At 38.0% G+C, this 72,089-nt stretch overlaps 1 long non-coding RNA gene and 2 other non-coding genes across 3 annotated transcripts; all 3 read left to right on the top strand.

Moving 5' to 3' along the window:
• Positions 1-27,519: 27,519 nt before the first annotated feature.
• On the top strand, positions 27,520-27,627 carry LOC112804989 (small nucleolar RNA R71). The gene has a single exon (XR_003203605.1). It is a non-coding gene; the product is annotated as a small nucleolar RNA R71 (small nucleolar RNA).
• A 10,684-nt stretch (positions 27,628-38,311) lies between these two features.
• On the top strand, positions 38,312-38,419 carry LOC112804912 (small nucleolar RNA R71). Its single transcript, XR_003203528.1, has one exon. It is a non-coding gene; the product is annotated as a small nucleolar RNA R71 (small nucleolar RNA).
• A 5,751-nt stretch (positions 38,420-44,170) lies between these two features.
• On the top strand, positions 44,171-48,253 carry LOC112801664 (uncharacterized). The gene is made up of 4 exons (XR_011882158.1): positions 44,171-44,702; positions 44,813-44,930; positions 45,049-45,261; positions 48,046-48,253. It is a non-coding gene; the product is annotated as an uncharacterized lncRNA (long non-coding RNA).
• The last annotated feature ends 23,836 nt before the right edge of the window (positions 48,254-72,089 follow it).

The following is a 72,089-nucleotide window of genomic DNA, read 5'->3' as shown; positions in this document are numbered from 1 at the left end:
CTTGATATGATTCGATGCACTTGCCGAGTTTTGGAAAATATCCATTAGTGTTCCTGTGGATCCTTGGTGGCATAGTACTTCATGTCAGTTGGTTTGTTGCAGCCTTCCGACAGCTTGGCCTTCAAGATTCTCTTGATGAATGGGGTCGCTCCCATTATCACATGTTCGCACCTTCTTCGCTTGGGATCTCTCCGGTATCTCCTTTCGTCGTTGTCGTGATGACGTTCAGCTTCCTAGAACCTACTATGGTTCTGGCACCTGCCATGTTGTTGATTCAGTAATCTTGCATGCCTTGCATCTCTATGCGACATGGTCCAAGAGATCGCCTCAATGGTACGTTCCGGTTGGTACTGTGCTTTAGAGGCGGCCTAGCCTTCTAGACTATGTACTCGTTGGAGTAGCTCTTAGATAATCTGGTACGCTTGCTCTCCCATGCCATAGATTGCCCTGGGTTTACCAGATCAGCATTCGTCCACTCATGGTTGATGATTATTGGTTGGCTGCACGTGGATGACGCTGGTTATATCCTCTAGTGGGTGGGAGCACTACAACCAATAAGAATTTTTGCAACGGTCGAAAACCGTTCCCATGGATCGGAAAACTGTTTCTAAAACTTTAGGCAACGCTTTGGCAATGGTTTTTGACCTGTGATATATGCAGTCGTTGCCAATGCTCAATGGCAACAATTTTTTACCTAAGGCAATGGCAACCCAAAAAACTGTTGCCATAGTTACTGGCATAGATAATGGTTTTGACAACAATTTTTAAAGAACAGTTTAAAACTGTTATTGGATAAGCAACAGTTTAGAACCGTTCTCTTTCATGACGTAACAGTTTAAAACCATAACTAGATAAGCAACGATTTTAAGCTGTTGTAGTTTTGTTATTCACAAAGACAACGGTTTAAAAGCATTGTCTTTTGTGTTTTTTGTTTTGCAACGGTTTTAATACCATTGCCATTTTGTAGCTGCCTTTTGGAGCGGTATTAACACTATTGCCATTTGTAACTTTTGACAAAAGTTTTTTGTAATTATATAATTGTTCATTTACAATAGTTTTCTCATGTTGCATTGAAATTAGTTCCAACTATTTTTTTAATTTAGTATTAATAAATAACCTTAACTATTTGAATCAAATTGCTTGTTGGTTTTTGCTAGTTTTAGAACTTTGTTTCATTGCTTCTTGCTGCTTTTGTTTCTTATTATCTCTTTTCATCATGAATTCCCACTTTGGCTATGAGTTTGGTTCTAATCATGTTGAAGGAAATGGAAGCTTCAATGAGGATGTGTATCACGGATGGGACAATCAAAGGTGGGTGGAGCCATACACATATGATCAATCCTCTTGGCAACAACCTCCACCAATGCACTATGAGCAAGAGTCATTCTATGATACATACCAATCCAATGGCTATGGTGAATCTCCTTGTGACTTTCAAGAACTACCACTATATACCTATGAGCCATATCCTCAACATAACCCTCAACCATACTCACAAGCCCCCTACCACCAAACACCTCCACTTGACCCTAATCCATATCCACTCCACCAACCACTTTTTGAGCCTATGAGCCATACATAGAACTGCCACCATTCCAAACTCAATACTTCCAAGAACCACCTCCTCCATACCATGACCAAGATGAACTACCTCCAATGCATGAGAAATTTCAACCACAAGATGAATTCTACCTTTCACCACAACCTTCCACGGAGGAATATTCATGTCCATCAATTCAAGAGCCATGTGATCCCAATCATGTTGTCTAAGTGGAACAAGAGTCAAGGGATCGTCTCAAGGAAGTATTGGATCAATTTCAAGTAACCATGGGGTGTGTTGTGCAACAAGTAGCAAGAGTAGAGAGTGTTGAACCGCCACAACCCTACCAAGAAGAACCACCTTCCTATTATGAACCATTTCTCCAAAATAATGAATCTTCTTATCCACCCCAATCCTCAATGGATGAAACCCTTGGTCATATTCTTCAAGGACAAGGAGAAATGCAAAGGGAGGTAATAGAATTCACGGCCACCTTGGCCAAGGTAGTAAACCGATTAGCCTCCCAATTCTTGGACACTCAAGAAACTCCCATGGCAACATGTGGAGAATCAAATGAAAAGCAAAGCATGAAGGAGAGATTGGACACTCTGGTGGAAAATGAGGAATATTACTTTGTGTTAGAATAATTGGAGGAACCTATGACTATTGAAGAAGAGGAAGAAGTGGTTGAAGACTTAGGAGATGCGGAACCTCCATGGGAACCTAGAGTTGAAGAAAACTCCTCTAAGAAGATTGCATTTGATGTCAAGGAGGAATGTGCACAACCTCCAAGGAATATCCCATATGAAGACTTGGAAGGAATGGAACAAGAATTGAGTTCCCTTGGTGAGGAAGATCAAGCATCAAATCCTCTTGGTGGTGAATCCTTTGGACTTAAAACCTTCTCCTGGCAAGATAGAAAGCGATGTGGAGGTAGATTTCTCTCTTTCTCCCATTTATGATTTGAGTGATGGAGAAGAGTTAGATGACGTTGATGAACAAAGGATTGAATTTGAAGAATCTTGTAAAAAGGTGGAAGTCCTTAGAAAAAGGAGGATGGGAATTGAATGCGCTTTGTCAAGCTCATTGGAAGCTTCTTTACCTAGGTTGTCATCTACTCCTTCACTTGAGTGGATAAGACTCATCACTATTAGCTTTATTATCCCACTCGAGTATGGCTTGCTTGAAATGGATGGTCAACTTAGGATGCTTTGTGGGATGAAGCGTAAGAGAAGAATGTTTAGTGGTTGGCGTTGCAAATCAAGACTCATTTTGATTGATACTTCAAGGATTAGATGTAAGGGTTGGGCTAGTGCTCAATTGAATGGGTCTAGAAGGAGAGTTTGGTATTACCTTGAGAATTCCTCTTGTTTACCACCCGGATAGATTAATGATGATCAACCACAAGACGGGTGTGAAAATAAAGCGTGGAATCCCAGATTACGCGATGAGGATCCAATTTGGGAGCCCCTAACTTGTGTGGAATTCAATCAAGGCTTTGAGTCATTATTTTTGAAGAATGGGGCATAATTGAGAACCAAGCATTGGTGGGAATTCCAAGAAGAGTTTAAGCACAAGCCACCTTGAGAGGAGCTCTCCATAAGTCCAACGTAAGGACAATAAATAAAACTGCTAGATGGGAGACACCCCACCATGGTAAACTCTTTCCATTCTCTTGTATATATACTTAATAAATTATTTGAATTGCCATTATGGGTAGTTTTCTTCTTTAGATAGTTATGTTTGTTTTCATTTGAAAATTGTTGTTAACTTTGCATTTGAAATTGGTTTTGAGTTGTAGGAAGTGTTAGGCGGAGTTTAAGATGTTTTTAGTATTTAAAAAAAAGTGGTATCCACGCGTGAGCGTACTAGACACGTACGCATCGATGGTCTTCGTAGCTCCTGGTACAAAAATCCAGAGAGTTATGTGAGAATTGAGCCAGCATTGAACCCCACGCCTACCCCCACTTACGCGTACGTGTGCATGATGCGTTCGCGTCGATGGTCCTGATCGCGCAACCCACGCGTAAGCGTGGGCAACGCGTGCGCGTCGACTGTGTCATCTGCAACTCTAGGTACATTTTCCAGAAAGTTAGGCGAGATTTATGCTGATGTTATGCCTCACGCCTAACCTAGCCCATGCGTGCACGCACATGATGCGTACGCATCCCTCTACTGATCTGCGCATCCATGCATAAGCGTGGATGACGCGTCCGCGTCGCCTCGCGTACTATTCTTTTTGTCTTTTCTTCTTCTTTCTTCTTCTCCCTTTCTTCTTTCCTTCTTCTTTCTTTCTACCTTTCTTTTCTTCTCTCCTCTCCCTTTCTTACTTTAGTCTTTACCCTCTCTAAAAAAAAGAGCTTTTTTCTTTAATTTTGTTTTTATAGCTTGTTTTTACCTTCTTTTCTAAGTTCTTATTTTAATAATGGTGTTGATTTTTCATACTCAATTTTTTAGAATTTCTTGAATTATTTTTGTGCTTCTTGACTTGTTTGATATTGATGGGTGATGAAACTTTTAAATCAATGCTTAATCTTGTATGACTCGTGTCTTTGTGCATTGATATGACCTCATATTGTTTGTCATGATCTATTTTTTTTCCTTATTTGAACTTGATGCTCAACATGTTCCTCATGCTTTGATTTTACTCTTCCATCAAGTATTAGTTGATATGCCCTTTGCCTATATTACTTTATCACTTACATGCGTAGCTAACATGTAGTGAGAACCCTACTTTTATTTGGCATTAGCCCTCACCTATGTTCTATTTGCTTTGATATCTTTGTTATAGGCTTAATTTTGTTTCTTTTTCTCTCCTTTTAGGTTGGCCACCAAGAAGGAAAAAAAGGAAAAGTTTCTAAATGGGGTGACGAACAAGTCATCCGCACAATCTTTTGAAGAAACTCCTCAGTTGTAACAACCCATCCAACTTGCTCTTCTTTGCATGCACCGAGGACGGTGCAATCTTTAAGTGTGGGGAGGTCATCTGACCGACTTCCATGGGTAACAATTTTCTTTTTCAACACCAATGTTAGCTAGTTATTGCATTGCATGATACGTTGCATGTTAGTTAGAATTTGTACATATTTTTACCACTTCTTTCTTATTAGGACTACTTGGTTAGGGTGATAATTTCTTTTCCAAGAAACTATTTTAGGGCACCCTACCAATTTGAAAAAAAATGTTGAACTTGCTTGAAAGAATTTATTTTGGAACATGGTTTTTGAGCTAAGAACACAAGCTTGTGAGATTTGAGCCTAATTGCGTGGTTACATCTTATAACCACTTATTTCCATTCTTGTATGCATTGTTCTCTTTCTATGATTGTAATCTTTGATTCTTTATGTCCATTATTCCGTGTATTCATGCATTTTATGATTGAGGCCATTGTTTCATTTAGCTCACTTACCCAATAGCCTTACCTTTTATCAACCTTTATTAGCCAACTTTGAGTCTACGATTAACCCACTTGTTCTTAATTTTAGCACATTACAAGCCTTAAAGCGAAAAACAAAAAATGTCCTTTATTTGAATCTTTGATTAGCTTAGGCTAGTGAGTGTGAGTATCATTCAAGTGTGGAGAAACTTAGGACATTGGTTGGGATAAAAGAGTGTTTTGTATTTCTATCAGGAATTTAGGGAATTGGGCACATGCTCATGTATTAATTATATGTAAAACCATATGCATTGATGCTTTCATATATGCTTTGTTGTGAAAAATAAAAGAAAAAAAATGATAAAGAAAAAGGAAAAAATATATATATGAATAAAAAGAAAAAAATATAGAAAAAGAAAAAAATAAGAAAAAAAAGCAACAAAAGGAGACAAAATGCCCCAAAGTAAAGATTAATAAAGGTCCATGCATATGTGTGGTAATCAAAAGAAAATGCATGAGTATGTGAAAAATTAAAGAATGGGTAGTTAGGTTAGCACTTAAATTGTATAGGTTGCCATAGGTTAGGGGAAAAGTTTAAGTTGATCAAAGATTCAAATTCTAGTCCACTTAACCATATACAATCCTACCTTGACCCTAGCCCCATTACAACCTACGAAAAGACCACATGATAAATGTATGTATGCATTGAACAATTGTTGATTGTTAGATGAAAAACAAATCTTAGAAAGCATGATTAGGGGAGAATTGAAAGAATCGACCCTATACACTTGAGCGACTAGAGTGCAAACACTTCCAGTGAGGGTTCGATGCTCAATTCCTTGATTTCCGACTTTCATGAGCGTTCTTCTTGCATGTCTATTTGAACTTCATTTTGATATTTGAATTGGTAGGATTCATGAATTGTTATATGATCATGGCCCTACTTGTGCATGTATCTCTTGGAGATTGATTTGCTTTTAACCAAGTAGGTAGAATCATTTTGCATTTAGTTGCATTCATTTAGATAGGATCCATATAGATAGATTGTATTGAATAAATGTTCATACCCCTTTTCTTGTCCTCCTTGGTTTAGCATGAGGACATGCTATTGTTTAAGTGTGGGGAGGTTGATAAACCCCATTTTTAGGGTTTATCTTATATTGAATTTAGAGGGTTTTGTCAAGTTGTCTCCCATTTATTCACTAAAATAGCATGATTTTGTAAATTCTCCTTTAATTGTGCTTAAGAGTGAAAACATGCTTTTTGGATCTTAAAATAGCTAAATTTAATTCACCTTGATTCCATTAGATGCCTTAATATGTTTGTTAAGTGATTTCAGATTTAGGAGGCAAAGATTGGAATTGAGGGAATGAAGAAAACGCATGTAGAAATGGAGAACTCATGAAAAAAATGAAGGAATTGCAAAGCTGTCAATTCTGACCTCTTCGCACTTAATCAAACATAACTTGAGCTACAGAGATCCAAATAAGGCGGTTTTAGTTGCGTTGGAAAGCTAACATATGAGGCTTCAAAATGATATAAATTTCGCCATATTTGCCTAGCCTTTATGGACGTGTACGCGTGATGTACGCATATGTGTGGAAGTCTGCACGTGACTCACTAAAGGCAACTCGTGGCCAGCGATTTCTGAAGCATTTTGGGCCCAATCCAACTCATTTATGATGCTATTTAACTCATGGATTGAATGGAAATGAGGGGGGTTAGTTACCATTTAGTTTAGTTTTAGTTAAGAGAAGCTCTCTCTTCTCTCTGGAATTAGGATTAGAATTAGGTTTAATTCTTCTCTAGATCTAGGTTTAATTCATACTTTGATTTACTTTTCCTTTATCAATTCTCGCTCCTCTATCCTCTCTCTAGTTTTGTACTTTAATTCTTGTAATTCTTCACTTTTACATTGATGCACTCATGTTCTTCTATTTTCCTTTTAACGCAATTCATGTTCTATGTTCCTTTATTGTTGATTTGCTTTATTGTTGTTAATTCCTTGCAATTAGTAATTATAGATCTATAATTCTTGCATCTTGATTTTGCTTTCCTATTATGCCTTCCAAGTGTTTGATAAAATGCTTGGAAGGGTATTAGTGTAGATTTTTCTCCTATTGGCTTTGGTAGATTAATTAGTGACACTTGAGTTATCAAACTCTCTTGTTGATTGATAATTAGAGATTGCTAATTGACTTGAATGCCACTAAACCTAGTCTTTTCTTGGGAGTTGGCTAGGACTTGTGGAGTCAAGTTAATCCATCCACTTGACTTTCCTCCATGGTTAGAGGTTAACCAAGTGGGAAGGATGAACAATTCTCATCACAATTGATAAGGATAGCTAGGATAGAACCTCTAGTTCTCATACCTTGCCAAGAGCTTTCATAGTTATTAGTTTATTTCCTTTGCAATTCACAATTCTAGTCTCTTATTCCAAAAAACCCCAAAACATACCTCTAACCAATAACTAGAACACTTTATTGTAATTCCTAGCGAGAACGATGGTGCACGAAATTGTGATCTCTAATAATGGCACTCAACTTGGTATGCGCGTTTATAATCTCAGCACTTTCTTCATAACTTCGCATCACTAACCAGCAAGTGCACTAGGTCGTCCAAGTAATAAACCTTACGTGAGTAAGGGTCAATCCCATGGAGATTGTTGATATGAATCAAGCTATGGTCATCTTGTAAATCTCAGTCAGGCGGATTCTAAAGGTTATAATGGTTTTCGAAAATAAAGATAAATAAAGCATAAAATAAAATAAAATAAAGATACTTATGTAATTCAATGGTGGAAATTTCAGATAAGAGCATGAAGGTGCTGTATGGCTCTTTGAACGTCTGCTTTCCTGTTGTCTCCATCCAATCGTGTATATTCCTTTCCATGGCAAGCTGTATGTTGGGGATCACTGTTGTCAATGACTACCGTCCGTCCTCTCAGTGAAAATGGTCCAGGTGCTCTGTCAAAGCACGGCTAATCATCTGTCGGTTCTCGATCATGCTGGAATATGATCCATTGATCCCTTTGCGTCTGTCACTACGCCCAACACTCGCGAGTTTGAAGCTCGTCACAGTCATTCAATCCCTGAATCCTACTCGGAATACCACAGACAAGGTTTAGACTTTTCGGATTATCAAGAATGCTACCAATGGATTCTAGCTTATACCACAAAGATTCTGGTTAAGGAACCCAAGAGATACTCATTCTAGCTTATTTGCTTGTAGAACGGAAGTGGTTGTCAGGCACGCGTTCATAGGTGAGAATGATGATGAGTGTGACATAATCATCACAGTTATCAGGTTCTTAGGCGCGAATGGATATCTTAGAACAGAAATAAATGAGAGTTGAATAGAAAAACAGTAGTACTTTGCATTAATTCTCGAGGTACAGCAGAGCTCCACACCTTAATCTATGGTGTGCAGAAACTCCACCGTTGAAAATACATAAGAACAAGGTCCAAGCATGGCTGAGAGGCCAGCCTCCAAAACGTGATCAAAGGATCAAAAGACAATCCCAAGATGTAAATATAATAGTAAAAAGTTCTATTTATACTAAACTAGTTACTAGGGTTTACAGAAATAAGTCTAAGTGCAGAAATCCATTTTCGGGGCCCACTTTGATGTGTTCTTGGACTGAGCTTGAGCTTTACACGTGCAGAGGCTTCTCTTGGAGTTAAACGCCAAGTTGTAACGTGTTTTTGGCGTTTAACTCTGGTTTGTAACGTGTTTCTGGCGTTTTACTCCAAAAGGCAGCATGGAACTGGCGTTGAACGCCAGTTTGCGTCATCTAAACACGAATAAAGTATAAACTATTATATATTGCTGGCAAGCCCTAGATGTCTACTTTCCAACGCAACTGAGAGCGTGCTATTTAGAGTTCTGTAGCTCCAGAAAATCTATTTGAGTGCCGGGAGGTCAGAATCCAATAGCATCAGCAGTCCTTTGTCAGCCTCCTATCAGATTTTTGCTCAGGTCCCTCAATTTCAGCCAGAAAATATCTGAAATTACAGAAAAACACACAAACTCATAGTAAAGTCCAGAAATATGAATTTTGCATAAAAACTAATAAAAACATCCCTAAAAGTAGCTAGATCCTACTAAAAACTACCTAAAAACAATGCCAAAAAGCATATAAATTATCCGCTCATCACAACACCAAACTTAAATTGTTACTTGTCCCCAAGCAACTGAAAATCAAATAGGATAAAAAGAAGAGAATATACTATAAATTCTAAAATATCAATGAATATTAGTTCTAATTAGATGAGCGGGACTTGTAGCTTTTTGCTTCTGAACAGTTTTGGCATCTCACTTTATCCTTTGAAGTTTAGAATGATTGGCATCTATAGGAACTCAGAATTCAGATAGTGTTTTTGATTCTCCTAGTTAAGTATGTTGATTCTTGAACACAGCTACTTTTATGAGTCTTAGCCGTGGCCCTAAGCACTTTGTTTTCCAGTATTACCACCGGATACATAAATGCCACAGACACAGATTGGGTGAACCTTTTCAGATTGTGACTCAGCTTTGCTAAAGTCCCTAGTTAGAGATGTCCAGAGCTCTTAAGCACACTCTTTTTGCTTTGGATCATGACTTTAACCACTCAGTCTCAAGCTTTTCACTTGGACCTGCATGCCACAAGCACATGGTTAGGGACAGCTTGATTTAGCCGCTTAGGCCTGGATTTATTTCCTTGGGCCCTCCTACCCATTGATGCTCAAAGCCTTGGATCCTTTTTACCCTTGCCTTTTGGTTTTAAGGGCTATTGGCTTTTTCTGCTTGCTTTTTCTTTTTCTTTCTTCAAAATTTTTTGCCACTTTTTTTTCGCAAGCTTCTTCTTTTTCACTGCTTTTTCTTGCTTCAAGAATCAATTTCATGATTTTTTAGATTATCAATAAAACATTTCTCTTTGTTCATCATTCATTCAAGAGCCAACAATTTTAACATTAATAAACAACAAGATCAAAAATATGCACTGTTCAAGCATTCATTCAGACAACAAAAAGTATTGTCACCACATCAATATAATTAAACTAATTTCAAGGATGAATTCGAAACTCATGTACTTCTTGTTCTTTTGTATTTAGAAACATTTTTCATTTAAGAAAGGTGAAGGATTCATGGAATTATTCATAGCTTTAAGACATAGACACTAGACACTAATGATCATGTGGTAAAGACACAAAACATAGATAAACATGAAGCATAAAAATCGAAAAATAGAAAAATAAGAGCAAGGAGATTAAGGAATGAGTCCACCTTAGTGAGGGTGGCGTCTTCCTCTTGAAGAACCAATGGTGATCTTTGAGCTCCTCTATGTCTCTTCCTTGCTTCTATTACTTGATCCCTAGTGATTTTAGTGCTCCTATCCTTAGTTGCTCCCAAGAGTTGTGTGGAGGAAAATTTATCCCTTGAGGCATCTCAGGAATTTCTTAATGAGGGAATTCCTCATGCTCTTGTTGAGGTCCATGAGTGGGTTCTCTTGATGTGTAGTCAAATGCTCTACTACTGAGCTATGGACCCTTGAGATGAATCTCTGCATCTCCCAAGACTCGGAGGTGGAAGCTTTTGTCTTTTCTTTCCTCTTTCTAGAGGTTTCTCCAGCCTTAGGTGCCATCAATGGTTATGGAAAAACAAAAAAAGATATGCTTTTACCACACCAAACTTAAAATTTTGCTCGCCCTCGAGCAAGAAGAAAGAATAGAAGAAGAAAAAGAAGATATGTAGGAGAGGGAGAGAGGTGTAGGTTCGGTCATGTAGGGTGGGTTTGGGTGGGAAAGAGATTTTGAATTTGAAGGTAGGTGGGGTTTATGGGGAAGAGTGGATGGATGTAAGTGGTGAAGAGGTGATGGGGAAGAGTGATTGAGGTGATTGGTGAATGATGTTTGGGGAAGAGTTTTATGAAAAGGTTTGAGAGAGAGGGAGAAGGTAGGTGGGGATCCTGTGGGGTCAACAGATCCTGAGGTGATCCTGTGGGATCCACAGGTCCTAAGGTGTCAAGGATTTCTCATCCCTGCACCCTTTTAGGCGTGTAAAATGCCCTTGTATTCAATCCTGGCGTTTAACGCCAGATTGATGCTTGTTTCAGGCGTTAAACGCCAGCTCTATGCTTGTTTCTGGCGTTAAACGCCACTTTGCTGTTTGTTTCTAGTGTTTAACGCCAGCTTTCCTCAGGGTGCAATCCTGACATTTAAACGCCAGAATGCTGCTTGTTTCTAGCGTTTAACGCTAGCTTCATGCTCTGTTCTGGCATTAAACGCCAGCCAGATGCTCCTTACTGGCGTTTAAACGCCAGTAAGCTCTTCCTCCAAGGTGTGCTGTTTCTTCTGCTATTTTTTATTCTGTTATTAATTTTTGCAATTGTTTTGTGACTCCACATGATCATAAACCTAATAAAACATAAAAGAACAATAGAAACATAGATAAATAAAAATTGGGTTGCCTCCTAATAAGCACTTCTTTAATGTCAATAGCTTGACAGTGAGCTCTCATAGAGCTTCACAGATGTTCAGAGCATTGTTGGAACCTCCCAGCACCAAACTTAGAGGTTGAATGTGGGGGTTCAACACCAAACTTAGAGTTTGGTTGTGGCCTCCCAACACCAAACTTAGAGTTTGACTGTGGGAGCTCTGTTTGACTCTGTATTGAGAGAAGCTATTCATGCTTCCTCTCCATGGTTGCAGAGGAAGATCCTTGAGCTTTAAACACAAGGTAGTCCCCATTCAATTGAAGGACTAGCTCTCCTCTGCCAACATCAATCACAGCTCTTGCAGTGGCTAGGAAGGGTCTTCCAAGGATGATGCATTCATCCTCATCCTTCTCAGTGTCTAAGATTATGAAATCAGCAGGGATGTAAAGGCCTTTAACGTTCACTAACACGTCCTCTACCAATCCATAAGCTTGTTTTATTGACTTGTCTGCCATCTCTAATGAGATTCTTGTAGCTTGTACCTCAAAGATCCCTAGTTTCTCCATTACAGAGAGTGGCATAAGATTTATACCTGACCCCAGGTCATATAGAGCCTTCTCAAACGTCATGGTGCCTATGGTATAGGGTATTAAGAATTTACCAGGATCTTGTTTCATTTGAGGTAAATTTGCTGAGCCCATGTATTTAGTTCACTAATGAGCAAGGGAGGTTCATCTTCCCAAGTTTCATTACCAAACAACTTGGCATTCAGCTTCATGATGGCTCCTAGATATTGAGCAACTTGCTCTTCAGTTACATCTTCATCCTCTTCAGAGGAAGAATAGTTCTCAAAGCTCATGAATGGTAGAAAGAAGTTTAATGGAATCTCTATGGTCTCTGTATGAGCCTCAGATTCCTTTAGCTCCTTAATAGGAAACTCCTTTATGTCTGGAGGACGTCCTATGAGGTCTTCCTCATTGGGATTCACGTCCTCCCCTTCCTCTTTGGATTCGGCCATGAGGATTATATCAATATCCTTGCACTCTCTTTTTGGATTCTATTCTGTATTGCTTGGGAGAGTACTAGGAGGAGTTTCAGTGATTTTCTTACTTAGCTGACCCACTTGTGCCTCCAAATTTCTAATGGAGGACCTTATTTCATTCATAAAACTTAAAATGGCCTTAGATAGATCAGAGACTATGTTTGCTAAGCTAGAGAAGCTCTGCTCAGAATTCTCTGTCTGTTGCTGAGAAGATGATGGAAAAAGCTTGCTATTGCTAAACCTGTTTCTTCCACCATTATTAAAGCCTTGTTGAGGCTTTTGTTGATTCTTCCATGAGAAATTTGGATGATTTCTCCATGAGGGGTTATAGGTGTTGCCAAAGGCTTCACCCATGTAATTTACCTCTGCCATTGTAGGGTTCTCAGGATCAAAAGCTTCTTCTTTAGAAGATGCCTCTTTAGTACTGTTGGATGCATTTTGCAATCCATTCAGACTCTGAAAAATCATGTTGACTTGCTGAGTCAACATTTTATTCTGAGCCAATATGGCATCCAGAGCATCAATTTCAAGAATTCCCTTCCTTTGAAGCATCCTATTACTCACAGGATTCCTTTCAGAAGTGTACATGAACTGGTTATTTGCAACCATATCAATGAGTTCCTGAGCTTCTGTAGGCATTTTCTTTAGGTGAATAGATCCACCTACAGAATGGTCCAATGACATCTTAGACAATTCAGACAGGCCATCATAGAATATATCCAGGATGGTCCATTCTGAAAGCATGTCAAAAGGACACTTTTTGGTCAGTTGCTTGTATCTTTCCCAAGCTTCATAGAGGGATTCACCTTCTTTTTGTCTGAAGGTTTGAACATCCACCCTAAGCTTACTCAGCTTTTGAGGAGGGAAGAACTTGGCTAAGAAAGTCATGACCAGCTTATCCCAAGAGTTCAGGCTGTCTTTAGGTTGAGAGTCCAACCATACTCTAGCACTGTCTCTTACAGCAAAAGGGAAAAGCATAAGCCTGTAGACCTCGGGATCAACCCCATTGGTCTTAACAGTATCACAGATCTGCAAGAATTTAGTTAAGAACTGAAAAGGATCTTCTGATGGAAGTCTATAAAACTTGCAATTCTATTGCATTAGAGAAACTAATTGAGGCTTTAGCTCAAAATTGTTTGCTCCAATGGCAGGAATTGAGATGCTTCTTCCATGTAAGTTGGAATTTGGTGCAATAAAGTCACCAAGTATCTTCCTTGCATTGTTGGCATTGTTGTTATTTTTGGCTGCCATGTTTTCTTCTTTTTCGAATGTTTCTGTCAAGTCCTCTCCAGAGGGTTGTGCTTTAGCTTCCCTTAGCTTCCTCCTTAGAGTTCTTTCAGATTCAGGATCTGCTTCAACAAGAATATTCTTGTCCTTGCTCCTGCTCATATGAAAAAGAAGAGAACAAAAAAGAAGAGGAATCCTCTATGTCACAGTATAGAGATTTCTTTATGTGAGTAGAAGAAGAAAAGAATAAAAGAGAGAAAATTCGAACACAGAGAGAAGAGAAGAGGGTTCGAATTATGAGTAGAAGAGAAGTGTTAGTAGATAAATGAAATAAATAGAAGGAGATGAGAGGGAGAGAATTTCGAAAATTATTTTTGAAAAATGGTTAGTGATTTTCGAAAATTAAGAGAAGAAATAAAATTAAAATTAAAACAATTAGTTAATTAAAAAGAATTTTGAAAAAGAGTGAGGAATTTTTGAAAATTAGAGATAGAAAAGTAGTTAGGTGGTTTTGAAAAAGATAAGAAACAAACAAAAAGTTAATTAGTTAGTTGGAAACGATTTGAAAATCAATTTTGAAAAGATAAGAAGTTTAGAAAAGATTTTTTTTAAATTGATTTTGAAAAAGTTATGATTTGAAAAAAAAAAGATGTGATTTTGAAAAAGATTAGATTGAAAAGATATTATTGAAATTTATTTTGAAAAATATATTTGAAAAAGAAATTAAAAATATTTGATTTTTAAAATTAGAATTGATTACTTGACTAACAAGAAACTAAAAGATATGATTCTAGAATTAAAAGATTGAACCTTTCTTAACAAGAAAGTAACAAACTTCAAATTTTTGAATCAATCACATTAATTGTTAGTGTAATTTCAAAAATAAAAGATAAAATTAAGAAAAACATTTTGAAAAACTTTTTTTTAAAATTTCAAAAAAATAAAAAAATGAAAAAGATTTTGATTTTTGAAAAAGATTTTGAAAAGATAAGATTTTTTTTGAAATTGAAATCTTGACTTGACTAACAAGAAACAACTAATTTTTAAAAATTTTTGACTAAGTCAACCCAAAGATTTCGAAATTTATGAGAGAAATAAGGGAAAGATATTTTTTTATTTTTTAGAATTTTTAATGAGGAGAGAGAAAAACACAAATATGACCCACAACACAAAAATTATGAATCAAAACACATGATGCATGCAATAACACTATGAATGTCATGATGAACACCAAGAACACTTTGAAGATCAAGATGAACAACAAGACTTATTTTTGAAAAAATTTCAAGAAAATGAAAACATACAAGACATCAAACTTAGAAAATTTTCATGTTTAGACACTAATAAAACAAGAATGCATATGAAAAACAAGAAAAGACACAAAACAAGAAAATATGAAAATCAAACAAGAAGATTTATCAAGAACAACTTGAAGATCATGAAGAACACATGCATGAATTTTTGAAAAATATTTAGAAAATTAAAAAGATGCAATTGACACCAAACTTAAAAATTGACACTAGACTCAAACAAGAAACATAAAATATTTTTTTGATTTTTATGATTTTATAAATTTTTTTTGTATTTTATTTTTTTGGTTTTTTCGAAAATTATTATTAGAAAAAAAAGAAGAAAAATTTTGAAAGATTTTTGAAAACTTTTTGAAAATAAAATAAGAAGAAAATTACCTAATCTGAGCAACAAGATGAACCGTTAGTTGTCCAAACTCAACAATCCCCGGCAACGACGCCAAAAACTTGGTGCACGAAATTGTGATCTCTAACAATGGCGCTCAACTTGGTATGCGCGTTTATAATCTCAACACTTTCTTCACAACTTCGCATCACAACCAGCAAGTGCACTGGGTCGTCCAAGTAATAAACCTTACGTGAGTAAGGGTTGATCCCACAGAGATTGTTGGTATGAAGCAAGCTATGGTCATCTTGTAAATCTCAGTCAGGCGAATTCTAAAGGTTATAATGGTTTTCGAAAATAAATATAAATAAAGCATAAAATAAAATAAAATAAAGATACTTATGTAATTCAATGGTGGAAATTTCAAATAAGAGCATGAAGGTGCTGTATGGCTCTTTGAACGTCTGCTTTCCTGCTGTCTCCATCCAATCGTGTATATTCCTTTCTATGGTAAGTTGTATGTTGGGGATCACTGTTGTCAATGGCTACTGTCCGTTCTCTCAGTGAAAATGGTCTAGGTGCTCTGTCACAGCACGACTAATTATCTGTCGGTTCTCGATCATGCTGGAATAGGATCCATTGATCCTTTTGCGTCTGTCACTACGCCCAACACTCGCAAGTTTGAAGCTCGTCACAGTCATTCAATCCCTAAATCCTACTCAGAATACCACAGACAAGGTTTAGACCTTTCGGATTCTCAAGAATGATGCCAATGGATTCTAGCTTATACCACGAAGATTCTGGTTAAGGAACCCAAGAGATACTCATTCTAGCTTATTTGCTTGTAGAACGGAAGTGGTTGTCAGACGCGCGTTCATAGGTGAGAATGATGATGAGTGTGACATAATCATCACATTCATCAGGTTCTTAGGCGCGAATGGATATCTTAGAATAGAAATAAACGAGAGTTGAATAGAAAAATAGTAGTACTTTGCATTAATTCCCGAGGTATAGTAGAGCTCCACACATTAATCTATGGTGTGCAGAAACTCCACCGTTGAAAATACATAAGAACAAGGTCCAGGCATGGCCAAGAGGCCAACCTCCAAAACATGATCAAAGTATCAAAAGACAATCCCAAGATGTAAATACAATAGTAAAAAGTTCTATTTATACTAAACTAGTTACTAGGGTTTACAGAAATAAGTCTAAGTACAGAAATCCACTTCCGGGGCCCACTTTGATGTGTTCTTGGGCTGAACTTGAGCTTTACACATGCAGAGGCTTCTCTTGGAGTTAAACACCAAGTTGTAACGTGTTTTTGGCGTTTAACTCTGGTTTGTGACGTGTTTCTGGCGTTTTACTCCAGAATACAGCATGGAACTGGAGTTGAACGCCAGTTTGCGTCATCTAAACTCGAATAAAGTATGGACTATTATATATTGCTGGAAATCCCTGAATGTCTACTTTCCAACGCAATTGGGAGTGCGCCATTTGGAGTTCTGTAGCTCCAGAGAATCCATTTCAAGTGCAGGGAGGTCAGAATCCAATAGCATCAGCAGTCCTTTGTCAGCCTCCTATCAGATTTTTGCTCAGGTGCCTCAATTTCAGCCAAAAAATATCTGAAATCACAGAAAAACACACAAACTCATAGTAAAGTCCAAAAATGTGAATTTTGCATAAAAACTAATAAAAACATCCCTAAAAGTAGCTAGATCCAACTAAAAACTACCTAAAACCAATGCCAAAAAGCGTATAAATTATCCGCTCATCAAACTTCATGAGGTTTGAATACTTCGGTTTATATTTTTAGGGGTTTGTTACTTGTGAAAACCAAATTTTTGTATGAAAGGATTTTAGTTGGTTTAGAAACTATACTTGAAACGAGGATTCATTTGTGAATTCTAAACCGTCAAAAATCCATTCATCACTGGTATAGAGACAGTGGGTGAAAATGAAAAGGTAGGGTATATGGCATGGGTGAGGTAAGGAACTCTTCCATGGTGCGACCTCAAGTTGATGGGCCAACCACGACCACCAGCACTGATGTTTTAGATCTTAGATAACGAATCACAATACTCAATAGGAGAGTTGAACAACATGCCGCAAAATATAGAGAGCTTGAAGACGGCTACCAAAGGGTGAAAAGAGAGTGGCAACAGACTGTTGAATCCTTGCGTGAGGATCTTAACACCGGTAACTCACAGATAGATCAGTTTAGTCATCAATTGAGCAGCTTGACTGAGTATGTGAGGGCCATGGATTCTAGTTGTTCTGGATCACGTGTTCCCTCACCTCCTCCTTTTACTTTTTCAAGCTCTCAGAAAAGCACAGCTCCAGCCCCAGCCCAAGACCCAGTAGAAAATTCCCACATATTCTCCAGCGACCAGGACAACAACAAAGTTCTCAAAGGGAGGATGATTATGACGATCTTGATGACTTAGATGATTATTTAGACGAGTATAAGTAGGTTATTTAATTACTTTACATTGAAATTTTGTTTTATTAGTGAATTGTAATTCAAACGAGTATAAGTCTAAGTTTAGTTATTTATCTTGTCTACTTGATTATTTATGTTAGAGGATTATTTATTATTTTGATAAGTTTGTAAACTCATTATCTAATATTTAGTATAAATTTTATTTTTATATTTAAAATTTTATTTGTCTTGTTATCTAATATTCTGTATGAATTTTATTTCTATATTTAAAAGTTTATTTGCATTAATTGTTTACTATTTCTCAAATAGAAAAAATAATTAAAACATATAACTATTAAAATCGACGGTAAACCTGTCGCTTTTTAAAATTAAAATAGATAAAAATAAAATATAGACAAAGAATTTAGTGGTATCTAAATAATTAAATCGACGGCAACTGTGTCGATTTTATTGAATCAAATATCAACCTCAATGTTGTCGATTTTATTAATCATCTTATAAACGAAAATATTGTCGATTTTATTGAATCAAATATCGACAAAAATGGCGTCGATTTTATATAATAATATTGACGGCGACGTTGTCGATTTTAGTAACAATGTAAAATTCTCACACTCATGTTATAACTAGAAATACTGTCAATTTTATTAAATTATTATCGATGGCTAGGCAAGTCGTCGCTTTTATTAGAATTTTAAAAAATTGACAACTTTAATAGCGACCACCTCCGCCGTGACCGATCTGCCTAGGAACTGGACGGGACAAGGGACGATCTCCCTTCCAACCCACCTAGGAACCGGTGATGCCAGGAAGTCGGTTATGGCAGACTTTGTAGTCTTCAAAAACTCCACAGCCTACAACATCATCCTAGGGAGGAAGACCATTAATGAATTCTCAGCCGTAATATGCACTAAGTTCCTCACAATGAAGTTCATAATGGACAAGGGAACAGTTGGCTCCATAAGAGGAGACCTAGAAGCGGCGGTCGCCTGCGACAACGCCAGTCTCTCCCTAAGAAAAGAATCCAAGAAGGTAGCTGGTGTATTCTTGGCAGACCTGGACGTCAGGATGGAGGACAAGCCGAGACCAGAACCAGAAGGGGACATGGAAAAATTTCAGATAGGAAAGTCGGCAGACCAGTTTACGTTTGTAAATAAGAACCTACCCCATGAACTCAAGGGCCCCCTCATAGAGGTTGGTGCGGTATTTTATAACCCACAAACTAACCGACAAGTGCACCGGGTCGTACCAAGTAATACCTTACGTGAGTAAGGGTCGATCCCATGAGGATTGATGGATTAAGCAACAATAGTATTTGATAGGCTTAGTTAGACAAACAGAAAAGAGTGTTTTGGTATTCAAAGAGCATTAAACAGTAAATTAAGAATTTCAGAAAGCAAGCAGCAATGAGTTGGGAATAAAATATTGAGAAAACAGTTAAGGCTTCAAAGTTATCTATTTTCTAGATTGATTTTTATTACTAACTAATTTAATCATGTAAGATTTAATTTCATGGAAAACTATATGTGACTAGACCCTAATTCCTTAGACCTTCCTAGTCTCCTCTAAAATTCATCAACTGCCAATTCCTTGGTCAATTAATTCCAATTAGAAGGTGAAGTTCAAATTCCAGTTTATATGCCACGAAAATCCTAATTATCCAAAAATAAGGGGATTATATGTCACGTATCATGTTAAATACAAACAATTAGAAATTTAGGATAATATGTTTTCAAGCCGTTGTTCAAGTAAAGAGCTTTTTCAAGTTTTAGGTCATACTTCCGTTCCACCCAAATTCATAAAATGAAGAACGAAAACAATTATTAAAATATAAATAAAAACATGGATTAAATTAGAAAGATCAAATGAATTAATCCATACAAATAGATAGAGCTTTTAACCTTAACAATGAAGGATTAGTTGCTCACGGTTCAGAGAAGAAAAATAAGGGTTCTAGTAAAAATGTACTATCTTTTCAATCTGATGGCATTAGATCCCTTTTTATAACTAATCCTAATAAATTTAAAATCTAATTATCTAAAATTAAAAATAATATCTTTTCCTAAAAAATAATATTTGAATTTAAATTCGAATTAATTAACTAGTCTTTAGCTGATGTGTGGGGACCACTTGTTTGTCCATTCTGCAGCTTCTAATCTGTGTTTTCTGGGCTGGAAAATGGGTCAAAACGCGGCCCAAAATCGACGCCAGCAATTTCTATAAATTCTGCAGATCGCACACGTCATGCGACCGCGTCGTCCACGCGTTCGCGTCATCCAGCGTTTTTCCTTGCCACGCATGCGCGTCATCTACGCGTTCGCGTCACTCGTGCAGATTCCAATCCACGCGTACGCGTCAGCCACACGTTCGCGTTGCTGTGATTTTCTCCATTTCGCACGGACGCGTGAGTCATGAGTCCGCGTCGCTTCTCACTGGTCATCTCCTTGGTTTCTTCTCTTTCTCTGCAGAAACTTCATCCAATCCATCTGAAAGCTACCTAAAATAAATAAAATTAGACAAAATTTAAAATAGTATCCATAGTGGCTAAAATATAATTAATTCTTAATTAAATTCAACAAATTAGATTTAAATTCACTAGGAAAAGATAGACAAGATGCTCACGCATCAGAGGTCGTAAGGGCAAATGATGACCTCTTCGCGTGGACACCATCAGACATGCCGGGATTAGATCCTGAGGTCATGTCCCACCGACTAGCCATGAAATCAAACGCCAAACCAGTAGCCCAACGGTAAAGAAAGATGTCTCAAGAAAGGGCCGACGAAGTTGCCAGACAAACAGTTGGGTTGTTAGAAACAGGATTCATCAAAGAGCTTGGCTACTCGACATGGTTGTCCAACGTCATCCTAGTCAAAAAAGCCAACGGAAAGTGGAAAATGTGCGTTAACTATTCCGACCTAAACAAAGCATGCCCAAAAGACTCTTTCCCCCTCCCCAAACATCGACACCTTGGTAGAGTCGGCACCAGGGTATCGTTTTCTCAGCTTCATGGAAGTATACTCTGGTTATAACCAGATCCCAATGCACTGATCTGGCGAGGATAAAACAGCATTCATAAAGCCAGGAGGCACCTACCCCTACAAAGCAAAGCCATTTGGGCTGAAGAACGCGAAAGCCACCTATCAAAGGCTAATGAGCAAGGTTCCATGACCTCATCGGCAATACAGTAGAAGTGTACGTCGATGACATCTTGGTAAAGACAGCAGAACCGAACAGACTAATAGACGACCTCCAAGCTGTCTTCAAAGCACTAAGAGAATTCAAAATGAGGCTCAACCCACTCAAATGCGCATTTGCCATGGAAGTAGGAAAGTTCCTAGGATTCATGATAACTCAAAGAGGGGTAGAGGCTAACCCGGACAAGTGCGAAGCCGTCCTCAAAATGACAAGCCCAGGATGCGTCAAAGATGTGCAACGACTCACCGGGAGGCTCACAGCCCTGTCCCAGTTCCTTGGAGCCTCGACAGAAAGGGCTCTCCCATTCTTCATCCTAATGAAGAAAGGAATTGCCTTCGAATGGACCCCGGCATGTGAAGAAGCGTTTAGCCATTTCAAAAAGATACTTGGTAGCGCGAAATTGTGAACAATACTTTTCACAACTCTCATAATCCCCGGTCATGAACCCCAAAAACTTGGTGTTCAATACCATGGCATTACACAACTTCGCACAACTAACCAGCAAGTGCACTGGGTCGTCCAAGTAATAAACCTTACGCGAGTAAGGGTCGATCCCACGGAGATTGTTAGTATGAAGCAAGCTATGGTCATCTTGTAAATCTTAGTCAGGCAAATTCAAGTGGATATGGTGATGAACGAAATAAACATAAAGATAAAGATAGAGGTACTTATGTAATTCATTGGTAGGAACTTCAGATAAGCGCATGAAGATGCCTTCCCTTCCGTCTCTCTGCTTTCCTACTGTCTTCATCCAATCCTTCTTACTCCTTTCCATGGCAAGCTCATGTAGGGTTTCACCGTTGTCAGTGGCTACCTCCCATCCTCTCAGTGAAAACGTTTGCCTATGCTCTGTCACAGCATGGGGTAATCAGCTGTCGGTTCTCGGTCAGGCCGGAATAGAATCCATCGATTCTTTTGCGTCTGTCACTAACGCCCCGCCTGCTAGGAGTTTGAAGCACGTCACAGTCATTCAATCATTGAATCCTACTCAGAATACCACAAACAAGGTTAAACCTTCCGGATTCTCTTGAATGCCGCCATCAGTTCTCGCCTATACCACGAAGATTCCGGTTAAAGAATCCAAGAGATAAACACTAGAGCCTTGTTTGCTTGTAGAACAGAAGTGGTTGTCAGTCACTTTGTTCATGAGTGAGAATGATGATGAGTGTCACATAATCATCACATTCATCAAGTTCTTGAGTGCGAATGAATATCTTGGACAAAGAACAAGCGGAATTGAATAAAAGAATAGTAATTGCATTAATACTCGAGGTACAGCAGAGCTCCACACCTTAATCTATGGTGTGTAGAAACTCCACCGTTGAAAATACATAAGAACAAGGTCTAGGCATGGCCGTGAGGCCAGCCTCCCAATGATCTAAGATAGCATAAAATGAAGATAGCTACCAAAGTCTCCCAATACAATAGTAAAAGGTCCTACTTATAGAAAACTAGTAGCCTAAGGTTTACAGAAATGAGTAAATGACATAAAAATCCACTTCCGGGCCCACTTGGTGTGTGCTTGGGCTGAGCAATGAAGCATTTTCGTGTAGAGACTCTTCTTGGAGTTAAACGCCAGCTTTAGTGCCAGTTTGGGCGTTTAACTCCCATTTTGGTGCCAGTTCCGGCGTTTAACGCTGGAATTCCTGAGGGTGACGTTGAACGCCGGTTTGGGCCATCAAAACTTGGGCAAAGTATAGACTATCATATATTTCTGGAAAGCCCAGGATGTCTACTTTCCAACCCCGTTGAGAGCGCACCAATTGGGCTTCTGTAGCTCCAGAAAATCCACTTCGAGTGCAGGGAGGTCAGAATCCAACAACATCTGCAGTCCTTTTCAGTCTCTGAATCAGATTTTTGCTCAGGTCCCTCAATTTCAGCCAGAAAATACCTGAAATCACAGAAAAACACACAAACTCATAGTAAAGTCTAGAAAAGTGAATTTTAACTAAAAACTAATAAAAATATACTAAAAACTAACTATATCATACCAAAAACATACTAAAAACAATGCCAAAAAACATACAAATTATCCGCTCATCACAACACCAAACTTAAATTGTTGCTTGTCCTCAAGCAACTGAAAACCAAATAAGATAAAAAGAAGAGAATATGCAATGAATCCCAAAAACATCTATGAAGATCAGTATTAATTAGATGAGCGGGGCTTTTAGCTTTTTGCCTCTGAATAGTTTTGGCATCTCACTCTATCCTTTGAAATTCAGAATGATTGGCTTCTTTAGGAACTTAGAATCCAGATAGTGTTATTGATTCTCCTAGTTAAGTATGATGATTCTTGAACATAGCTACTTATTGAGTCTTGGCTGTGGCCCAAAGCACTCTGTCTTCCAGTATTACCACTGGATACATACATGCCACAGACACATAATTGGGTGAACCTTTTCAGATTGTGACTTAGCTTTGCTAGAGTCCCCAATTAGAGGTGTCCAGGGTTCTTAAGCACACTCTTATTGCCTTGGATCACAACTTTATTTCTTTCTTTTCTCTCTTTTTTTTCGATTTTTTTTTCATAGCTTTTTCTTGTTTCAAGAATCATTTTTATGATTTTTCAGATCCTCAGTAACATGTCTCCTTTTTCATCATTCTTTCAAGAGCCAATATTCATGAACCACAAATTCAAGATACATATGCACTGTTTAAGCATACATTCAGAAAATAAAAATATTGCCACCACATCAAGATAATTAAACTGTTATAAAATTCAAAATTCATGCAATTCTTTTTCTTTTTCAATTTAAGCACGTTTTTTATTTAAGAGAGGTGATGGATTCATAGGACATTCATAACTTTAAGGCATAGACACTAAGACACTAATGATCACAAGACACAAACATGGACAAACATAAGCATAAAATTCGAAAAACAGAAGAATAAAGAACAAGGAAATCAAAGAACGGGTCCACCTTAGTGATGGCGGCTCTTTCTTCCTCTTGAAGATCCTATGGAGTGCTTAAGCTCCTCAATGTCTCTTCCTTGTCTTTGTTGCTCCTCTCTCATGATTCTTTGATCTTCTCTAATTTCATGGAGGATGATGGAGTGTTCTTGATGCTCCACCCTTAGTTGTCCCATGTTGGAACTCAATTCTCCTAGGGAGGTGTTGATTTGCTCCCAATAGTTTTGTGGAGGAAAGTGCATCCCTTGAGGAATCTCAGGGATCTCATGATGAGTGGGGTCTCTTGTGTGCTCCATCCTCTTCTTAGTGATGGGCTTGTCCTCATCAATAGGGGTGTCTCCCTCTATGTCAACTCCAACTGAATAACAGAGGTAACAAATGAGATGAGGGAAGGCTAACCTTGCCAAGGTAGAGGACTTGTCCGCCACCTTATAGAGTTCTTGGGCTATAACCTCATGAACTTCTATTTCTTCTCCAATCATGATGCTATGGATCATGATAGCCCGGTCTATGGTAACTTCGGACCGGTTGCTAGTGGGAATGATTGAGCATTGGATGAACTCCAACTATCCTCTAGCCACGGGTTTGAGGTCATGCCTTCTCAATTGAACCGGCTTTCCTCTTGAATCTCTCTTCCATTGGGCGCCCTCTTCACATATGACTGTGAGGACTTGGTCCAACCCTTGATCAAAGTTGACCCTTCTAGTGTAAGGATGTTCATCTCCTTGCATCATAGGCAAGTTGAACGCCACCTTCACACTTTCCGGACTAAAATCCAAGTATTTCCCCCGAACCATAGTAAGATAATTCTTTGGATTCGGGTTCACACTTTGGTCATGGTTCTTGGTGATCCATGCATTGGCATAGAACTCTTGAACCATCAAGATTCCGACTTGTTGAATGGGGTTGGTAAGAACTTCCCAACCTCTTCTTCGGATCTCATGTCGGATCTCCGGATATTCACCCTTTTTGAGTGAAAAAGGGACCTCGGGGATCACCTTCTTCAAGGCCACAACTTCATAGAAGTGGTCTTGATGCACCCTTGAGATGAATCTTTCCATCTCCCATGACTCGGAGGTGGAAGCTTTTGCCTTCCCTTTCCTCTTTCTAGAGGTTTCTCCGGCCTTGGATGCCATAAATGGTTATGGAAAAAATAAAAAGCAATGCTTTTTCCACACCAAACTTAAAATGTTTGCTCGTCCTCGAGCAAAAGAAGAAAGAAGAGTGTAGAAGAAGAAGAAATGAGGAGAAAGGGAAAGGCTTTGTATTCGGCCAAAGGGGAGAGAGATGGTGTTGAAGGTGTGTGAAAATGAAGGAGTGAAGGAGGGTTTATATAGGAGAAGGGGAGAGGGATGTTCGGCCATTTGAGGGTGGGTTTGGGTGGGAAAGTGGTTTGAATTTGAATGGTGGGGTAGGTGGGGTTTTATGAAGGATGGATGTGAGTGGTGAAGAGAAAGATGGGATTTGATAGGTGAGGGGTTTTTGGGGAAGAGGTGTTGAGGTGATTGGTGAATGGGTGAAGAAGAGAGAGAGTGGTAGGGTAGGTGGGGATCCTGTGGGGTCCACAGATCCTGAGATGTCAAGGAAAAGTCATCCCTGCACCAAATGGCAAACAAAATCACGTTTTTAGCCATTTCTGGCGTTAAACGCCGGGCTGGTGCCCATTTCTGGCGTTTAACGCCAGCTTCTTGCCCCTTTCTGGCGTTTAACGCCAGTCTGGTGCCCCTTTCTGGCGTTTAACGCCAGTCTGGTGCCCCTTTCTGGCGTTAAACGCCCAGAATGGTGCCAGACTGGGCGTTAAACGCCCAACAGCTAACCTTACTGGCGTTTAAACGCCAGTGGGTGCGTCCTCCAGGGTGTGCTATTTTTCTTCCTGTTTTTCATTCTGTTTTTGCTTTTTTTCATTGATTTTGTGACTTCTCATGATCATCAACCTACAAAAAAGAGAAAATAACAAAATAAAATAGATAAAATATAACATTGGGTTGCCTCCCAACAAGCGCTTCTTTAATGTCAGTAGCTTGACAGAGGACTCTCATGGAGCCTCACAGATACTCAGAGCCATGTTGGAACCTCCCAACACCAAACTTAGAGTTTGGTTGTGGGGGTTCAACACCAAACTTAGAGTTTGGTTGTGGCCTCCCAACACCAAACTTAGAGTTTGACTGTGGGGGCTCTGTTTGTCTCTGATTTGAGAGAAGCTCTTCATGCTTCCTCTCCATGATGACAGAGGGATATCCTTGGGCCTTAAACACCAAAGATTCTTCATTCACTTGAATGATCAACTCTCCTCTATCAACATCAATCACAGCCTTTGCTGTGGCTAGGAAGGGTCTGCCAAGGATGATGGATTCATCCATGCACTTCCCAGTCTCTAGGACTATGAAATCAGTAGGGATGTAATGGTCTTCAACTTTAACCAGAACATCATCTACAAGTCCATGGGCTTGTTTTCTTGAATTGTCTACCATCTCTAGTGAGATTTTTGCAGCTTGCACCTCAGAGATTCCTAACTTCTCCATTACAGAGAGAGGCATGAGGTTTACACTTGACCCTAAGTCACACAAGGCCTTCTTGAAGGTCATGGTGCCTATGGTACAAGGTATTGAAAACTTCCCAGGATCCTGTCTCTTTTGAGGCAGTTTCTGTTTAGACAAGTCATCCAGTTCCTTGGTGAGCAAGGGAGGTTCATCCTCCCAAGTCTCATTTCCAAATAACTTGTCATTTAGCTTCATGATTGCTCCAAGATATTTAGCAACTTGCTCTTCAGTGACATACTCATCCTCTTCAGAGGAAGAATACTCATCAGAGCTCATGAATGGCAGAAGTAAGTCCAATGGAATCTCTATGATCTCATTTTGAGCCTCAGATTCCCATGGTTCCTCATTGGGGAACTCATTGGAGGTCAGTGGACGTCCATTGAGGTCTTCCTCAGTAGCATTCACTGCCTCTTCCTCCTCCCAGAATTCGGCCATGTTGATGGCCTTGCACTCTCCTTTTGGATTTTCTTCTGTATTGGTTGGGAGAGTACTAGGAGGGAGTTCAGTAATTTTCTTGCTCAGCTGTCCCACTTGTCCTTCCAGGTTTCTAATGGAAGACCTAGTTTCAGTCATGAAACTTTGAGTGGTTTTGATCAGATCAGAGACCATGGTTGCTAAGTCAGAGTTATTCTGCTTAGAACTCTCTGTCTGTTGCTGAGAAGATGATGGAAAAGGCTTGCTATTGCTAAACCTGTTTCTTCCACCATTATTGTTATTGAAACCTTGTTGAGGTCTCTGTTGATCCTTCCATGAAAGATTTGGATGATTCCTCCATGAAGGATTATAGGTGTTTCCATAGGGTTCTCCCATGTAATTCACCTCTTCCATTGAAGGATTCTCAGGATCATAAGCTTCTTCCTCAGATGAAGCTTCCTTAGTACTGCTTGGTGCATTTTGCATTCCAGACAGACTTTGAGAAATCATATTGACTTGTTGAGTCAATATTTTATTCTGAGCCAATATGGCATTCAGAGTGTCAATCTCAAGAACTCCTTTCTTCTGACTAGTCCCGTTGTTCACAGGATTTCTTTCAGAAGTGTACATGAATTGGTTATTTGCAACCATTTCAATCAGTTCTTGAGCTTCAGTAGGCGTCTTCTTCAGATGAAGAGATCTTCCAGAAGAGCTATCCAAAGACATCTTGGATAGTTCAGAGAGACCATCATAGAAAATACCTATGATGCTCCATTCAGAAAGCATATCAGAAGGACACTTTCTGATTAATTGTTTGTATCTTTCCCAAGCTTCATAGAGGGATTCTCCGTCCTTCTGTCTGAAGGTTTGGACTTCCACTCTAAGCTTACTCAATTTTTGAGGTGGAAAGAACTTTGCCAGGAAGGCATTGACTAGCTTTTCCCAAGAGTCTAGACTTTCTTTAGGTTGAGAGTCCAACCATGTCCTAGCTCTGTCTCTTACAGAAAAAGGGAATAGCATAAGTCTGTAGACCTCAGGGTCAACCCCATTAGTCTTGACTATGTCACAGACTTGCAAGAACTCAGCTAAAAACTGATGAGGATCTTCTAATGGAAGTCCATGGAACTTGCAATTCTGTTGCATTAGAGAAACTAGTTGAGGCTTAAGCTCAAAGTTGTTTGCTCTAATGGCAGGGATAGAGATGCTTCTCCCATAGAAGTCGGGAGTAGGTGCAGTAAAGTCACCCAGCACCTTCCTTGCATTGTTGGCATTGTTGTTGTTTTCGGCTGCCATGAGTTCTTCTTCTTTGAAGAATTCGGTCAGGTCCTCTAAAGAGAGTTGTGATTTGGCTTCTCTTAGCTTTCTCTTCAAGGTCCTTTCAGGTTCAGGATCAGCTTCAACAAGAATGCCTTTGTCTTTGCTCCTGCTCATAAGAAAGAGAAGAGAACAAGAAAATGTGGAATCCTCTATGTCACAGTATAGAGACTCCTTTAGGTGTCAGAGGAAAGGAAAAGTAGAAGATAGGAGTAGAAAATTCGAACTTATCAAAGTGAGATGGAGTTCGAGTTTTGCATTAAGGGATAGTGTTAGTCCATAAATAGAAGGATGTGAGAAGAAGGGAAGTGATTTTCGAAAATTAAGTAAAAAATTTGAAAACATTTTTGAAAAACATTACTTAATTTTCGAAAATGAAAGTGGGAAAGAAATAAAATGATTTTTTTGAAAAAGATTTTGAAATTAGAAATAAAAAAGATTTGATTGAAAATTATTTTGAAAAAGATGTGGTTAAGAAGATATGATTGGTTTTAAAAAGATGTGATTGAGAAGATATGATTTGAAAAACATTTTAAAAAGATTTGATTTTGAAAATTAAAAACTTGACTAACAAGAAAAGATATGATTCAAACATTAAACCTTTCTCAACAGAAAAGGCAACATACTTGAAATGTTGAATCAAATCATTAATTGATAGTAAGTATCTTTGAAAAAGGAAAGAAATTGATTTTGAAAAAGATTTGATTGAAAAATTGATTTGAAAAAGATTTGATTTTGAAAAAGTTTGAAAACTTGAAAAAAATCTGATTTGAAAACAAAATCTTCCCCCTTGTGCCATCCTGGCGTTAAACGCCCAGAATGGTGCACATTCTGGCGTTTAACGCCCAAAACTATACCCTTTTGGGCGTTAAACGCCCAACCAGGTACCCTGGCTGGCGTTTAAACGCCAGTCTGTCCTTCTTCACTGGGCGTTTTGAACGCCCAGCTTTTTCTGTGCAATTCCTCTACTGTATGTTCTGAATCTTCAATTCTCTGTATTATTGACTTGAAAAGACACAAATTAAAAATATTTTTGGATTTTTAATAATAAGAAAAAATCAAAATGCAACAAGAATCAAATAACAATGCATGCAAGACACCAAACTTAGCAGTTTGTATATTACTGACACTAACAAAATGCATATGAGACACACAAAACACTCAAGTCAATAGAATTCAAAGATCAGAGTAAGAAAATTATCAAGAATTACTTGAAAATTCTTAATACACATGAATGAATGCATGCAATTGACACCAAACTTAACATGAGACACTAGACTCAAACAAGAAATTTTTGGATTTTATGATTTTTTTTGTGTGTTTTTCGAAAATTAAGTGGAAAAAGATATCAAAATTCTTAATGAGAATTCCAGGAATCAGTGCAATGCTAGTCTAAGACTCCGGTCCAGGAATTAGACATGGCTTCACAGCCAGCCAAGCTTTCAAAGAAAGCTTCGGTCCAAAACACTAGACATGGCCAATAGCCAGCCAAGCCTTAGCAGATCGCTGCTCCAAAAGCAAGATTGATAGAAATCAACAAGCTCTTGTGATGATAAGTTGAAACCTCGGTCCAATGAGATTAGACATGGCTTCTCAGCCAGCCAGATTTCAACAAATCATCATGAAACTCTAGAATTCATCTTCAAAAATTTCGAAAAAAAATACCTAATCTAAGCAACAAGATGAACCTTCAGTTGTCCAAACTTGAACAATCCCCGGCAACGGCGCCAAAAACTTGGTAGCGCGAAATTGTGAACAATACTTTTCACAACTCTCATAATCCCCGGTCATGAACCCCAAAAACTTGGTGTTCAATACCATGGCATTACACAACTTTGCACAACTAACCAGCAAGTGCACTGGGTCGTCCAAGTAATAAACCTTACGCGAGTAAGGGTCGATCCCACGGAGATTGTTAGTATGAAGCAAGCTATGGTCATCTTGTAAATCTTAGTCAGGCAAACTCAAGTGGATATGGTGATGAACGAAATAAACATAAAGATAAAGATAGAGGTACTTATGTAATTCATTGGTAGGAACTTCAGATAAGCGCATGAAGATGCCTTCCCTTCCGTCTCTCTGCTTTCCTACTGTCTTCATCCAATCCTTCTTACTCCTTTCCATGGCAAGCTCATGTAGGGTTTCACCGTTGTCAGTGGCTACCTCCCATCCTCTCAGTGAAAACGTTTGCCTATGCTCTGTCACAGCATGGGGTAATCAGCTGTCGGTTCTCGGTCAGGCCGGAATAGAATCCATCGATTCTTTTGCGTCTGTCACTAACGCCCCGCCTGCTAGGAGTTTGAAGCACGTCACAATCATTCAATCATTGAATCCTACTCAGAATACCACAGACAAGGTTAAACCTTCCGGATTCTCTTGAATGCCGCCATCAGTTCTCGCCTATACCACGAAGATTCCGGTTAAAGAATCCAAGAGATAAACACTAGAGCCTTGTTTGCTTGTAGAACAGAAGTGGTTGTCAGTCACTTTGTTCATGAGTGAGAATGATGATGAGTGTCACATAATCATCACATTCATCAAGTTCTTGAGTGCGAATGAATATCTTGGACAAAGAACAAGCGGAATTGAATAAAAGAACAATAGTAATTGCATTAATACTCGAGGTACAGCAGAGCTCCACACCTTAATCTATGGTGTGTAGAAACTCCACCGTTGAAAATACATAAGAACAAGGTCTAGGCATGGCCGTGAGGCCAGCCTCCCAATGATCTAAGATAGCATAAAATGAAGATAGCTACCAAAGTCTCCCAATACAATAGTAAAAGGTCCTACTTATAGAAAACTAGTAGCCTAAGGTTTACAGAAATGAGTAAATGACATAAAAATCCACTTCCGGGCCCACTTGGTGTGTGCTTGGGCTGAGCAATGAAGCATTTTCGTGTAGAGACTCTTCTTGGAGTTAAACGCCAGCTTTAGTGCCAGTTTGGGCGTTTAACTCCCATTTTGGTGCCAGTTCCGGCGTTTAACGCTGGAATTCCTGAGGGTGACTTTGAACGCCGGTTTGGGCCATCAAAACTTGGGCAAAGTATGGACTATCATATATTGCTGGAAAGCCCAGGATGTCTACTTTCCAACGCCGTTGAGAGCGCGCCAATTGGGCTTCTGTAGCCCTAGAAAATCCACTTCGAGTGCTGGGAGGTCAGAATCCAACAGCATCTGCAGTCCTTTTCAGTCTCTGAATCAGATTTTTGCTCAGGTCCCTCAATTTCAGCCAGAAAATACCTGAAATCACAGAAAAACACACAAACTCATAGTAAAGTCCAGAAAAGTGAATTTTAACTAAAAACTAATAAAAATATACTAAAAACTAACTATATCATACCAAAAACATACTAAAAACAATGCCAAAAAGCATACAAATTATCCGCTCATCAATACTCTCGGAACCGCCTGTGCTTAGCAAACCCAGAGAAGGAGAACCCTTGTACTTATACCTAGCTGTGAGCACACAAGCCATGGTGGCAGTCCTTGTCCGAGAAGAAGAAGACAAGACCCAACCCCCAATATACTTCATTAGCAAATTACTCCAAAGGGCGGAGTTAAAGTTCACTAAGTTGGAAAAGTTGACTTATGCCCTACTAACCTTGTTCAGAAGACTAAAGTAGTATTTCCAAGGGCACGTGATCATCCTGAGAACCAACCAAGCCATTCGGCGGGGATAGCCTACGAGCAGTCGATCAAGTTTGATTTCCCAGTCTCCAACAACCAAGTAGAGTACAAAGCACTGATAGGAGGATTAATTCTAGCCAAAGAAGTCAGAGCATCAACGGTAGAAGTTAACAGCGACTCTCAGATCATCACATCCTAGATAAACGGCAGCTACCAGGCTAAGGATACACTACTACAAAAATACCTAGAAAAGGTCAAAGAGTTCTGCAAAAACTTCGAAGAGATCGTAATCCAGCATGTTCCTAGGGAAAGGAACGCCCGAGCGGACCTCCTCTCCAAGCTATCAAGCACTAAATCTGGGGCAGGGAACAGATCTCTAATCCAGGGATTAGCAACTGATGAGCGGATAATTTATACGCTTTTTGGCATTATTTTTAGGTAGTTTTAGTAGGATCTAGCTACTTTTTAGTATATTTTTATTAGTTTTTAAGCAAAATTCACATTTCTAGACTTTACTATGAGTTTATGTATTTTTATGTGATTTCAGGTATTTTTTGGCTGAAATTGAGGGACCTGAGCAAAAATCTGATTCAGAGGCTGAAAAAGGACTGCTGATGTTGTTGGATTCTGACCTCCCTGCACTCGAAATAAATTTTTTTGAGCTACAGAAATTTAAATGGCGCGCTCTCAACTGCGTTGGAAAGTAGACATCCTAGGCTTTCCAGCAATATATAATAGTCCATACTTTGCTCGAGTTTTGACGATGCAAACTAGCGTTCAAACGCCAACTTCCTACCCTATTCTGGCATTAAACGCCAGAAATAGGATTGAAGCTGTAGTTAAACGCCCAAACTGGCATAAAAACTGGCGTTTAACTCCAAGAAAAGTCTCTACACATGAAAGCTTCAATGCTCAGCCTAAACACACAGCAAGTGGGCCCCGAAAGTGGATTTCTGCACTATTTACTTATCTATGTAAACCCTAGTAACTAGTTTAGTATAAATAGGACTTTTTACTATTGTATTAGGCGTCTTGGTTATTTTGGTTCCCCCTATGGGGCCGAAGCCAATGAACACCATTATCACTTATGTATTTTCAACGGTGGAGTTTCTACACACTATAGATTAAGGTGTGGAGCTCTGCTGTCCCTCGAGTATTAATGCAAAGTACTATTATTCTTCTATTCAATTCATGCTTATTCTTATTCTAAGATATCCATTTGCACAAAAGAACATGATGAATGTGATGATTATCTGACACTCATCACCATTTTCAACTTATGAAGGCGTGCCTGACAAACACTTCTGTTCTACATGAAAACAAGCTTGAATGCGTATCTCATGGATTCCTGGTTCATGCGTTTGATTGTCTCTCCTGACAACAGAGCCTTCAATTCCTTGAGATCAGAGTCTTCGTGGTATAAGCTAGAACTAATTGGCAACATTCTTGAGATCTAGAAAATCTAAACCTTGTCTATGGTATTCCGAGTAGGATCTGGGATGGGATGACTATGACGAGCTTCAAACTCATGACTGTTGGGCGTAGTGACAGATGCAAAAGGATCACTGGATCCTACGTAACCCGTAGCTAGACCATTTTCACTGAGAGGACGGGAGGTAGCCATTGAAAATGGTGATCCCCAACATACAGCTTGCCATGGAAAGGAGTATGAATGATTGAATGAAGACAGTAGGAAAGCAGAGATTCAGAAGGAATAACGCATCTCCATACGCTTATCTGAAATTCCCACCAATGAACTACATAAGTATCTCTATCTTTAGTTTATTTATCTTTTAATTATCAAAACTCCATAACCATTTGAATCCGCCTAATTGAGATTTACAAGATGACCATAGCTTGCTTCAAGCCGACAATCTCCGTGGGATCGACCCTTACTCACGTAAGGTTTATTACTTGGACAACCCAGTGTACTTGCTGGTTAGTTGTGCGAAGTTGTGAAAAAGAGTTGAGATTACATTTGTGCGTACCAAGTTGTTGGCACCATTGAGATCACAATTTCATGTACCAGCAACCGAACCAGTGATCGTCTTGTGCGCAACACAAACTCTAAGCTCTCCATCATGGATAGACCCTATCTCCCGATACCTGGAGCACGGAGAAACACCCCTAAGAGAGAAAGAAGCATGAGCCATCAGAAGGGAAGCCCCCAAATATGTGATCATACAGGGACAGGTGTACAAGTGAGGGCTCCACCAACTCCTGCTCAAATGCCTACGCCCCGACCAGACGGACTACGTCCTAAGCAAAGTCCATAAGGGTTGCTGTGGTCACCATATTGGAGGAAGTTCGATAGCAAGAAAGATCATCCGAGCAGGATATTACTGGCCCACAATGATCTCGGACACCCAGGAGTTCGTCAGGAAATGCAAGAAATGCCAAGAAAATGCCAACTTCCATAAGGCTCCACCTGAAGAGCTCAGCACGATGATGGCACCCCGAGCTTTCGCCCAATGGGGAGTCGACCTCCTTGGGCCATTCCCACCTAGGCGAGGACAAGTAAAATACTTGATAGTCGCCATAGACTATGATGAGCGGATAATTTATACGCTTTTTGGCATTGTTTTTAGGTAGTTTTTAGTAGGATCTAGCTACTTTTAGGGATGTTTTTATTAGTTTTTATGTAAATTCACATTTCTGGACTTTATTATGAGTTTGTGTATTTTTCTGTGATTTCAGGTATTTTTTGGCTGAAATTGAGGGACCTGAGCAAAGATCTGATTCAGGCTGACAAAGGACTGCTGATGCTGTTGGATCCTGACCTCCCTGCACTCGAAATGGATTTTCTGGGGCTACAGAACACCAAATGGCACGCTCTTTACGGCACCAAAAACTTGAGAGTTGGCGCCGTTGAGAGCGTGCCATTTGGAGTTCTGTAGCTCCAGAAAATCCATTTCGAGTGCAGGGAGGTCAAGATCCAACAGCATCAGTAGTCCTTTGTCAGCCTGAATCAGCTCTTTGCTCAGGTCCCTCAATTTTAGCCAGAAAATACCTTAAATCACAGAAAAACACACAAACTCATAGTAAAGTCCAGAAATGTGAATTTTACATAAAAACTAATAAAAACATCCCTAAAAGTAGCTAGATCCTACTAAAAACTACCTAAAAACAATGCCAAAAAGCGTATAAATTATCCGCTCATCACAACACCAAACTTAAATTGTTGCTTGTCCCTAAGCAACTAAAAATCAAATAGGATAAAAAGAAGAGAATATACTATAAATCCCAAAATATCAATGAATATTAGTTCTAATTAGATGAGCGGGACTTGTAGCTTTTTACCTCTGAATAGTTTTGGCATCTCACTTTATCCTTTGAAGTTTAGAATGATTGGCATCTATAGGAACTCTGAGTTCAGATAGTGTTATTGATTCTCCTAGTTAAGTATGTTGATTCTTGAGCACAGCTACTTTTATGAGTCTTGGCCGTGGCCCTAAGCACTTTGTTTTCCAGTATTACCACCGGATACATAAATGCCACAAACACATGACTGGGTGAACCTTTTCAGATTGTGACTCAGCTTTGCTAAAGTCCCCAGTTAAAGGTGTCCAAAGCTCTTAAGCACACTCTATTGCTTTGGATCACGACTTTAACCACTCAGTCTCAAGCTTTTTACTTGGATCTGCATGCCACAAGCACATGGTTAGGGACAGCTTCATTTAGCCACTTAGGCCTGGATTTTATTTCCTTGGGCCCACCTATCCATTGATGCTCAAAGCCTTGGATCCTTTTTACCCTTGCCTTTTGGTTTTAAGGGCTATTGGCTTTTTCTACTTGCTTTTTCTTTTTTCTTTTATTATTATTTTTTTGCCATTTTTTTTCGCAAGCTTTTTATTCACTGCTTTTTCTTGCTTCAAGAATCAATTTTATGATTTTTCAGATCATCAATAACATTTCTCTTTTTCATCATTCTTTCAAGAGCCAACAATTTTAACATTCATAAACAACAAAATCAAAAAATATGCACCGTTCAAGCATTCATTCAGAGAACAAAAAGTATTGTCACCACATCAATATAATTAAACTAAATTCAAGGATGAATTCGAAACTTATGTACTTTTTGTTCTTTTGTATTAGAAACATTTTTCATTTAAGAGAGGTGAAGGATTAATGGAATTATTCATAGCCTTAAGACATAATTACTAAATACTAATGATCATGTAGTAAAGACTCAAAACATAGACAAACATGAAGCATAAAAATCGAAAAACAGAAAAATAAGAGCAAGGAGATTAAGGAATGAGTCCACCTTAGTGAGGGTGGCATCTTCCTCTTGAAGAACCAATGGTGCTTTTTGAGCTCCTCTATGTCTCTTCCTTGCCTCTGTTGCTTGATCCCTAGTAATTTTGGTGCTTCTATCCTTTAGTTACTCCCAATAGTTGTGTGGATAAAAATGTATCCCTTGAGGCATCTCAGGGATTTCTTGATGAGGGAATTCCTCATACTCTTGTTGAGGTCCATGAGTGGGCTCTCTTGATGTGCAGTCAAATGCTCTATTACTGAGCTATGGACCCTTGAGATGAATCTCTCCATCTCCCATGACTCAGAGGTGTAAGCAATTACCTTCCCTTTCCTTTTTCTTGAGGTTTCTCTGGCCTTAGGTGCCATAAATGGTTATGGAAAAACAAAAAAGCTATGCTTTTGCCACACCAAACTTAGAATGTTGCTCGTCCTCGAGCAATAGAAAAAAGAATAGAAGAAGAAGTGGAGGAGAGGAAGAGAGAGGGTAGTAGGTTCGGTAATTTAGGGTGGGTTTGGGTGGGAAAGAGATTTTTAAATTGAAGGTATGTGGGATTTATGGGGAAAAGTGGATGGATGTGAGTGGTGAAGAGTGTTTGGGGGATTGTGTGAAGAAGGGAGAAGGTGAGTTGAGGTAGGTGGGGATCCTGTGGGGTCCACAGATCCTAAGGTGTCAAGGATTTATCATCCCTGCACTAATTAGGCTTGTAAAACGCCCTCTGCATGCAATCCTGGCGTTTAACGCCAGACTGAAGCTTGTTTCTGGCGTTAAACGCCCAAATGTAGCATGTTTCTGGCGTTTAACGCCAGCCTGATGCTTGTTGCTGGCGTTAAATGCCAGCTTTCCTTAGGGTGCAATCCTGGCATTTAAACACCAGACTGCTGCATGTTTCTGGCGTTCAACGCCAGATTCATGCTCTATTCTGGCATTGAACGCCAGCCAGATGCTCCTTACTGGCGTTTAAACGCCAGTAAGCTCTTCCTCCAGGGTGTGCTTTTTCTTTTGCTGTTTTTTATTCTGTTTTTAATTTTAGCAATTGTTTTGTGACTCCACATGATCATAAACCTAATAAATCATAAAAGAACAATAAAAATAAAAATTAGGTTGCCTCCCAATAAGCGCTTTTTTAATGTCAATAGCTTGACAGTGAGCTCTCATGGAGCTTCATAAATGTTCAATGCATTGTTGGGACCTCCCAACACCAAACTTAGAGTTTGAATGTGGGGGTTCAACACCCAACTTAGAGTTTGGTTGTGGCCTCCCAACACCAAACTTAGAGTTTGACTGTGGGGGCTCTGTTTGACTCTGCATTGAGAGAAGCTGTTCATGCTTCCTCTTATTACCAAATAACTTGGAATTTAGCTTCATGATGGCTCCTAGATATTGAGCAACTTTCTCTTCAGTTACATCTTCATCCTCTTCAGAGGAAGAATAGTTTTCAGAGCTCATGAATGGTAAAAGGAGGTTCAATGGAATCTCTATGGTCTCTAGGTGAGCCTCAGATTCCTTAGGTTCCTCAGTTTGGAACTCCTTTTTGTTCAGAGGATGTCCCAGGAGGTCTTCCTCACTGGGATTCATGTCCTTCTCATCCCTTGTGCATTCGGCCATATTGATTTTATCAATGGCCTTACACTCTCTTTTTGGATTCTCTTCTGTATTGCTTGGGAGAAAACTAGGAGGAGTTTCAGTGATTTTCTTACTCAGCTACCCCACTTGTGCCTCCAAACTTTTAATCGAGGACCTTGTTCCACTCATGAAACTTAAAGTGGCCTTAGACAGATCAGAGACTATGTTTGCTAAGCTAAAGGGACTCTGCTCAAAATTCTCTGTCTGTTACAGAGAAGATGACGGAAAAGGCTTACTATAGCTAAACCTGTTTCTTCCACCATTATTAAAGCCTTGTTGAGGCTTTTGTTGATTCTTCCATGAGAAATTTGGATGATTTCTCCATGAGGAATTATAGGTGTTCCCATAGGGTTCACCCATGTAATTTACCTCTGCCATTGCAGGATTCTCAGGATCATAAGCTTCTTCTTCAGAAGATGCCTCTTTAGTACTGTTGGATGTATTTTGCCATCCATTCAGACTTTGAGAAATCATGTTGAATTGCTGAGTCAACATTTTGTTCTGAGCCAATATGGCATTCAGAGCATCACTTTCAAGAACTCCCTTCCTCTGAGGCATCCCATTATTCACGGAATTCCTCTCAGAAGTGTACATGAATTGGTTATTTGCAACCATGTCAATAAGTTCTTGAGCTTTTGCAGGCATTTTCTTTAGGTGAATAGATCCACCTGCAGAATGGTCCAGTGACATCTTAGAGAACTCAGATAGACCATAATAGAATATATCTAAAATGGTCCACTCTGAAAGCATGTCAGAAGGACACCTTTTGGTCATCTGCTTGTATCTTTCCCAAGCTTCATAGAGGGATTCACCATCTTTTTGTTTGAAGGTCTGAACATCTACTCTAAGCTTGCTCAGCTTTTGAGGAGGAAAGAATTTAGCCAAGAAGGCCGTGACCAGCTTATCCCAAGAGTCCAGGCTATCTTTAGGTTGTGAATCTAACCATGTTCTAGCTCTGTCTCTTACAACAAAAGGGAAAAGCATGAGCTTGTAGACTTCAGGATCTACTCCATTAGTCTTAACAGTCTCACAGATCTGCAAGAACTCAGTTAAAAACTGGTAGGGATCGTCTGATGGAAGTCCATGAAACTTGCAGTTCTGTTGCATTAGAGCAACTAGTTGAGGCTTTAGCTCAAAATTGTTTGCTCCAATGGCAGGGATTGAGATGCTTCTTCCATCAAATTTGTAAGTAGGTGTAGTATAATCACCAAGCATCCTCCTTGCATTATTGTTGTTGGGTTTGGCTGCCATATCCTTTTCTTGTTAGAAACTTTTAGTAAGGTTGTCTCTAGCTTGTTGAAATTTAGCTTCTCTTAGTTTCCTCTTCAGACTCCTTTCAGGTTCAGGATCAGCTTCAACAAGAATGTCTTTTTCCTTGTTCCTGCTCACATGAAAGAGAAGAGAACAGAAAAATAAGAGGAATCCTCTATGTCACAGTATAGAGATTCCTTTATGTTAGTAGAAGAAGAAAGGAATAGAAGGAGGAAAAGGTAAGAATCCAAACACAAGGGGGAGGAATGATTTCAAATTCTTAAGTAGAAGAGAAGTGTTAGTAGATAAATAAATAAATAGAAGAAGGTGAGAGAGAGGATTTTCGAAAATAAATTTTGAAAAGGGGTTAGTGATTTTCAAAAATTAAGAGAAGGAATAAAATTAAAATTAAAATTTGAAACAGTTAGTTAATTAAAAGAATTTTGAAAAAGAGGGGGGTAATTTTCGAAAATTAGAGAGAGAAGAGCAGTTAGGTGGTTTTGAAAAAGATAAGAAATAGTAAAACAAACAAAAAGTCAATTAGTTTGTTGAAAAAGATTTGAAATTCAATTTTGAAAAGATAAGAAGTTAGGAAAGATATTTTCAAATCAAATTTTTGAAAAAGATATGATTGAAAAAGATATTTTGGACACAATTTGATTTTAAAAATTAAAATTGATTACTTGACTAACAAAAACTAAAAGATATGACTCTAGAATTTAAAGGTTGAACATTTCTTAACAAGAAAGTAACAAACTTCAAATTTTTGAATCAATCACATTAATTGTTGGTGAAGTTTTCAATTTTGAAATAAAGATAAGAAAAGATTTTGAAAATAAATTTAAAAAATTTTCAAAAATAATAAAAAAATGAAAAGATTTGATTTTTGAAAAAGATTTTGAAAAGATAGGACTTTTAAACTTGAAAAATTGACTTGACTTATAGGAAATAGCTAAGTTTTGAAAATTTTTGACTAAGTCAAATCAAATTTTCGAAAATTATGAGTAAAATAAGGAAAAGATATTTTTTTTTGAATTTTTATTGAGGAAAGAAAAAAACACAAAAATGACTCACAACATGAAATTTATGAATCAAAACACATGATGTATGCAAGAACACTATGAATGTCAAGATGAACACCAAGAACACTTTGAAGATCAAGATGAACATCAAGACTTATTTTTGAAAAATTTTCAAGAAAAGAAAAACATGCAAGATACCCAACTTAGAAATTTTTAATGCTTAGACACTATGAATGGAAAAATGCATATGAAAAACAACAAAAGACACAAAACAAGAAAATATGAAGATCAAACAAGAAGACTTACCAAGAACAACTTGAAGATCATGAAGAACACATGCATGAATTTTCGAAAAAAAAAGAATGCATAAATTTTAAAAACATGCAATTGACACCAAACTTAAAATTTAACTCAAGACTCAAACAAGAACACAAAATATTTTTGGTTTTTTATGATTTTATTAATTTTTTTGGTTTTTTTTCGAAAATTATTATTAGAAAAATGAAAAACAAAGAAAAATAAATTTTTGAAAACTTTTTGAAAACTTTTTTGAAAAGAAAATTACCTAATCTGAGCAACAAGATGAACCGTCAATTGTCCAAACTCAACGGCGCCAAAAACTTGGTGCACGAAATTGTGATCTCTAACAATGGCATTCAACTTGGTATGTGCATTTATAACTCAGCACTTTCTTCATAACCTCGCATCACTAACCAGCAAGTGTACTGGGTCGTCCAAGTAATAAACCTTACATGAGTAAGGGTCGATCCCACAGAGATTGTTGGTATGAAGCAAGCTATAGTCATCTTGTAAATCTCAGTTAGGCGGATTCAATTGGTTATTGTTCATATCTTGGGTCGAGCTGTCCGACCCGAGATGTTCTACAGACAAAGCGATCGACCACTTCAGGTTAGGACAATCCGACTTCTCTCAAAGAGCTTGGCCAAGTCACGAGAAAGCCCAAACAAAGGGCCCAAATAGAGGAACACGCCCCAGATCCTAAGGCAGCCCAAAGCCTACAAGAGAAGGGCGGTTCCCTTGAAGATAAGATGACCTCACTTAAAGATAAAGATAAGATAACTAACTTATCTTATCCAAAAAGGTCACTCCACACCATTATAAATACACTGGAGCACCCAGGTATAACTCATACTCTGATTCTACTCAATACCTGCTTAATACCCTTGCTAACTTAAGCATCGGAGTCCCTTGCAGGTACCCCCCACCCTCCGGGGACGAAGGATCAGCAGCACTTTCAGTCCCGCAAGTCGAACACACCAGCTCCGGTCACAATACACCAGCCGGACACGTCCGTTCCGACCAACACAGAAGATCTCGACCAAGATCAACCTACAGTTTCAGGTAACCGTCAGAACATTGGCGCCGTTGCCGGGGAACCTGGAAGTCATCCTAACACCATGGCGGACAACCATGACAACGACTATGACTCAGGTTTGGAAGATAGAACGCCGTACAAGAGCATGTATGCTATACTTAAAGATACTCCAGAATCTAATGGGCACAAAAATTCATCAAATCCGGGGGTGATAGAAATGCTTCAAGATCGATTAAAGCAACTTGAGAAAGAAGCCCAACATCAACACAAAAAAGAAGAGGATCTACATCGGAAGATAAGGCGGCGCCGAGAATTAGAAGATAAGCTTATAAAACTCGAAGCTGATCTCAAAACTAAAGCTACTCGATCCACCCCAGAGGATAGCTCTCACAAAGATCAACATCCATTCACCAAGGAAATTATGAAGACCAAAATTCCAAAAGATTTCAAACTTCCGAATATGACTCTGTATGATGGCACCTCGGACCCCAACCACCATCTCAGCAACTTCAGAAGTAGGATGTACCTCACTGACACCTCAGATGCAGTTCGCTGCAAAGCCTTTCCGATAACTCTTACCAAGACAGCCATTAGATGGTTCGACAACCTACCTCCAAAATCCATCTCGAGTTCTGACAACCTGGCCAAAAAGTTCCTGGCCAGATTTTCCACACAAAAGGACAAAGCCAAACACGCACCCAGCCTACTAGGAATCAAGCAAGGAGATCGGGAGAGCCTTCGTAACTACATGGAAAGATTCAACAAAGCATGCATGGACATACAAAGTCTACCAACAGAATCTGCCATCATGGGCCTCATAAACGGCCTACGAGAAGGACCATTTAGTTAATCTATATCAAAGAAGTCCCCAGTATCCCTAGACGAAGTACAAGAACGGGCACATAAGTACATTAACATGGAGGAGAATTCTCGACTTGGGGAAGCCTCGAGGTTCGATTCCGCCTACCGAGATAAAGATAAAGAATCCAAGAAGAAGGAAGATCGCTTCGGGGAGAAAATAAAAAAATATCATAACTACACCCCTCTTAGGGTATCCTTGGTAGATGTTTACAAAGAGGTCTGCCATACGGAGAAAATACCCCCAGCTCGGCCACTCAAAGGCAAAAGGGGAGGAGGAAATCGGAACAAATACTATGAGTATCACAATCACCGAGTCCGAAGACATTCCACTAACGAATGCTTTGACTTGAAAAACGTCATAGAGAAATTAGTAAGGGAAGGAAAACTAGATCAGTTCCTGGCCAATCGGGACAAAGAACCGAGAAAAAGAAGAAGGGATGAAGATGTCGGACGACCTGAACGATCACCCCGCACACCGAACAGACATGTCCACGTGATACACGGCGGATTTGCTGGAGGAGGAATCTCCAAATCATCCCGCAAGCGACACCTCAAAGAAGTATACCATGTCGAAGGCAAGAAAGAGGTACCAAACATCCCAGCAATCACATTTACCAAAGAAGATGCATCCGGAATCATCTCAGGACACGACGACCCCATGGTCATAACAATCATATTGGCAAACGCCAACCTCCACCGTACATTAATTGACCAAGGAAGCTCCGCCGACATCTTATTCAAAACTGCCTTCGACAAGCTCGGCTTAGAAGAAAAAGAGCTAAGAGCATACCCGAACAGCCTGTTCGGACTTGGGGATACCCTAGTACAGCCACTGGGATACGTATCATTACATACAACCTTCGGAAAGGGGAACTAATCCAGAACACTTAAGATAGACTATATCGTGGTCGACGTAAGCTCAGCCTACAATGCGTCACTGTTATAAGGAAAGTCTAAACCTCCGAGGCGAAGGAGGAGAGTTCCACACAATCGAATTCGACAGAGATCAGAGACGAGAAGAACTCCACCCACGACCCGAAGGAGAAATAGAAAGAGTCCAGATCGGAGATACCTCGGACAAAACAACTAATATTGGCACGATCTTGACAGGAGACACAAAAGAATCATTAATACGGTTTCTACGAGATAATGCTGATCTCTTCGCATGGAAAGCTGCCGACATGCCAGGCATAGATCCCAAACTAATGAGCCACAAGCTGGCAGTCTACCCGGTGTAACATCCCGCATTTTTGAAAATCTAATTATAAATAAATTGTGATTTTATTTTATTAAGTTTAAACTTTATAATTTTAGAAATTATTTTATTGGAGATAATTAAATAGATTCGGAGATAATTTCATTTTAAATCAAATAAGATTCTTAAGTAATTTTCTATAATGGAATATTTTGTATAATTTTAGTAATTGAAAAATAAGAAAGAGTTGTATGATTTAATTCAAGCAACTATTATTCTAAAAGGATTACGATTTATTTTATTAATTTGATATCTTATTTCATAAATTAGTCAATTAAGAATAATTAAATTAGTTTTATTAATATTTGGAGTTTAAGTTAATTAATATTTTTATGTAATTTTTATAATTAGTTATTTCATATGCTTTGGAAATAAAATTTAGTGATGGAAGTATTATATAATTTAATTTAAGTAATTTCTATTATGAATAAATTATGGTTTATTTTATTACTTTGAGCTCTAGGAGATTTATTTATTAGGAATGATTAAATGGATTTTTATAAATACTTAAAGTTTAAGTAATTTTATTATAATTAGATATTTTGTAAATAGAAATTAAAGTTTCGGTGATACAAAAATAATAAAGAGTTATATCATTTAATTTGAATAATTAGTATTGAGTTTAAACTATATTTTATAAAATGTAATTAGTATGCTTATTCTATAATTTAAATTAAAAATAATTATTTGAACTCATTGATATATTGATAAATAAAATCTTATGCACTTTAAAAGTAATTTTTATAGCATTATATTTAAATTCTAAATTGTTATCCTCTCATAAATGTTTTGTAAAATTGTTAAATTACTCGTATATATATATTTTTCTTAGTCTTATGTTTCTTATTTTATACGTACTGTTAGTATCTAATACGTGTCCTTCCTAACCAATTAAACACACACACGCACCGGTATACTCATCTCCTCCTTATAACCCCACGTTTACCCATCCTTACCATTTATCTTCAAAAGAATGTATATCATATATATGTGGACAGCAAAATAAAAGGGGAAGCCAAAATTAGAGTGGGAGTGACGGAGAGGGAGAGTCCGAACCAAAGGGAGCCAGAGGAGAGGACAGGGGAAGGGAAGGAAGAGGCGTTGCCGGTGATGAACACAGCCACCGTCGCAGCTTTCTGACCGCCACACCACCAAACCCTAGCCGTTATAGAGGAGAGGGTGATCGAAGTAGAGAAGCACCGCGTGAAGGAAGGAAGTTCCATCGTCAGCGCTGCTTTTAGGGGAAGCCGCTACCACCACGGCGGGGGAAACGAACATGGGAGAAGAGGTTTCGTTGATGCTGTCACAGAGGAAGAGGACGAGACGTGTGTGAGAGAGTGACGCGCCGAGGAGGGACCATTCCTCTGCCGCTGCCGCTGCCGGAATCTTCGGTCGCCGCCATCAATAGTGGTGAGTCAGTTAAACCCTAGCCATGAGAACCACCATCTCTGAACCTTTGCCGCTCTGTAAATACCCAGTATCTACCTCTGATGTTCTTGACTATGTTATGTTTGTTGGAGCTTGTCTCCATGGAGTTACTGGCGGGGTGTTGCTGCTGCCGGACCCACCGCGGGGTGCTGCTAGGAATCGCTGCTGCCCTGCTTCCGCTATACTTAGGTTTAACATCCATTGGCCTGGGTTAGCCTTTTCCCCTTATTTCTGCTCCAATTGCACGCTCTATTCTGCCGATTTCTTATTAAATTGCTTGTTCTTGTTTTAATTTAAATTTGGCCTGTGCTCCGTTTTAAATTACCAGAGCTGTTTCTGCCTTTCGATTCCATTGAATTCGAAATCTTCATTTCACTGCAACCATGGTCATTGTTGTGGAAGTTAATGCTACTGCTGTCCCGGTTGTGTTGAGATGTAGTGCTGCTGCTTTCTGGGCAGAAACGGTTGCGTGACTAGTAGAGGTCCAGCCAGCTGTCTCGCAACAATTCTGCCAACGGTCTCTTGTAATTGCGACATCGAGGTAGGGGGTTTAAAATGATTTTAATTTTAGAATGCCCGCAAGGTTTATTGAGTAATCTGCAAATAGTCTTAATTGTTGTGAGTGATTAATTGATGATATGAATGCTAAAATGTGTTTGTGAAGTATAATTGGAATTATTGATAGCGAAATTGATTGGTTGTGTGGATGTTGAATTGTGGCTGTGAATTTATTGAAATTGAGGATTTTGTGGAATTGATTGATCATGGGTGGAATATGAAATGTTGAAGAGTGATTGATGAAAATTCTGAATTTTGATGGATTATGTTGGAATTGTTGCTGTTGAGATGGTTTTATAATTATTCTATCGGTGATGGATTTAGTTGATGATTGACTGGAATTGGGTTTAGAGAATGTTTAAAGGATTGAATTTGAGATGTTGAATTACTTGCTGAACAAGCTGAGCTTTGAAATTAAACGGCAACTTTGAAAGTGAGTTAGTAACTCTATAGTGACTGAAATTATAAGAATTGAAATGTTAAGTAAATTATATTAAGTGTAATTGTGGAAATTCAATTTTTAAGGTTTCGTATCAGTTAGAGAACTAGTTATGATTTTCTAAAGTTGAATTCCAAAATCTGAGTTTCTGCATAACTTCTAAACTGAGTCAGCAGTTTTGAAAAGCTATAACTAATTCTGTGTTTATCGGAATTGCGTGAAACCAAATCTGGGTTAAACTTGGGGATACAAGGAACTAAACTGGTAAATTTGAGACTTTTTCATTAAGTTTATGATTTATGGTAAATTTTTGAATTGGGGATGTCAAATCTGGTTTTTCTGCAGAACGTTTAACACAGCAGCAACTTGATTCCTTTAATAGAAATTCTGCACTTGGAATTTTGAAATGGAACCAATTTTAAATGAAACTTTGGTCCTAATACTTTAATTTCATAAAAATCTAGAATTGTTAGAGTTGTGGTTTTAAAGATTTGGATTTTCAAAGAAAGATGTATTATGCAGTAAAAGTCAAGCCTTGTTTTTCTAAGTCAGTAACTTTGAGGTTTTATAATTTTTAAATCTGGAATGATATTGAGATGCAACCAATGGGAAATGAAAATTAAGTATGTTTAGCATATGTGACTTAAATTTCAGGGCTATCCATGTTTTAATGAGTAAGTTATGGGACTTGGAAGAAGATAAGTTCATTAACTTTTAAAGCAGAATTCTGCAGCAAATTAGTCAACTTCTAGGTTATATAACTTCTTCATTAAAAATGATATTAACCTGAAACCAATTGGAAAAGAAACTTGGATGAGTGAAGTTGAACTGTATTAATTTTCAAAGTCATTGGATTTAACGTGGATTTTAAATTGAATTTTGAATGTCACATGCTGCTGCTGTTTTTCTGGTTTTACACACTGCAGAGCAGTCTCGGTTTTTCCTTTATTCCTAAGGCTAGAGAAATCAGAAAATTATGATCTTTAGTTTGTTAGAAAGCTTATTTTAAGACGAACGCCTGGACATAAAGTTTGCGCAATTCCGAGTTCATTTGCTATATTAAAAACAGAAAAGAAGATAGGGTGCTGGGAATGCTTGAGTGAGAGTTATGAGTTCATAAAACTAAAGATGAACCTTAGTGAAATATGGCTGTTTCAATGTTGGAATTTGCTTGTTTCTGAATTGAATTGATATTGGAAAGGTTAAAAAGAGTTTGGTGGATTGTTTGGTTGGGACCCGTAAGGGTGGCTAAGTCCTATTTTTAAAGGAGATTATGTCCGAATCTTTATAAAAGTATAAGGACTTAATCAAAATCAATATTTAAGGTTTATTTAATGATAATAACTTCAATGATTCTTTTAAGAAAAGATTACTTGGTATATGAGATTGTTGGCAAGGGCGTGGGTCTTGTCCCGCTTGCGTATTTGCAATTATGAAAGAAAAAGGAAAGAGTAAAGTACTTATTGTATGATTATCTGTTGCTTGAAGCAACCCAAGAGATATTTGTTTATTTGTTTGTTGCTTGAGGCAACCCAAGAGCTTCTGTAGGGAAACTAGGATACCTACAGCAATTTTCCGTTCACAAGAGCTTCTGTAGGGAAACTAGGATACCTACAGCAATTTTTCGTTTCCAAGAGTATATTTCCTGCGAGTAGAAAGCAGAGGCTGTCTCAATAGAGCAGCTAATAATTATATGCGCATTTATTTGAACAGAAAATCGTATCTGGGAAATCGTGAACTCGTGACCGGATAAATGTCGGGAATGCAGGTGCTAACCGACACATGAGCTCGTGGCCTGCACTAGGACTAGACATTCATCATATGCATCTATGTGACATTGTTTGGGTGTGTATATTGTAATTGGAATGCCTAAGTGAATAATTCTGTTTAACTGCTAATTGCTATACTTGATGTAACTGCTCTTGATTGTGTTTGAACCTCATTACTTGTGGTTGTAACTGATTGACTGGATTGTGGTGAATTGGATGTTGATTGAATTGCTTAGGCCTGAGGCCGTGATTGGTTTGTGTTTGAGGTTTAGTAAAGTATGAAAGATTAAGCTGGTTCAGCATAGACTTAATAATGAACCTATGCTTGGAACAAATTAGTCATTCATACAGTCTAGGAAACTTTTGAAAGTTTTATAAAGAAAATATGGGTTTAGGATTTTGAATAATTAACTAATGCTCTTAAAGAAGGTTAATTTTCTTTTAGATGTATCTGAATGAAATTAACTATTTGCGCTTTATTCTTTACTTTCACGGCATTCTCTACCTCTACTGAGAACATGTGGTTTGGTTCTCACCCCCAAATTTTCCACCCTTTCAGTGACACAGGTTTGAAGATGCAATTTGAAGCTGCGAGCCATTAGTAGGTTTTCTTTATGGTTTTAATTGCTTTCATAGAGTCCCCTCGCTCTTTTCCTTTGAAGTTTTATTTTATCAGAGGGGTAGGTATTGTATTTGGGTTTATATGACTTCTTATGTATAAGAGTTACTATTAATAATACTTATATGATTGTTATTATTATGTGCAATGCTCATCTTTGATACATGTCTTGAATGAATAAAAAAAAAAAAAAAGAACAAATTTTCTGGAGTTTTCTTAAAACTAAAACGCGAACTCGATATAAAGGCTCAGTAATTAAGTAGTTAATATTAGAAAAGGTCACGTAACGTTCTTTCTAGTAGAAATACCCTGACTTAAGCAAGGTATTTTGCTGGAAGGGATGTTACAATATGGTATCAGAGCAGTCCTTCCTGTAGAGCCTTGGGAGTGGACTGACTATGCTTCATTGCATACTCTGAGTGTCTGTCATGCTTTCTAACTTGTTCTGATGACAAGATTTTATGTTTTATATGCATGACTGTCTAGTGATTAACGCTATTAGTTTACCATTGCATATCTTATGGTATCAAGTTTGGCCAACTTAATACTAATGATTTATGTATTTGGGAATACTAGTGGGTTATCATAGACGAAATAGAAGTGATAGGTTAATGCGAATCACGAGATTTTGGGGACGTTAGAAACTAAATTCTAGAAATTAGTTCCGTTTCGACGTATGCTCTCTATTCGTGCTTAGTGTTATCTCTTTCTCTACTACTTGTATTGGAATTTCTAGTTTCTGATTTCTTTCTTGCTAACCTTGTATTATCATTCGTGCATGTCCTTGCTCGACTCTGTATCTGGTTGTTGCTTGAATCTTTTGAAATATTTATTCTCACCTTACAAATTCTATGCTCCGTGTCCTGAACTTGGATTCATTTCAGTGTAACGTACCATTTCTTGTAATTTCCTTTCTGAGTATTTATTTCAAATTTTCTTTGAGAAAAATTTCAATTCAAATCTTTTCTTACTTGACGGTATCCACAACCCTTGCTTAAATTTTGATGGGATTGTTTTTAATTCAGTTTAGACTTTCTTACATAAACTCTGAAGCTTCTTTAAGTAGTTTAATTTTGTTTATTTGTGATATACCACTTATCTTTTATTGATTTATAGAAAATTTTATTTCAGAATTCATTCTTCAAATAGAAGCTGATTTTCTGCCAACTTTACTATAATTCTATAGCTATGTACTTAAGTATCTTCCAAACTTTAGTTTACAAACCATGCATGATTTGTTTTGATTTGAAAATTAAATCGATATAACATATTATTTATACTAAGTTTAGTACATTGAAAAATGTTGGATTTATATATGTTCTTTTGAAAAAGATAAACTAATTCCCTCTATTTCAAATCGAAGTTGTTCAAAATTGTTGTACTATTTTCCCTATGATGTTCATATTGAAACTGTTCGATTCAAAATTTCTTCCTAAGCCTTGAATTAATTCCCTTTATGCTCCAATTCATTGCTTATATATTTATATATATATATCCTTGTTTGTTGATGATTTCACGTATTCCTTCAAATCCTGGCGAAATACCATTTTGTTCAACTGAGAACTTGAGTATTCTTCCAATTTCTCACATAAACCTTTCGTGCCATTTGTCTTTCTCCTCTCATGTTTCGTATTCCTTATCTGCGCTAGTTCTTAGGGACACGATTTGTGCGTACGTTAAGTGAATCTGGTTAGTCTATGAAGTTATAAGGAGTTATGGAGTTTTGAGGCGACGAGAGGAACTGATCATGCTTTGTTAAAAGTTGTGAACGAATATGTGCCTATTTGATTTTGGATTTTAAAATTTTTCTTATGTTAAGTTATTTTATCAACTCTAGCATTACCTAGTATATTTTCTTCTATGTTTATGTGATATGATTTTTTTGGAGCCTTTAAAATATTCAAAAGGGGATGTGAATATAAATCTTTTCTTCATTTTATATCAATTTTCGAGGGCGAAAATTTTTGTAAGTTGGATAGAATGTAACATCCCGCATTTTTGAAAATCTAATTATAAATAAATTGTGATTTTATTTTATTAAGTTTAAACTTTATAATTTTAGAAATTATTTTATTGGAGATAATTAAATAGATTCGGAGATAATTTCATTTTAAATCAAATAAGATTCTTAAGTAATTTTCTATAATGGAATATTTTGTATAATTTTAGTAATTGAAAAATAAGAAAGAGTTGTATGATTTAATTCAAGCAACTATTATTCTAAAAGGATTACGATTTATTTTATTAATTTGATATCTTATTTCATAAATTAGTCAATTAAGAATAATTAAATTAGTTTTATTAATATTTGGAGTTTAAGTTAATTAATATTTTTATGTAATTTTTATAATTAGTTATTTCATATGCTTTGGAAATAAAATTTAGTGATGGAAGTATTATATAATTTAATTTAAGTAATTTCTATTATGAATAAATTATGGTTTATTTTATTACTTTGAACTCTAGGAGATTTATTTATTAGGAATGATTAAATGGATTTTTATAAATACTTAAAGTTTAAGTAATTTTATTATAATTAGATATTTTGTAAATAGAAATTAAAGTTTCGGTGATACAAAAATAATAAAGAGTTATATCATTTAATTTGAATAATTAGTATTGAGTTTAAACTATATTTTATAAAATGTAATTAGTATGCTTATTCTATAATTTAAATTAAAAATAATTGTTTGAACTCATTGATATATTGATAAATAAAATCTTATGCACTTTAAAAGTAATTTTTATAGCATTATATTTAAATTCTAAATTGTTATCCTCTCATAAATGTTTTGTAAAATTGTTAAATTACTCGTATATATATATTTTTCTTAGTCTTATGTTTCTTATTTTATACGTACTGTTAGTATCTAATACGTGTCCTTCCTAACCAATTAAACACACACACGCACCGGTATACTCATCTCCTCCTTATAACCCCACGTTTACCCATCCTTACCATTTATCTTCAAAAGAATGTATATCATATATATGTGGACAGCAAAATAAAAGGGGAAGCCAAAATTAGAGTGGGAGTGACGGAGAGGGAGAGTCCGAACCAAAGGGAGCCAGAGGAGAGGACAGGGGAAGGGAAGGAAGAGGCGTTGCCGGTGATGAACACAGCCACCGTCGCAGCTTTCTGACCGCCACACCACCAAACCCTAGCCGTTATAGAGGAGAGGGTGATCGAAGTAGAGAAGCACCGCGTGAAGGAAGGAAGTTCCATCGTCAGCGCTGCTTTTAGGGGAAGCCGCTACCACCACGGCGGGGGAAACGAACATGGGAGAAGAGGTTTCGTTGATGCTGTCACAGAGGAAGAGGACGAGACGTGTGTGAGAGAGTGACGCGCCGAGGAGGGACCATTCCTCTGCCGCTGCCGCTGCCGGAATCTTCGGTCGCCGCCATCAATAGTGGTGAGTCAGTTAAACCCTAGCCATGAGAACCACCATCTCTGAACCTTTGCCGCTCTGTAAATACCCAGTATCTACCTCTGATGTTCTTGACTATGTTATGTTTGTTGGAGCTTGTCTCCATGGAGTTACTGGCGGGGTGTTGCTGCTGCCGGACCCACCGCGGGGTGCTGCTAGGAATCGCTGCTGCCCTGCTTCCGCTATACTTAGGTTTAACATCCATTGGCCTGGGTTAGCCTTTTCCCCTTATTTCTGCTCCAATTGCACGCTCTATTCTGCCGATTTCTTATTAAATTGCTTGTTCTTGTTTTAATTTAAATTTGGCCTGTGCTCCGTTTTAAATTACCAGAGCTGTTTCTGCCTTTCGATTCCATTGAATTCGAAATCTTCATTTCACTGCAACCATGGTCATTGTTGTGGAAGTTAATGCTACTGCTGTCCCGGTTGTGTTGAGATGTAGTGCTGCTGCTTTCTGGGCAGAAACGGTTGCGTGACTAGTAGAGGTCCAGCCAGCTGTCTCGCAACAATTCTGCCAACGGTCTCTTGTAATTGCGACATCGAGGTAGGGGGTTTAAAATGATTTTAATTTTAGAATGCCCGCAAGGTTTATTGAGTAATCTGCAAATAGTCTTAATTGTTGTGAGTGATTAATTGATGATATGAATGCTAAAATGTGTTTGTGAAGTATAATTGGAATTATTGATAGCGAAATTGATTGGTTGTGTGGATGTTGAATTGTGGCTGTGAATTTATTGAAATTGAGGATTTTGTGGAATTGATTGATCATGGGTGGAATATGAAATGTTGAAGAGTGATTGATGAAAATTCTGAATTTTGATGGATTATGTTGGAATTGTTGCTGTTGAGATGGTTTTATAATTATTCTATCGGTGATGGATTTAGTTGATGATTGACTGGAATTGGGTTTAGAGAATGTTTAAAGGATTGAATTTGAGATGTTGAATTACTTGCTGAACAAGCTGAGCTTTGAAATTAAACGGCAACTTTGAAAGTGAGTTAGTAACTCTATAGTGACTGAAATTATAAGAATTGAAATGTTAAGTAAATTATATTAAGTGTAATTGTGGAAATTCAATTTTTAAGGTTTCGTATCAGTTAGAGAACTAGTTATGATTTTCTAAAGTTGAATTCCAAAATCTGAGTTTCTGCATAACTTCTAAACTGAGTCAGCAGTTTTGAAAAGCTATAACTAATTCTGTGTTTATCGGAATTGCGTGAAACCAAATCTGGGTTAAACTTGGGGATACAAGGAACTAAACTGGTAAATTTGAGACTTTTTCATTAAGTTTATGATTTATGGTAAATTTTTGAATTGGGGATGTCAAATCTGGTTTTTCTGCAGAACGTTTAACACAGCAGCAACTTGATTCCTTTAATAGAAATTCTGCACTTGGAATTTTGAAATGGAACCAATTTTAAATGAAACTTTGGTCCTAATACTTTAATTTCATAAAAATCTAGAATTGTTAGAGTTGTGGTTTTAAAGATTTGGATTTTCAAAGAAAGATGTATTATGCAGTAAAAGTCAAGCCTTGTTTTTCTAAGTCAGTAACTTTGAGGTTTTATAATTTTTAAATCTGGAATGATATTGAGATGCAACCAATGGGAAATGAAAATTAAGTATGTTTAGCATATGTGACTTAAATTTCAGGGCTATCCATGTTTTAATGAGTAAGTTATGGGACTTGGAAGAAGATAAGTTCATTAACTTTTAAAGCAGAATTCTGCAGCAAATTAGTCAACTTCTAGGTTATATAACTTCTTCATTAAAAATGATATTAACCTGAAACCAATTGGAAAAGAAACTTGGATGAGTGAAGTTGAACTGTATTAATTTTCAAAGTCATTGGATTTAACGTGGATTTTAAATTGAATTTTGAATGTCACATGCTGCTGCTGTTTTTCTGGTTTTACACACTGCAGAGCAGTCTCGGTTTTTCCTTTATTCCTAAGGCTAGAGAAATCAGAAAATTATGATCTTTAGTTTGTTAGAAAGCTTATTTTAAGACGAACGCCTGGACATAAAGTTTGCGTAATTCCGAGTTCATTTGCTATATTAAAAACAGAAAAGAAGATAGGGTGCTGGGAATGCTTGAGTGAGAGTTATGAGTTCATAAAACTAAAGATGAACCTTAGTGAAATATGGCTGTTTCAATGTTGGAATTTGCTTGTTTCTGAATTGAATTGATATTGGAAAGGTTAAAAAGAGTTTGGTGGATTGTTTGGTTGGGACCCGTAAGGGTGGCTAAGTCCTATTTTTAAAGGAGATTATGTCCGAATCTTTATAAAAGTATAAGGACTTAATCAAAATCAATATTTAAGGTTTATTTAATGATAATAACTTCAATGATTCTTTTAAGAAAAGATTACTTGGTATATGAGATTGTTGGCAAGGGCGTGGGTCTTGTCCCGCTTGCGTATTTGCAATTATGAAAGAAAAAGGAAAGAGTAAAGTACTTATTGTATGATTATCTGTTGCTTGAAGCAACCCAAGAGATATTTGTTTATTTGTTTGTTGCTTGAGGCAACCCAAGAGCTTCTGTAGGGAAACTAGGATACCTATAGCACTTTTCCGTTCACAAGAGCTTCTGTAGGGAAACTAGGATACCTACAGCAATTTTTCGTTTCCAAGAGTATATTTCCTGCGAGTAGAAAGCAGAGGCTGTCTCAATAGAGCAGCTAATAATTATATGCGCATTTATTTGAACGGAAAATCGTATCTGGGAAATCGTGAACTCGTGACCGGATAAATGTCGGGAATGCAGGTGCTAACCGACACATGAGCTCGTGGCCTGCACTAGGACTAGACATTCATCATATGCATCTATGTGACATTGTTTGGGTGTGTATATTGTAATTGGAATGCCTAAGTGAATAATTCTGTTTAACTGCTAATTGCTATACTTGATGTAACTGCTCTTGATTGTGTTTGAACCTCATTACTTGTGGTTGTAACTGATTGACTGGATTGTGGTGAATTGGATGTTGATTGAATTGCTTAGGCCTGAGGCCGTGATTGGTTTGTGTTTGAGGTTTAGTAAAGTATGAAAGATTAAGCTGGTTCAGCATAGATTTAATAATGAACCTATGCTTGGAACAAATTAGTCATTCATACAGTCTAGGAAACTTTTGAAAGTTTTATAAAGAAAATATGGGTTTAGGATTTTGAATAATTAACTAATGCTCTTAAAGAAGGTTAATTTTCTTTTAGATGTATCTGAATGAAATTAACTATTTGCGCTTTATTCTTTACTTTCACGGCATTCTCTACCTCTACTGAGAACATGTGGTTTGGTTCTCACCCCCAAATTTTCCACCCTTTCAGTGACACAGGTTTGAAGATGCAATTTGAAGCTGCGAGCCATTAGTAGGTTTTCTTTATGGTTTTAATTGCTTTCATAGAGTCCCCTCGCTCTTTTCCTTTGAAGTTTTATTTTATCAGAGGGGTAGGTATTGTATTTGGGTTTATATGACTTCTTATGTATAAGAGTTACTATTAATAATACTTATATGATTGTTATTATTATGTGCAATGCTCATCTTTGATACATGTCTTGAATGAATAAAAAAAAAAAAAAGAACAAATTTTCTGGAGTTTTCTTAAAACTAAAACGCGAACTCGATATAAAGGCTCAGTAATTAAGTAGTTAATATTAGAAAAGGTCACGTAACGTTCTTTCTAGTAGAAATACCCTGACTTAAGCAAGGTATTTTGCTGGAAGGGATGTTACAATATGGTATCAGAGCAGTCCTTCCTGTAGAGCCTTGGGAGTGGACTGGCTATGCTTCATTGCATACTCTGAGTGTCTGTCATGCTTTCTAACTTGTTCTGATGACAAGATTTTATGTTTTATATGCATGACTGTCTAGTGATTAACGCTATTAGTTTACCATTGCATATCTTATGGTATCAAGTTTGGCCAACTTAATACTAATGATTTATGTATTTGGGAATACTAGTGGGTTATCATAGACGAAATAGAAGTGATAGGTTAATGCGAATCACGAGATTTTGGGGACGTTAGAAACTAAATTCTAGAAATTAGTTCCGTTTCGACGTATGCTCTCTATTCGTGCTTAGTGTTATCTCTTTCTCTACTACTTGTATTGGAATTTCTAGTTTCTGATTTCTTTCTTGCTAACCTTGTATTATCATTCGTGCATGTCCTTGCTCGACTCTGTATCTGGTTGTTGCTTGAATCTTTTGAAATATTTATTCTCACCTTACAAATTCTATGCTCCGTGTCCTGAACTTGGATTCATTTCAGTGTAACGTACCATTTCTTGTAATTTCCTTTCTGAGTATTTATTTCAAATTTTCTTTGAGAAAAATTTCAATTCAAATCTTTTCTTACTTGACGGTATCCACAACCCTTGCTTAAATTTTGATGGGATTGTTTTTAATTCAGTTTAGACTTTCTTACATAAACTCTGAAGCTTCTTTAAGTAGTTTAATTTTGTTTATTTGTGATATACCACTTATCTTTTATTGATTTATAGAAAATTTTATTTCAGAATTCATTCTTCAAATAGAAGTTGATTTTCTGCCAACTTTACTATAATTCTATAGCTATGTACTTAAGTATCTTCCAAACTTTAGTTTACAAACCATGCATGATTTGTTTTGATTTGAAAATTAAATCGATATAACATATTATTTATACTAAGTTTAGTACATTGAAAAATGTTGGATTTATATATGTTCTTTTGAAAAAGATAAACTAATTCCCTCTATTTCAAATCGAAGTTGTTCAAAATTGTTGTACTATTTTCCCTATGATGTTCATATTGAAACTGTTCGATTCAAAATTTCTTCCTAAGCCTTGAATTAATTCCCTTTATGCTCCAATTCATTGCTTATATATATATATATATATATATATCCTTGTTTGTTGATGATTTCACGTATTCCTTCAAATCCTGGCGAAATACCATTTTGTTCAACTGAGAACTTGAGTATTCTTCCAATTTCTCACATAAACCTTTCGTGCCATTTGTCTTTCTCCTCTCATGTTTCGTATTCCTTATCTGCGCTAGTTCTTAGGGACACGATTTGTGCGTACGTTAAGTGAATCTGGTTAGTCTATGAAGTTATAAGGAGTTATGGAGTTTTGAGGCGACGAGAGGAACTGATCATGCTTTGTTAAAAGTTGTGAACGAATATGTGCCTATTTGATTTTGGATTTTAAAATTTTTCTTATGTTAAGTTATTTTATCAACTCTAGCATTACCTAGTATATTTTCTTCTATGTTTATGTGATATGATTTTTTTGGAGCCTTTAAAATATTCAAAAGGGGATGTGAATATAAATCTTTTCTTCATTTTATATCAATTTTCGAGGGCGAAAATTTTTGTAAGTTGGATAGAATGTAACATCCCGCATTTTTGAAAATCTAATTATAAATAAATTGTGATTTTATTTTATTAAGTTTAAACTTTATAATTTTAGAAATTATTTTATTGGAGATAATTAAATAGATTCGGAGATAATTTCATTTTAAATCAAATAAGATTCTTAAGTAATTTTCTATAATGGAATATTTTGTATAATTTTAGTAATTGAAAAATAAGAAAGAGTTGTATGATTTAATTCAAGCAACTATTATTCTAAAAGGATTACGATTTATTTTATTAATTTGATATCTTATTTCATAAATTAGTCAATTAAGAATAATTAAATTAGTTTTATTAATATTTGGAGTTTAAGTTAATTAATATTTTTATGTAATTTTTATAATTAGTTATTTCATATGCTTTGGAAATAAAATTTAGTGATGGAAGTATTATATAATTTAATTTAAGTAATTTCTATTATGAATAAATTATGGTTTATTTTATTACTTTGAACTCTAGGAGATTTATTTATTAGGAATGATTAAATGGATTTTTATAAATACTTAAAGTTTAAGTAATTTTATTATAATTAGATATTTTGTAAATAGAAATTAAAGTTTCGGTGATACAAAAATAATAAAGAGTTATATCATTTAATTTGAATAATTAGTATTGAGTTTAAACTATATTTTATAAAATGTAATTAGTATGCTTATTCTATAATTTAAATTAAAAATAATTGTTTGAACTCATTGATATATTGATAAATAAAATCTTATGCACTTTAAAAGTAATTTTTATAGCATTATATTTAAATTCTAAATTGTTATCCTCTCATAAATGTTTTGTAAAATTGTTAAATTACTCGTATATATATATTTTTCTTAGTCTTATGTTTCTTATTTTATACGTACTGTTAGTATCTAATACGTGTCCTTCCTAACCAATTAAACACACACACGCACCGGTATACTCATCTCCTCCTTATAACCCCACGTTTACCCATCCTTACCATTTATCTTCAAAAGAATGTATATCATATATATGTGGACAGCAAAATAAAAGGGGAAGCCAAAATTAGAGTGGGAGTGACGGAGAGGGAGAGTCCGAACCAAAGGGAGCCAGAGGAGAGGACAGGGGAAGGGAAGGAAGAGGCGTTGCCGGTGATGAACACAGCCACCGTCGCAGCTTTCTGACCGCCACACCCCCAAACCCTAGCCGTTATAGAGGAGAGGGTGATCGAAGTAGAGAAGCACCGCGTGAAGGAAGGAAGTTCCATCGTCAGCGCTGCTTTTAGGGGAAGCCGCTACCACCACGGCGGGGGAAACGAACATGGGAGAAGAGGTTTCGTTGATGCTGTCACAGAGGAAGAGGACGAGACGTGTGTGAGAGAGTGACGCGCCGAGGAGGGACCATTCCTCTGCCGCTGCCGCTGCCGGAATCTTCGGTCGCCGCCATCAATAGTGGTGAGTCAGTTAAACCCTAGCCATGAGAACCACCATCTCTGAACCTTTGCCGCTCTGTAAATACCCAGTATCTACCTCTGATGTTCTTGACTATGTTATGTTTGTTGGAGCTTGTCTCCATGGAGTTACTGGCGGGGTGTTGCTGCTGCCGGACCCACCGCGGGGTGCTGCTAGGAATCGCTGCTGCCCTGCTTCCGCTATACTTAGGTTTAACATCCATTGGCCTGGGTTAGCCTTTTCCCCTTATTTCTGCTCCAATTGCACGCTCTATTCTGCCGATTTCTTATTAAATTGCTTGTTCTTGTTTTAATTTAAATTTGGCCTGTGCTCCGTTTTAAATTACCAGAGCTGTTTCTGCCTTTCGATTCCATTGAATTCGAAATCTTCATTTCACTGCAACCATGGTCATTGTTGTGGAAGTTAATGCTACTGCTGTCCCGGTTGTGTTGAGATGTAGTGCTGCTGCTTTCTGGGCAGAAACGGTTGCGTGACTAGTAGAGGTCCAGCCAGCTGTCTCGCAACAATTCTGCCAACGGTCTCTTGTAATTGCGACATCGAGGTAGGGGGTTTAAAATGATTTTAATTTTAGAATGCCCGCAAGGTTTATTGAGTAATCTGCAAATAGTCTTAATTGTTGTGAGTGATTAATTGATGATATGAATGCTAAAATGTGTTTGTGAAGTATAATTGGAATTATTGATAGCGAAATTGATTGGTTGTGTGGATGTTGAATTGTGGCTGTGAATTTATTGAAATTGAGGATTTTGTGGAATTGATTGATCATGGGTGGAATATGAAATGTTGAAGAGTGATTGATGAAAATTCTGAATTTTGATGGATTATGTTGGAATTGTTGCTGTTGAGATGGTTTTATAATTATTCTATCGGTGATGGATTTAGTTGATGATTGACTGGAATTGGGTTTAGAGAATGTTTAAAGGATTGAATTTGAGATGTTGAATTACTTGCTGAACAAGCTGAGCTTTGAAATTAAACGGCAACTTTGAAAGTGAGTTAGTAACTCTATAGTGACTGAAATTATAAGAATTGAAATGTTAAGTAAATTATATTAAGTGTAATTGTGGAAATTCAATTTTTAAGGTTTCGTATCAGTTAGAGAACTAGTTATGATTTTCTAAAGTTGAATTCCAAAATCTGAGTTTCTGCATAACTTCTAAACTGAGTCAGCAGTTTTGAAAAGCTATAACTAATTCTGTGTTTATCGGAATTGCGTGAAACCAAATCTGGGTTAAACTTGGGGATACAAGGAACTAAACTGGTAAATTTGAGACTTTTTCATTAAGTTTATGATTTATGGTAAATTTTTGAATTGGGGATGTCAAATCTGGTTTTTCTGCAGAACGTTTAACACAGCAGCAACTTGATTCCTTTAATAGAAATTCTGCACTTGGAATTTTGAAATGGAACCAATTTTAAATGAAACTTTGGTCCTAATACTTTAATTTCATAAAAATCTAGAATTGTTAGAGTTGTGGTTTTAAAGATTTGGATTTTCAAAGAAAGATGTATTATGCAGTAAAAGTCAAGCCTTGTTTTTCTAAGTCAGTAACTTTGAGGTTTTATAATTTTTAAATCTGGAATGATATTGAGATGCAACCAATGGGAAATGAAAATTAAGTATGTTTAGCATATGTGACTTAAATTTCAGGGCTATCCATGTTTTAATGAGTAAGTTATGGGACTTGGAAGAAGATAAGTTCATTAACTTTTAAAGCAGAATTCTGCAGCAAATTAGTCAACTTCTAGGTTATATAACTTCTTCATTAAAAATGATATTAACCTGAAACCAATTGGAAAAGAAACTTGGATGAGTGAAGTTGAACTGTATTAATTTTCAAAGTCATTGGATTTAACGTGGATTTTAAATTGAATTTTGAATGTCACATGCTGCTGCTGTTTTTCTGGTTTTACACACTGCAGAGCAGTCTCGGTTTTTCCTTTATTCCTAAGGCTAGAGAAATCAGAAAATTATGATCTTTAGTTTGTTAGAAAGCTTATTTTAAGACGAACGCCTGGACATAAAGTTTGCGCAATTTCGAGTTCATTTGCTATATTAAAAACAGAAAAGAAGATAGGGTGCTGGGAATGCTTGAGTGAGAGTTATGAGTTCATAAAACTAAAGATGAACCTTAGTGAAATATGGCTGTTTCAATGTTGGAATTTGCTTGTTTCTGAATTGAATTGATATTGGAAAGGTTAAAAAGAGTTTGGTGGATTGTTTGGTTGGGACCCGTAAGGGTGGCTAAGTCCTATTTTTAAAGGAGATTATGTCCGAATCTTTATAAAAGTATAAGGACTTAATCAAAATCAATATTTAAGGTTTATTTAATGATAATAACTTCAATGATTCTTTTAAGAAAAGATTACTTGGTATATGAGATTGTTGGCAAGGGCGTGGGTCTTGTCCCGCTTGCGTATTTGCAATTATGAAAGAAAAAGGAAAGAGTAAAGTACTTATTGTATGATTATCTGTTGCTTGAAGCAACCCAAGAGATATTTGTTTATTTGTTTGTTGCTTGAGGCAACCCAAGAGCTTCTGTAGGGAAACTAGGATACCTATAGCAATTTTCCGTTCACAAGAGCTTCTGTAGGGAAACTAGGATACCTACAGCAATTTTTCGTTTCCAAGAGTATATTTCCTGCGAGTAGAAAGCAGAGGCTGTCTCAATAGAGCAGCTAATAATTATATGCGCATTTATTTGAACGGAAAATCGTATCTGGGAAATCGTGAACTCGTGACCGGATAAATGTCGGGAATGCAGGTGCTAACCGACACATGAGCTCGTGGCCTGCACTAGGACTAGACATTCATCATATGCATCTATGTGACATTGTTTGGGTGTGTATATTGTAATTGGAATGCCTAAGTGAATAATTCTGTTTAACTGCTAATTGCTATACTTGATGTAACTGCTCTTGATTGTGTTTGAACCTCATTACTTGTGGTTGTAACTGATTGACTGGATTGTGGTGAATTGGATGTTGATTGAATTGCTTAGGCCTGAGGCCGTGATTGGTTTGTGTTTGAGGTTTAGTAAAGTATGAAAGATTAAGCTGGTTCAGCATAGACTTAATAATGAACCTATGCTTGGAACAAATTAGTCATTCATACAGTGTAGGAAACTTTTGAAAGTTTTATAAAGAAAATATGGGTTTAGGATTTTGAATAATTAACTAATGCTCTTAAAGAAGGTTAATTTTCTTTTAGATGTATCTGAATGAAATTAACTATTTGCGCTTTATTCTTTACTTTCACGGCATTCTCTACCTCTACTGAGAACATGTGGTTTGGTTCTCACCCCCAAATTTTTCACCCTTTCAGTGACACAGGTTTGAAGATGCAATTTGAAGCTGCGAGCCATTAGTAGGTTTTCTTTATGGTTTTAATTGCTTTCATAGAGTCCCCTCGCTCTTTTCCTTTGAAGTTTTATTTTATCAGAGGGGTAGGTATTGTATTTGGGTTTATATGACTTCTTATGTATAAGAGTTACTATTAATAATACTTATATGATTGTTATTATTATGTGCAATGCTCATCTTTGATACATGTCTTGAATGAATAAAAAAAAAAAAAGAACAAATTTTCTGGAGTTTTCTTAAAACTAAAACGCGAACTCGATATAAAGGCTCAGTAATTAAGTAGTTAATATTAGAAAAGGTCACGTAACGTTCTTTCTAGTAGAAATACCCTGACTTAAGCAAGGTATTTTGCTGGAAGGGATGTTACACCCGGGATCCCGTCCGGTACAGCAAAGACGAAGAAAACTCGGGCCAGAACGGTCTCAGGCTGTGGAAGAACAAGTACAAGCGCTACTAGAGGCAGGGTTCATAAGAGAAGTTAAATACCCACTATGGCTAGCAAACATCGTCTTGGTAAAAAAGTCAAATGGGAAGTGACGAATGTGCACTGACTACACCGACCTCAACAAAGCCTGCCCAAAAGACCCTTATCCACTCCCAAGCATCGATGCTCTAGTAGATGCCTCATCAGGATATAAGTATCTCTTGTTCATGGACGCATACTCAGGCTACAACCAGATTCCAATGTATCCACCGGATCAAGAAAAAACCTCGTTTCTCACACCAAAAGCAAATTATTGCTACATCATAATGCCTTTCGGCCTTAAGAACGCGGGAGCCACTTATCAAAGGCTAATGAATAAATTCTTCTCAAACCACATCAGAAAAATCATGGAGGTCTATGTGGATGACATGTTGATAAAGACACAAAGTGAAGAAACATTACTAACCGACTTGGTTCAAGTGTTTGACACCATATGGAAGCGCGACATGCGACTCAACCCGGCTAAATGCACCTTCGTAGTGGAAGCAGGTAAATTTTTGGGCTTTATGCTCACACAAAGAAATTGAGGCAAATCCAGATAAACGCCAGGCCATACTCAACATGAAAAGCCCAACCTGCGTCAAAGAGGTACAACAAGTCAATGGGAGATTGGCAGCCTTATCCAGATTCCTAGCAGCGTCAGCAATAAGATCCCTCCCCTTCTACGCTACCTTAATGAAGGGAAAGAACTTCGAGTGGACAACGGAATGTGAACAAGCCTTCCGAGACTTTAAAGAATTCTTAGGATAGCCCCCCATCCTATCTCGACCACGAGAGGGAGAACCACTCATACTGTACCTCGTAGTAGGAAGTCGGGCAATAGCCTCAGCACTAATTAGAGAAGATGAAGGGGGACAACAACCCGTCTACTTCATCAGTAAAGCACTATAGGGGTCAGAGCTGAACTACCAAAAAATAGAAAAATTTGCCTACGCTCTGATACTCGCATCTCGAAGACTTCGCCCATACTTCCAAGCGCACACCATTAAAGTTCGGACCAATTAGCCCATAAAAGGGATATTGCAGAAAACAAATCTAGCAGGAAGAATCCTACAGTTCGACCTCCAATACGAGGCACGGACAGCCATCAAATCACAATACCTGGCCGACTTCATCGCAGAATTCACAGACACCACGGAAATCCCCATAGAGTGGAACATATACGTGGACGGTTCCTCAAATAAAGCTGGAAGCGATGCAGGTGTGATAATCGAAAGCAACCAAGGAACCCAACTTGAGCTTTCCATGAAATTCGGATTCCCGGCCTCAAATAACCAGGCGGAATATGAAGCATTATTAGCTGGTTTGAAGTTGGCTAGGGAAGTTGGAGCTCAGAAACTCAACATCTACAGTGACTCACAAGTCGTTACCTCACAAATAATGGGAAGCTACCAAGCCAAAGATCCTACCATGAAAAAATATTTGGATAAAACCAAAGAACAGCTTGGACAACTCGAGGAATATAGGATCTGCCACATACCCTGCAAGCAAAATGTCCGAGCTAACGCACTCTCAAAAATAGCCAGCACCAAACCAGGGGGCAACATTAGAAGCCTCATCCAGGAAATACTGCAGAACCCATCAATATCGGAAGAAGAAAAAATCCTAGCTATAACAGGTCTGGATCAAGGATGGACGACCCCCATAATTAACTACCTCAAAACAGAAGCGCTCCCCACAGATGAAAAGGAGGCAAAGAGGTTAAAAAGGGAGGCACAGTACTACACTATCATAAACAACACCCTATACAAAAGAGGGATCTCAACACCATTGTTAAAATGTGTACCGAGCTCCAATACAAAGGAAGTCTTAGAGGAAGTACACAGCGGCATTTGTGGCAATCATCTCGGAGCACAAGCTCTCACCAAAAAGGTACTACGGGCGGGATTCTATTGGCCAACTCTACAAAAGGAAGCTACAGAATTTGTAAAGACATGTCCACCATGTCAGAAGCATGCCAACTTTCATATCGCCCCGCCAGAAAAGCTCATCAGCGTGACCTCACCCTGGCCATTTGCAAAGTGGGGACTCGATCTTCTCGGACCCTTTCTCCAGAGATCGGGACAAGTCAAGTTCCTCATAGTAGGGGTAGACTACTTCACAAAATGGATCGAGGCAGAACCCCTAGCTAACGCCACTACTCAAAGAAGTCAGAAATTCCTATATAGGAACATTATTACAAGGTTCGGGCTTCCATACTCCATCACCACGGATAATGGCACCCAATTCATAGATGTAGGCTTTAGAAAACTAGTAGCTGACTTGAACATAAAACATCAGTTCACCTCCGTCGAACATCCCCAAGCCAATGCACAAGCCGAAGCAGCCAACAAAGTCATATTGGCCGGGCTGAAACGGAGACTACAAGAAGCAAAGGGAGCTTGGGCCGAGGAACTTCCACAAGTCCTATGGGCATATCGAACAACTCCACATTCCACAACAAACGAATCACCATTTCGATTAACATATGGAGTGGAGGCAATGATTCCAATAGAAGTTGAGGAAGGGTCTCCCCGAGTAGTACACTATAATGAACAAACCAACTTTCAACTTCAAAGAGAAGAGCTCGACCTACTTCCGGAAATTCAAGAGAGAGCTCGGATCAGAGAAGAAGCAGTAAAGCGGCGAATGGCTTCCAGATATAATTAAAAGGTAGTACCAAGAGGTTTCGCTGAGAATGATCTAATCTTAATCCGAAATGACATCGGAACAACTCGACCCGGAGAAGGAAATCTGGCAGCTAACTGGAAAGGACTCTACCGAGTCACAAAAGTACTTGGGAAGGGCTACTACAGACTGTCCGAACTCGAGGGACGAGAACTCCCCAGATCATCGCACGCCTGTAACCTAAGAAGGTACTATAGTTAGATAAAGGTCTCATCACAAGATGCACTCTTTTTTCTGAAAAGGTTTTTTAATGAGGCATCAAGATTGAGATTTAATCCGACTTAAGGGTATGAAAAACTCCCGCCTGTATATATTTGCACTTTCTTTAAATAAAATACATTTCAGATATTCTACAAGTTCTCAAGACGCATTAATCTGAAGCATTCATCGTCCGATTATAAAGCAACAGATCAAACAGAAAGTGAAGAACAAATTCACTATATGATCTCGATAGGAATGATCGACCGACAAAGGTGAAAATGCGATTCACCTAAAGGTCGATTAAACCAGGACAGAAACCACCATCTACAAATCGGCAAAGATGAACACAGAATAAGGCAAGAAGTTATCGAAAGTGATCCCAAAAAGAACCTGACGAGGTCTTATGGATTGCTATATAATAACTTAAAAAGACTGGCCGACACTAAAAAGTCAGACCAAGTCAACCCAAGTTATCAGCGAATCCCTGGAAAGAGGTCTGGCCAACCCTATTAAAGAGGAATTGCTATAACTTAGAAGAGATCGACCTAACGAAGTCGGTCTCCTACAAAGACAAGTTGTAAAAGTAATCCCTGAAAGAGACCTAACAAAGGTCCAAGAAAGAGGATTACAAAAACAACTTAGAAGAGATCAACCTAACGAAGTCGGTCTCCTACAAAGACAAGTTGTAAAAGTAATCCCTGAAAGAGACCTAACAAAGGTCCAAGAAAGAGGATTACAAAAACAACTTAGAAGAGATCGACCTAACGAAGTCGGTCTCCTACAAAGACAAGTTGTAAAAGTAATCCCTGAAAGAGAACTAACAAAGGTCCAAGAAAGAGGATTACAAAAACAACTTAGAAGAGATCAACCTAAGGAAGACGGTATCCTACAAAGACGAGTTTTAAAAGTAATCCCTGAAAGAGACCTAACAAAGGTCCAAGAAAGAGGATTACAAAAACAACTTAGAAGAGATCGACCTAACGAAGTCGGTCTCCTACAAAGACAAGTTGTAAAAGTAATCCCTGAAAGAGATCTAACAAAGGTCCAAGAAAGAGGATTACAAAAACAACATAGAAGAGATCGACCTAACGAAGTCGGTCTCCTACAAAGACAAGTTGTAAAAGTAATCCCTAAAAGAGATCTAACAAAAGGTCCAAGAGAGAGGATTACAAAAACAACATAGAAGAGATCGACCTAACGAAGTCGGTCTCCTACAAAGATAAGTTATAAAAGTAATCCCTTAAAGAGACCTGACAAAGGTCCAGGAAAGAGGATTACAAAAATAACTTAGAAGGGGACCAACACAAAGAAATCGGTTATAAGGCGCTAAAATACAAACAAAAGCAAGGAAATCGAGAAACAGTTCGGACCCCCTACAGTCACGACCTCAAAAGGATCCAAGCTACAAACAACAAGTATGAAAGCAATCTAAAGAGGCCAAGCAGCAAGATTCCAACAGATACCCTGCTAAAGCACAATGAAAGCATAGTGTGATAAAGCTTCAAGAGGCCACCAAAATCAACCTCAGAGAAACTATTTTGTTTTCAAAATAAAGTTGCTAAAAATAGCAACTGGAGTATCAACAGTCAAATAAAACATCATTCACAAAAAAGAGTTCAAAGCCCACAAACCAGGCTATTTACACAAATACTTAAAGGAGATCAACCAAGATCTGGAGCCTTCCCGGCAGCATCAGTATGGGGAGAAGGAAGGCAAGTCTGAATAGGCACAGCATCTACAGTTCCATCATCCCGGATCAGAATCCGGCAATCCGGATCGGACGTAACGGGAGGAACTGAGGAGGTCGATACTTTAAGAGAAGGCACTGGGGGAGGGTCAGCATCATCATCATCCTGGTCATCAGGGACAAACTTACCATTCCTCACAACATTGTCCAGGCTGATGAGAGTCAAGTCGGCATCAGGAGCAACAATCTGGAACTGCTCTATCAGGTTCTCGGAGGCAGCAGTCACGCTGCCCACAAGGTGACCCTGAAGCTCACCATAATTAACCCGAGTAGTTTCCAAATCTTCCCGGAGATGCATCAATTCCCTATAAGCCGAGACATAGCTATCCTTATGCTTCAGTGCCATGTCTTCAGCCAACTTCAAAGAAGCAGCCAAGGCAATAGAGCTGGCCTTCTCACCCTCCAGCTCCTTCTCCACCTTCGCCAACTTCACCTCCAACTCATCCTTCAGACCCTTGATCCGATCAAATTCTGACTTGGCCTCCTCCATGAAGGACTTTGTGGCATGAATCGGGATCCCCTGAACTGTTCGGAAAATAGCCGCACCCATATGAGCCATCTTCACACTACTTTTGGTAATAAAATCCAGATGCTGAAGAAGAGACACGTCGTCCATGGAAAGCCCACCATAGGGGGCAATTTGTTGGTCAACAAACTCGATAGCATCAAAGTCCGGGGCATCAAGGTTAAAGGGCTCAGATGTTTTTTGCTTTTTTAAGGGAGGGACACTAGAAGCAACGGCAGAAGTCTGAGGAGGATCGAACTGATGAAACCGAGGAGTAGGAATTACTTTCTTCGGCCCGAGAGAACTCGACACAGGAGGCTTCACTGGGATCTGAGAAGACCCCTCGCCGACCACCTTGGCCGAGATGTTCAAAGCAGTAGTTGCTTTCTTTGCCCTTTTAAAAGCCTTCATGGAGCCGTTATTCTTTGACATCTCTGCAAATATAGAATTAGCCATAGCAAAGAGTTACGGTCATAACAAAAGGAAGAAAAAATTAAGAAACAAGTATAAGAGACAAGTTAGACAAGTACCCAAAACAGTTTGAACCAAGGACAGGTCATTCAAAAACCTTTTTGTATCAAGGTGGGGTGGTTTCCCCCACAGATCCTCAAGAACAACAACAAAAGCACGCTCAACATCATCAAGCATCTCCCAGGTATAGCGAGACACTCTCACATCCCTCTACCACTCTAGGGGGAAAGAAGGCTCATCATTTTCATCAAGAAAAAAGGGGCGGGCCCCTTTGACAGCACGAACCTTAAAGAAGTAATTCTTAAAGTCCTTAAAGGACTCATCATACATAGCAAAAACTTTGTGGCCCTGAGCAGACCTGAAGGAAACTTAGGAAGCTTTCTTTTTTGAAGAACTGCCAGGCTTGACGAAAATAAACAAATAAAGGAAAAGAGTCTGGGAAGGTGTTACATCTAATTCACGACAGAGAAGTTGAAAAATTTTAATAAAACCCCAGGAATTGGGGTGAAGCTGGGATGGGGCAATATTACACGACCACAACAGGTTGGTCTCAAAAGCAGTAAAAGGAAAAGTAACATTCAACTGGCTGAAAAAGTATTCATAGGCATAGAAGAAGGGACGCTCCCTCTCAATGGAAGTCGGAAAACAAACTCTCTCATCAAAATCAGGAGCAATAAGCTCGTAATCCTCTTCACAGGCATTGTTACCACAAATCCTATGACGCTTCCTCAGCTCTGTGCAAAACTCAGCATCCACAACAGAAACACACAACAAAACAAGGGAGTCTAGCCAATCGGACATCCCCTCAGGAACTCTGGAAGACATCTCTACAATGTTATTGCGAGAAGACATGAGGCCAACTAACCCTACAAGTAAGAAAAGAAGATGGGGTTAATACTTCTCGGACGAAGGGAGAAAAACAACTCGGTCAATACTTCTCGGGCGATGGAACAAAGAAAAGGAAAACCCCAAGACTCAAACCAAAAGTCTTGGGGCATCCTTTGGAGGCAGTAATAAAGCAAGGTTTCCAGAAATCAATCTACATCCCAGCATGTCTCAAAAAGAAATTCAAAAAACAGCAAACACCTTTTTTCAAGGGGAAATACAAAAAATCGTTGCACTCTACCAAACACGCCAAGAAGAGACCATTAAAGATGCAACCTTTTTTCAAAAATCAGACAAAAAGCAAATATTCAAACAAAGTGAGGAACGGACGTAGATTTTTATCAAGTATCAGGCAGGAAAAAACCACAAGCGACAATAAAATCCTAGAAAACCTCAATAGAAAAGCTAAGACAATGCATAAAAGAAAGACAGGAAGAACATGTTACAGTGGCAAGCAAATACAAGACTTCGAAAAGATTCAAACTTTCAAACATGCAATACCAAAGCTTCACCAGAAATTGAAAAACGAAAGCTACAAGAAAGCTAGTACTTACCAGGAAAAGAACAGCAAGCTTTGAGGAAATTAAAGATGGAGACGAAATCTGGGATGCCCTCTCACAAGCAAAAATGTGAACAAAGAGCAAATGTCACAGAAGAGAAAACACGAAAACTACAGACTCTGAGAGAAAGTAGAAGTGTAAACGAAAGAACAGAAAGCAAAGAGAGCAGAGAAAAGAAGTTACGAAAAGGCTAAAGGAGAAAAACCGTTTCTGGGTTTCCAAAATCAAAGTAAAGAACCAAAGGGAAACGGGGCAATTAATTCTCAAATTAAAAAGGGCATTAAACCCTCGCACGTTCCCAAAAAAGCGCCGATATAAAAGCGCGGGTCTTTTAGAAGAAACGTTCTACATTCAAAGCTGCTACAAAGAAGTCGACAAAATGCTTGAGTTCGGCTTCTCCAAAGAAAGACCGAAGTCAAGGACTCGATCAGAAGACCGAGCTCAAGCAGGGGCACTATTCATATCCTGGGTCGAGCTGTCCGACCCGAGATGTTCTACAGACAAAGCGACCGACCTCTTCAGGTCAGGACAATCCGACCTCCTCTCAAAGAGCTCGGCCAAGTCACGAGAAAGCCCAAACAAAGGGCCCAAATAGAGGAACACGCTCCAGATCCTAAGGCAGCCCAAAACCTACAAGAGAAGGGCGGTTCCCTTGAAGATAAGATGACCTCACTTAAAGATAAAGATAAGATAAGATAACTAACTTATCTTATCCAAACAGGTCACTCCACACCATTATAAATACACTGGAGCACCCAGGTATAACTCATACTCTGATTCTACTCAATATCTGCTTAATACCCTTACTAACTTAAGTATCGGAGTCCCTTGCAGGTACCCCCCACCCTCCGGGGACAAAGGATCAGCAGCACTTTTAGTTCCGCAAGTCGGACACACCAGCTCCAGCCGCAATACACCATCCGGACACGTCGGTTCTGACCAACACAGAAGATCTCGACCAAGATCGACCTACAGTTTCAGGTAACCCTCGGTAACCCTCAGGTCCCTCAATTTCAGCCAGAAAATACCTGAAATCACAGAAAAATGCACAAACTCATAGTAAAGTCCAGAAATGTGAATTTTACATAAAAAATAATAAAAACATCCCTAAAATTTGCTAGATCCTACTAAAAACTACCTAAAAACAATGCCAAAAAGCATATAAATTATCCGCTCATCAGACTACTACACCAAGTGGGTGGAAGCCTAACCCCTAGCCAGAATATCTTCAGCGAATTGCTGAAAATTTATGTGGAGACAAGTGGTCACCAGATTCACAATCCCAGAAACCGTCATATCAGATAACGGAACACAGTTCACCAGCAAAAAATTCAAAGAATTCCTAGCAGGACTAGGAATAAAGCAGAAGTTTTCCTCAATTGAGCACCCCCAAACCAATGGTCAAGTAGGGGCAGCTGATAAACCACTATTCTATGGTTTATATTGTATTTAATTGAGTGGTTTTATCAAGCTTTTCACCCACCTATTCATAGGATTTGCATGATTTTACAATTCCTTCCTAGTTTAGTTCTATGATTGAAAACATGCTCTTTGGTCTTAATTTAGCTAATCTTAATCCTCTCCTATTACCATTTGATGCCTTGATCTGTGTGTTAAGTGTTTTTGGCTTCATAGGGCAGGAATGGCTTAGAGAATAAAGAGGAAGCATGCAAAAATGGAAGGAACATAAGGATTTGAGGAGATGACCAGCGAGAAGTCACGCGGTCACATGGCTAACACGACCGCGTCAAATGGAAGAAATCAGAGTGACGCGATCGCGTGCCTGACGCGACCGCACAGATTGGAAGCTGCACGAAAGAAAAAGGATGCGTGGACGACGCGCACGCGTGATACGAAAAACGCTAAGTGACGCGATCACGCGGACGATGGGGACGCGTGACGTGCGCGATCTGCAGAATTACAAAAGCCGCTGGCAGAGATTCTGGGCCGCATTTCAACCCAGTTTTTGGCCCAGAAACACAAATTAAAGTCAGGGAACATGCAGAGACTCAACATGGTATTCATTACTCACAATTTTAGGTTTTAGATGTAGTTTTTAGAGAGAGAGGTTCTCTCTTCTCTCTTAGGATTTAGGATTAGGATTAGGATTAGGATTTCAACTTCTTCATCACAGGTTCAATGTTCCTTCAATTTATTTTCTACTTTTATTTATTACTTTAGTTGATTATTTGATGTTGCCAATTTGGCTTATGGATTTCTATGTTCAATCTAACTTTCTATTTAATATAATTTGAGGTATTTCAGACTTATGATTGTTTTCTCTAATTTATGTTATTGATGTTTGGGCTCTATCCAAATTATTTTCATTCAAGTAGATTTTATTCCCTTTTGGCTTTGGTTGATTAATTGGTAACTCTTGAGTTGTCAAACTCATTGTTGACTGAAAATTGGGATCCTTCAAGAATTAATTCGAGTTCCAATAACTCTAGCCTTTCCCAAGGAAAGACTAGGACCTGAGGAATTAAAATCAATTCATCCACTTGACTTACCTTCATAGTTAGAGGTTGACTTAGTGGGAGAAAAATCCAATTCTCATCACAATTGATAAGGATAACTAGGATAGGAATTCCAGTTTCTCATACCTTGCCAAAAGTCTATTTTACAGTTATTTGTTTATTTTACTTGCCATTTAAATTACTTGTTCCTCATCTTTAAAACCCCAATTTACAATCTTCATAACCAATAATAAGAGCATACCTCCCTGCAATTCCTTGAGAAGACGACCCGAGGTTTAAATACTTCGGTTATCAATTTATTTAGGGGTTTGTTACATGTGACAACCAAAACGTTTGTAAGAAAGGTTGATTGCCTGGTTTAGTAAGTACACTTA

The sequence above is a fragment of the Arachis hypogaea genome, chromosome 5, assembly GCF_003086295.3.
Source record: "Arachis hypogaea cultivar Tifrunner chromosome 5, arahy.Tifrunner.gnm2.J5K5, whole genome shotgun sequence".
Lineage (NCBI taxonomy): Eukaryota > Viridiplantae > Streptophyta > Magnoliopsida > Fabales > Fabaceae > Arachis > Arachis hypogaea.
The sequence above is the reverse complement of the archived record's forward strand: the minus strand, read 5'-3'. Positions and strand labels throughout refer to the sequence as shown.